Source organism: Emydura macquarii, unplaced genomic scaffold (genome assembly GCF_026122565.2).
Source record: "Emydura macquarii macquarii isolate MOO-44397 ecotype Brisbane River unplaced genomic scaffold, CSIRO-AGI_Emac_v2 contig_1790, whole genome shotgun sequence".
Taxonomy (NCBI): domain Eukaryota; kingdom Metazoa; phylum Chordata; order Testudines; family Chelidae; genus Emydura; species Emydura macquarii.
In genome coordinates, this window is record NW_027131927.1 from 3,074,681 (window position 1) to 3,144,790 (window position 70,110).

At 49.7% G+C, this 70,110-nt stretch overlaps 2 protein-coding genes and 1 long non-coding RNA gene across 11 annotated transcripts in view; all 3 read right to left on the minus strand.

Annotated features, from left to right (window-relative positions):
• Nucleotides 1-4,810: 4,810 nt before the first annotated feature.
• CRX (cone-rod homeobox) lies at nucleotides 4,811-41,229 on the minus strand. Of its 5 annotated transcripts, none has more exons than XM_067556677.1 (5): nucleotides 41,137-41,229; nucleotides 21,788-21,845; nucleotides 15,781-15,975; nucleotides 11,349-11,500; nucleotides 4,811-8,214 (listed from the first exon to the last, which is right to left on the minus strand). In XM_067556677.1, the coding sequence occupies exons 3-5, from the start codon at nucleotides 15,875-15,877 to the stop codon at nucleotides 7,591-7,593; spliced, it is 873 nt and encodes a 290-aa protein (XP_067412778.1). In that variant the 5' UTR covers nucleotides 15,878-15,975; nucleotides 21,788-21,845; nucleotides 41,137-41,229; the 3' UTR covers nucleotides 4,811-7,590. The 5 variants fall into 5 exon arrangements, with proteins under 5 accessions (XP_067412778.1, XP_067412780.1, XP_067412779.1 ...); XM_067556679.1 differs by lacking the exon at nucleotides 41,137-41,229 and adding an exon at nucleotides 40,747-40,809; XM_067556678.1 differs by lacking the exon at nucleotides 41,137-41,229 and adding an exon at nucleotides 22,254-22,331.
• Nucleotides 41,230-53,151: 11,922 nt separating this feature from the next.
• LOC137158789 (histone H3.3A) lies at nucleotides 53,152-57,849 on the minus strand. Of its 5 annotated transcripts, none has more exons than XM_067556684.1 (5): nucleotides 57,708-57,849; nucleotides 57,432-57,562; nucleotides 55,545-55,700; nucleotides 54,709-54,862; nucleotides 53,152-53,829 (listed from the first exon to the last, which is right to left on the minus strand). In XM_067556684.1, exons 3-5 carry the CDS (start codon nucleotides 55,670-55,672, stop codon nucleotides 53,701-53,703), a joined length of 411 nt encoding a protein of 136 aa, XP_067412785.1. In that variant the 5' UTR covers nucleotides 55,673-55,700; nucleotides 57,432-57,562; nucleotides 57,708-57,849; the 3' UTR covers nucleotides 53,152-53,700. The 5 variants fall into 5 exon arrangements, with proteins under 5 accessions (XP_067412785.1, XP_067412782.1, XP_067412784.1 ...); XM_067556681.1 differs by having other exon boundaries at nucleotides 57,427-57,562; XM_067556683.1 differs by lacking the exon at nucleotides 57,432-57,562 and having other exon boundaries at nucleotides 57,708-57,844.
• A 4,740-nt stretch (nucleotides 57,850-62,589) lies between these two features.
• LOC137158791 (uncharacterized) overlaps nucleotides 62,590-70,110 on the minus strand; it is an 8,456-nt gene continuing 935 nt past the window's right edge. Inside the window, exons 2-6 of the long non-coding RNA XR_010921477.1 lie at nucleotides 68,003-68,027; nucleotides 67,353-67,406; nucleotides 66,318-66,392; nucleotides 64,781-64,900; nucleotides 62,590-63,465 (exon numbers count right to left, since the gene is read on the minus strand). This is a non-coding gene — a long non-coding RNA (uncharacterized lncRNA). The remainder of the gene's footprint in view (nucleotides 63,466-64,780; nucleotides 64,901-66,317; nucleotides 66,393-67,352; nucleotides 67,407-68,002; nucleotides 68,028-70,110) is intronic.

The window sequence follows — 70,110 nt, forward strand, 5'->3', positions numbered from 1 at the left end:
GAGGAGGCTGGGCACAGCAGCTGTGGTCCGTCTCCGGGGGATTTGCCAGGCCGGGCGCGGGTCACATGGCTGCCGGCAGCACCGGCTTAGAGCCGAGTGGATTTGCGATGTCGTTTCAGGGCGGCTTTAGGGGTTAAAGGGAAATGGATTTTTTTCAAAACACAACATTCATTACACGGGCTGAATTAAAGATGCTCTGGGAACGTAGCTGGGCGCACTGGGGGGAGGGAGGAATGGGGGGGGGGCGTCACCCACCCGCAGCCCATTCAGACCCAGACGCCTGCAGTGCAGGGACCTGGGCTGGCCCGGAACCGGGGCCGAGGTCCTGGCCTGGTGAGGCCATGTGCGCCGCGCCGGGGAACGGGAAGAATTGTCATGGCAGCGTCCTGCACCTGCCACACGTGCACAGAGAACTGGGGAGTGGGGGCTGGGAGCCACCTGAGTTAGGGTAGGGGGCGCTGTTTATACAGTGACCCTCTTACCCGGGACTGAGATGCAGCCACCTCTGGGCTGGGGCACAGCAGCTGATTAAGATCCCACGACATTTGGGAGAGGAAGAGTTGGGGTTTTGCCCCAGTCCCAAAGGGATAATTAACCTCAACGCAGAGCGCTTGTGATTTGCAAGGTCTTCTCCGAATCCACCCCTCTGGGCAAGGAGCTGGGACTCCTCTAAAGTCAGCCAGGAGCACACCTGCTCACGTCCTTTTACGCTTGGGAACTACAGCGCTGCCAGCACATGTGGAATCATTGCTATGCCAGTCATGGTTAGAGGCCCCGACCACGATCAGGCCCCCATTGTGCCAGGTGCTGCCCACACCCTGACCGAGACCAGGGCCCCGTCATGCCGGGCGCTGCCCAGACACCGACTGAGACCAGGGCCCCATGGTGCCAAGCGCTGCATGGACACTGAGGAAGACAAAAGCCTGACAGTCTAAATAGACACAGAAAAGATGATTCTTCCCATGTTACAGGTGGGGAAACTGAGGCCCGGAGTGGGGTGATTATTTACTGAAGGTGCCTGTGACAGAATTGGGAATTTAACCCAGATCTCCTGAGACCCAGGGCAGCCTTAACCACAGTCCTCTGGGAGCCAGGACTCCTGGGTTCTATCCCAGCTCTGGGAAGGGAGTGGGGTGTAGTGGTGAGAGCAGGGGGGGGGCTGGAAGCCAGGACACTCTGGTCCCCCTATTCTTCCCTTTCCCCCTCTTCCCCCGTGTGGCAGGGCTCAGTGTGAAGCCTCCCGGGCATGATCCTGCCGGAAAAGAGAACGTTCATCTTTAACCGTGTCTCCTAGTTGCCTGGCGAAGGCCGGTCTCTCTTTAATTAAAGTCGGTTACCCAGGGTGCCTGATGCCCGGCCACCGGTGGCAGCTGTCAGCCGGCATCGTGGAACCAATTTGTCATCTTTAACGGGCTCCCTAATCCCTGCTAATTCAGTTACCCGCCTTCGCAGGGGCCGGGCACTAAGAGGATTGGGACATTTGCTAAATTGGAGAAGTAAAAATAACGAACGGTGCGTGTGTGATGGACGGGGGCCGAAACGCAGCGCGCTGGGGTTCTGCCCATTCCTGGGGAACTAGGGGAGGGAGAAACTTGGGGGGGGGCATGGACGAGGGGGAGGCAAAGCAGCGAAGAGCCAAGAGGTCAGCGTGAGCAAGAGCTGGGAGGGTGAGGGCCTGAGAACGGCGTCCCCCGGCCCCTTTCCTCACGCAGTGGGGAGTGGCTGAGCCAGTAGGACCGGACTATCCTGAAGCAAGTTACGTTCCTGCCTCAGTGAGTGCGAGATGGGGCTGAGACTGCGCCCTGCAGATCCCCCCCATGGTCCAGGGGCAGATGGGGGGGGAATCAGGACGCTGTTGGACCTCTTCTGTCCGAGAGCTGGGGAGAGAACCCAGGTGTCCTGGTGCCCCCCCCCGCTGCCCTAACCACTACACCCCACTCCCTTCCCAGAAGTGGGGAGAGAACCCAAGAGTCCTGACTCCCACCCCCCTGCCTTAACACCAGACCCCACTCCCGTCCCAGAGCCAGGGAGAGAACCCAGGAGTTCTCAGCGCCAGGAATAGGACCAAGGTGTCCTGGCTCCCAGTCCCCTCCCACCAAAAGCCGGAGGTGCTTAGGTAAGTCACTTCCCCATTCTGTGCCTCAGTTTCCTCAGCCACCCTCCCCCCACTCAGCCCCGCTGCGCCAGAGTTCACAGAGGGAGGAAGGACAATTAGCCCCATTTCACAGAGCCCTGGAGAGACGATCACGCCTGCCCGGAGCTTTAGCCACGAGGCCGCGTTGCCTGGCGCGGCCCCTCCAACCCTGCCCCAAGGCGTGGAGAGCCGCTGCTCAGCTCAGGGTAGACGGGCTGCAGCTGCCTCTCATGCCAACTGGCCCCAGCTCCCCCACTAGGCTGTACCTCCACCGCCCTGTGTCCCGCCATCGGCCTAGGTTCCTCTACTGCCCTGAGCCCAGGCCATGCACAGGAGACAGGACAGATCCCCAACATTGGGCCCTAATCAACCCCAATACAGGGTGACCCTAGCCAGACCGCCTGGCCAGTGGTTAGAGCAGGGGGCTGGGAGCCAGGACACCTGGGTTCTCTCCCCGTTCTGGAGAGGGAGTGGGGTCTAGTGGTTAGAGCAGGGGGGCCCAGGAGCTAGGACTCCTCAGTTCCATGGGAGGATGCAGATGACAATCAAAGCTCCTGTCCCCGCCCTTAGCGCTGGGCTGTCTGGGGCCAATCCTGGGATCAGGGAGGGGGGAACCCCCCCCTTACATAGACCCTGCCAGCGGGGGGGACGTGTCTGGGACACAGGGCTCAGCACGGTCCTGCTGCTGCAGTGAGTCCTGGCCTTACACAGGTGGGACCGAGAGCACGATGGGAAGGAAGGAAAAGCCCACAACAGAGGCCCAGGATTTTCCAAGGAATTTCAGCTCCCCACATTCCAGTGGGATTCAGGCCCCTTTGGGCCCCCTGAAAACTCCACGCTGAACTTAGGGCCCGATCCATCCATCCATCCATCGGCTCAGGATCCGCTCCTGATTTCCTCCATCCACAGCCACCAGGGCTGCCTCAGTTTCCCCCAGCAACCCGGTGCATTGAAGTCAATCAGGGAGGAGCCGGAGGGGAGCACTGGGGGAGTGTAAGGCAAAGCTGAGAGGGCGGGGTTGATTGTGGAGTCGAGGGTGATGTCGTTAAGATCAAGGTGGGGCTGAGCAGAGGCCCGAGATTTCATGACATGAGTGACTCCCCATTCACTCAGTCAGAGCTGGGTGGGCCCTGGGGGCCTGAGCCGAGCTGTTCCCATGGTTACGGATGAAGTTCACATTACCTCGTGAACAGCCGCAGAGACCCGTGGTGGAGCCCCCCCGGCACCTGCCCCCTGAAATCAGCAGAGAACATGAACATGAGATGGGGGCCCCCCCAGCTCAGGGGCCAGGTACCCACCCCCTATCTCTCAGCTCAGCGGGTTCACGTCCCAGCCCGTCTGCTCCCCTGCCTCACTGCAGCCCCTGCTTTATAGCAGCCAGGAGACATTACCCCAGCTAGTGCGGCTGAAGACCTTCAGTCCTCACCGATAGCCACCCCCGCTCTCCCTACCTGGGGCACGCCACTTCCCAGCTCTGTCAGTGCCCCTTAATCCCGACCCACAGCCCCCTGCTATCCTAGCCCAGGGCTCCCGCACCTAGATCTGCCGGTGCCTCTCAGTCCTGACCTACCCCATTAGCGTCTATTAGCATACTCAGATGCGTGAAGTCACACAGGTGTGTAAGTATTTTGCAGGATCAGGCCTTAAATCAGCAAGTACAAGTACCAAAAAAGTCAGCCCAGCACGGTCCTTTTCACATTTTTTTTCTTTATTTTTAAAATATTTTTCTTCCTTTTTTCTCTCTTTTTTTTTTTTTTTTTTTAAATCTTTAAACCACCAAAACTTGGGGAATGGTACAGGAAACTGCCTCGCACTAAGACAAGAATAAATAGAAAGTCATCAAAAATAGTTCACACTGAAATTCTGTTCTCCTACAGAAGAAGAAAAAGGACATTTGAGTTTTACACCTAAAAAACTAGCCTAAAAAACCCGCTCTACATCAAGTTACAAAACAAACAGACTTTTTATTTTTAAGCCAGTACTTTAGTGCACACAAAAAAGATCAAATTCTTTACAGATATTTATTTTATGTGGTTGTATTTTTGCCCGGTTTTTTTTTAATTTATTTTTTTTTGGTTAAAAAGAAAAACAATTCAAGCAAACCTATGGCTAGAAAAAAGCAAAAAATAAAATGTTTCCACAGATAGACGCGTGAAAAGAAAACCCGCTAGTCGGAGGCTTTGGAGACATGATCTCCAAAATGCAGAGGGATGTGGCAACGTCAGCAGCTCTGCAGTTCTTTGCTTTTTTGAAAAGGGAAGATCGGCAAAAATTAAATTCACCGAGGTATTCAGCAAAAATAAATAAATAAAAATGGCATTTTTCTGTGAAGGTGGAAACTGGGATCGTCCTGGCAGGTTTGCTTGAAAACAAAGAACTACATAATCATCCTAAATGAAACTCACAACTTGTCGTGATTTATTTACATGCAGAAATTCAAAACACGCCCGCTCAGTTCCACAGCTCCCTCCACCCCGTCTAGTCACATTCGCCAGTACAAAGCTCTACCAGATCAGGCGTATTTTGTGCTGGTGAAAATGATTGCAGGAGGCGATGGGAGAAGTTCAGGCCCCGAACTGATGCGTAATGCGCTTGATTTAAATGCAAGCCCCTTGCAAGGAAAATGAGTCGGGTGCAGGAGACGCGTGTGGTGAGGTGGCTTCTGATGTTAGAATCTTTTCCAGAACAGATCAAACGGCCGTGCCGATTCAAATCTCTAGGAGCTGGGCACAATTGGATCTCAGGGGGGCTGCCTCAGATAGAGATGGATCTGAACCCGCTGATCCTCTATAGCTTTGAGGCAGGTTCTATCCAGCCAGCTTGGGAAAAGGGGAGCAGTCGAAGTGGTATGATGATTAGAAAAGAAAAGGCTTGGCTCTCCACATGCAAAACACATGTGAACGAGAATCCTTCCGCTCCTGTTTTACGCCTCTGCTGCACTAGTGTAAATGAGCGCATGGCGATGCGGAAAGCATGCCTCAAAGCGTCACCAATTCTGCCGTTAGCTTAAACTTTGCATTTTAAACAGAGCTAATGGGGAAAAGCTCCATCCCCCACCTCCTGCAGGGTCAATGCCCGACCTGAACCGGGTTTGACGAGCACCAGCCAGCAGATCCCCACATCCGTCCAGCCCCAACCCCGCAAGCGCATAAGGTGTCAGCGGGAACGCTTAAAATACGTGTGAAGGGCTTCCTGGATCAGGGCCTCCGTTGGATGGGAAGTTGTGCTTCGTGCATGGACTATGGCCCATATCGTCTGAGGTTTTTAGGTGCCTAACTCCCATGGGCCACCTTGGAGGAACTGAGCCTCTGTCCCGGATTCAGGGAAGCGTCCCTTTTCAGGACAGCACTGGAGCCCATGGGGTTTGGAATCAGGCTGGAACAAAGCACATGCTTAAATGTTTTTAGCAAAACTCAGACCAACTCCGGCAGGAGCCAGATCGGCCCATAGCAGCACTCGCCCTGTCTGGGACTCGCCCCCCACTTAGAAAGTCTGGGATTTGCAAAAGACTCAGGGCACCTGAATCTTGCCAGTGGGAACCTGGTACCTGAACCCCTTTGGAAATCCCAGCCGGACTCTTTAGCATTGTAGTCACAGCGAAGATTTTTCCAGTGGTGCAAGAGCTCAAAGGAAGGGCTGGAAGCTGGAGACGGGAAGCGACGGGCGGCGCTGAGGCCGGAGCGTTCGAAACCAACGCGTCCCAGGGACTTTTCGTGACTGAAAATAACAGCGAGAAAAAGAAAACGACGTCCCCCAAACAGCAGACCAAGGCGTCAGGGGCAGCATCACGGAGCGCTTAGCCCACGCTACGCGCCTGTCAGTTTCACCGTGGAGGGAGAGGCAGGGGAGCTGTCAAAGCACATGCGTTTGTCGTCACTTTCAAGTAACCCCCCCCCCCCCCAAAAAAAACCCAGGTTTTGCACCCAAAATATCCAGGGGGGAGGGGAAACAGATGCTAGGAGGAAAAACCACCCTGCAAACAGCAAGGTAGGCCCTGATCCCAGCTCGCTACGCTGGCCTCTCCGCATAGATCTCTCCCCTCCGACTCTGCCTGCTGCTAAGCGAGACCTGGTCCTCTGCCCCTCTTCATTACCTGGGTCGCCTGCTTAAGCCGGGGTGTGGCCTCGCCACGGATCCACTGCGGGGTGGGGTGCTGGAGGGGACCCCAGGGAGGGTCTGTGTCCAGACACCTCAACTGAGCCCCAGTTATGGTCACGCTGCTCCGATCCTGTCTCCCCACATAGCAGAGGCACCCTGAAGTATCCGGATTTACATGGCTCTGGAGTTCCTCTTTCATCAGTTTACTGGGGAGGGGGAAATCTAGACAAAGGCTCTCACAAAATGCTCAGCGGAGGGGGGGGGGGGTGGGTGCCATTTGTCCCCTCCTCCCGTTCCCCATGTATTTTTATTGGGAGCTGTGCATTTGACCCAGCAGAATTCCCCAGCTTCCAGCCTTAAGAGCTCCCACCCCCTCAAAACCTTCCCAGCTCCACCATGCAGGGATAGCAGGGCAGACCCTATCTCTGGCAGGACCTGTCCGGTGAGGTCTCCACCCAGAGGAGCCGGGACCTCGGTTACAGATGACTGCTTGCATTCAGTCATTGGCTGAGCTGGAAATAAAACTGAGGCGTCCTGACCCCCAGCCCCCACTTCTCTAACCCTCACTCCCCTCCCAGCACCAGAACCCAGGAGTCCGGGCGGCATGTGTCAGGACCTAACCCCAAGACCCCTGGGCCCTATTTCATCCAGCCCATAAATTGCTTCGCTCAGACCCTCCTTTGGAAGGATCCGGCCAGGGCTGTCGTGAAACGTGGAACCCGGAACCCCTCCGACGGGCCAGGCCAAACGGCCTCCCAGGGCTGTTTCACACCCAAGACCAGCCATGACAATTCCCAGCCCCACCCCCACAGATCCAAGCGCCACTCGGGCTGAGCATGGCGCAGACTTTGCCTCCTGTGTCCCCGCTGGCCCACGCCCCCAGTAAGTCAGTGGGAGGAAGGACAGGATCCCGGCTGCGATTCCCTTGACCGATCTCATGTCCAGGACTCAGGCAGAAAAAAACCCGACCCGCTGCCCAGCGCTAGGGTCCCCCAACAGGCGGGCCGCGTGGCCAAGTTGCACTGGCCTAATTCGGGATGAGGTTTTCAGCCACGGAAAGACCAGGCGGGGCAAGTTTCCGGTGGTTACCAACTGATAACCAAGGTAGGGGAAATCCCCACCGTGATGCCATGAAAGGAGAAATCCCCCCGCGCAGATCAGATCCCCCCCCGCACACACGCTTTGGATGCGCCAGTTGCAGTCTCAGTCCAGAGACATACGTGAAACCTCACGCAGGTCTGAGGTGGAGCCTGGAGAAAGGAGGTTGTCCCAGAGTGCTTTGCAGGGGAGGGAAAGACGGGGCCTTTGGGGGGAGAGGGGTATGGACAGGTGGTGTCTTCCCGGCTCTGTCTCCCACTTCACAAGACCTGGAACTTCCAGGAGCTCTGGTCTTTGTAATCCAAGCAGTCAGTGGCATTGAAGTTGAGTTTCCACGAGGTCGTCTGATCCTTGTAGTCTAAGCAATCCACCGAGCCGAAGCCCAGCCCGGCCGTGCCGTAGCCCTGGCTGGAGAGGGAGGCCGGCGACTGGCTGAGGTGGCTGCCCATGGCCGGGGCGGCAATGGGGCTCAGGGCGGCACCGGGGGCAGAGAGCTGGGGGTGCATGGGCGAGAGATAGGAGCCACAGTCCAGGCCGCTGAAATAGGAAGACGAGCCGGCATAGCTCTGCGGGTACCCGGGGGCCTGGGTGTAGGTCATGGGGTAGGCGGCGGAGCGCTGCATGCAGGGGGTGGCGGAGGAGGCCAGGGGGTCAGGGATCGGGGAGATGGAGGCCGGGCTCCAGATGGAGACGGTAGCGCTGGCCGTAGAGCTGGGGGTGCCCGAGGTGCCGGCGGGTGGGGGGCTGTACTGCCCGTTGGTGCTGGTTTCTGAGCTGGTCTCTCGGGCCGGTGAGCTCTTCTTCTTGGCCGGGCGCGCCTTGGCCTGGCCGCTGCTCTGCTGCTGCTGCTGGCGGCACTTGGCCCGCCGGTTCTTGAACCAGACCTGCGGGAGAGGAGGCGGGGGGGTGAGTCGCAGAGCTGCGGGCAAAGAGCCGCCAGTGTCTATCTCTGCCTCCTCCCACCAGACGGGGATCCCTCCTCTTCCACATGGCACAGGTCTCTTCTGAGCGCCCGTCTCACCCACCCCTCCTGGTGCTGGCCTCTCTGTGGAGCCATCACCCCCGTCAGTGCACACGGGACCCATCCTACTTAGAGGGCACCTGTCCTGCCCTGTCTCGCAGGGGATGTCAAAGCCCCCAGCAGCACATGGGCTGAGCCCCACAATTATGCCCCAAGAAGCAGGCATCCCCTCCTCCTGCTCTGAGAGTTCTGGCAGAACAGAGCCAGCTGCTGTTAGTATTCTCCTCTCAGCAGATGGGGAAACTGAGGCTGGGGGGCTCTAGAATTGCCCCGTAACATCAGGACCCCGAGGGCCTCGAGAGCGCTGGGGATTTCCTGGCAGGAGCAGGGCGGAAGCCAGATTCTCCCGATCCAAAAGTCACACGCGCACGGCCCTCCCTCCCCACAATCTTCAATGAACCTTAGCAGTAGGGGGCCTAGGATACAGAGTGGCGCACTGTTGAGTCCATCCAGTAGAGGGCAGTTGCACATGCGCGCGCGCGCGCACACACACACACACACACAGAGCAGGACTTATCCCCTCCAGCAGGGGGCGTCAAAGACAAACAAACACACACACACACACACACACACACACACACACTTCCACCGAGCGTCTATTTTGTCCTTCCCAACCCGGTGACGTCTCTCTCCAGTTCTTGGGCAACCCTCCTTCCCAGGACCCAACGCTTCCCACGGTGAGTCACAGCCATTAAGGCTGGAACCAACTCACACTGGCCTGGATCTGCCCTTCCGTCTGTTGCCTGCCTGGTCTAGTCAGAGCCCAGCTAGAGCCATACATTGGCGAGACAATTCCCCCATCCCATGGGCATCAGCAGGAGGCAGCTACTTTTCGTATCCCTCCAGAAAGGGCTGGGTAGTTGTAACCCCAGGATCCAGAGTCTTTATGTCCAGCATTAGCAGCGGGGCAGATTTCAAAGATTAACGTCTCTTGCTGCCGGGAAAGCTGAAATAAGTCTCAGAGAAGGAAAAGTAAATTCTAACTTCTGCCAATGCTATAAATAAGGACACTGGATTCTGGGCTTAGATCTTCAACGTCTTGTCGGGGCGGGTAACCGAACTCACCCCATAAACTTCTCCCGGGAAACCCAGCCCATTTCCCATAGGACACAGATTCAAGGTGTCCAATTATCGCGAGATCTCATGTGCCCTGGCGCTGTTCTGAAAGCAGCCATGTGGCAAGTGGAGAACATTTCTGGCCCCACTGAGAGCAGAGGAAAGCTGGCAAATGTGATCTGAGCCTAACCCACCAGCTCTGAAACCAGGTGGCAAGTTTAAAAAGAGCCCAAATTGTGTTGATTTTTTTTTTTTAATCGCATGATTTCTAAGCCAAATCTTGCGATTTGTTAACACTCAGGGCTGGCGATGCAGTGGGGAAGTCTGGACAGCTGTGGAGTCGCTGGAGTAGAATGGAGCTCCAATCTCCATGCAGCTAGGTTCAGTCTACATGGGAAAGTTAAACTGATTTAGCTCAAACTGGTTTGCTTAACCCGACGCCAAAAGCAGGGTGGCTGCTCTGGTTTCGGTTTAAAAGCAGCTTGTTTGGGTTTACACTGAAACCTGGACCCAGTGGGCTGAACTAAAACTGAAACCCAGCCACTCTGAGGGCTGATCCCCACCCGGGGATTTTGACCTGGTACGATCATGTCGACGGGGGTGATATTTTACCGACAGAGTTGTACCAGTCCGACCCCTCGTGCGGAGGCAGTTATACGGAGGTGAAAGGCCTTAAACTGGGGGGAGGGTCCCCCACTTCGTAGCTTCTGTCAGCCAAGCACGTTGTGCCTCCCATGGGATCTTGGTGGGGGGGGTCAGTAGGGGGCGCTCTCCCAGGCAGTCAGTGCTGCCCCAGTGCCCCAAAGCACCACTAGGGGGTGCTGTGCTGCAGGGAGTGGGGTGTGTGTATGGGGGGGGGGGGTCTCCCCTCCCAGTGCCCCAAAGCAGAGACAAAGGCTGCCGTTCTGACCTCCCGTGGCCATTTCAGATCTCTGCTACTTTGCAAAGAGTCCCGGTGTTCAGCCAGGCATCCAGTGGGGACAATCACCTTCTGCCTCCCAAATCCCCTGGCAACTTCCCTGGGCTTCTTCATCTCCTCCCCAGCCCCACAAGTTCACTGCACAGCTCCCTCGCTCCTCTCCAGAGCTGGCCGCCTTTCAAGGCTGGGCAAACATCCCCTCTTGTGATCACGCGCATCGGGTTACATTTGTGGAGCTCCACAGGGGATGTAAAGTCCTTTGCATCCTTTGCAAGCTAGGATTTCCCAGGCGGCCCAGAACTCAGAGCCTCCTGCTCCCAAATCTCAGCACGCTGCTAACGGAGAATCTCCATCAGCTGTCAGCAATATAGGGCTTATGACACCCAGGTGAGCAATTCCCATTCCACCCAGCAGAGGCCAGTGGCCAGCCACCTGTGCTCACACACGCATGCCACACACACTCCCCAGCAGGGGCCAGTGGTGCGTGCGCACACATGCACGCACACCCTGCTCCTCACCATGCCCTCCCCACACAAGGGCGGAGTGTGGGGCACCTGGATGGCCACCGGGCAGGGCCTGGCACGTTCCATGGGCAGAGTCTCGGGGAAGACTCTTCTCTGAATTCCAGAGGGACAAGCAGCTTGTTCGGGCCGCGATCTCTGAGGCAATGGGACCCGTGCTCACGTTACCACTTGTTCTCAGGGCGGGGAGCGTTTGCCCAGGGCAGTTGGGCGTGCCAGGCATGTCCCGTGGCAGCCGGTCCTCCCCTCGAGCGCTGGATCCCGCCTTGATTCTCCCCCTCCCTGTGCCAGGGTCACGCAAGCGCGGGACACCCATGTTTACGCCCGCGCTGGGCTGGCACAGGTGGAGATGAGGGTGGTGAAAAACCAGGGCCGCCCCCTCATGGGGCTGGTGCACCAATGCCACTCCCATAGCCCAGGCCTGGCTCAGGGCAGCAGGTCCCCGTCTAGCCAGGAGTCAGTCTGTCCTTGCCACCCCACCGTCCGGGCTGCCATCCTCACCTGCACCCTGGACTCCGGCAGGTTGATCTTGAGAGCGACTTCTTCCCGCATGAAGATGTCGGGGTAGCGGGTCTTGGCAAACAGCGCCTCCAGGATGTCCAGCTGGGCCCGGGTGAAGGTCGTCCGCTCACGCCGCTGCTTCCGCGGGGTGGCTGGGGGCAGGAGGGGAGATGGTTACACCCACAGTCCTCCGGGGGTGGAATGGGCTAGCCGCAAGAAAAGTTTCCCCCATGCATTGCCTCTCCCTGCCCTTCAGCAACCCCCATTCAGAGGGCAGGCGCTCAGACACTGGGGCCCATGTGGGGTGGCCTCTCCAGGGCATGACTGGGGGGCAGGCAGCTTGTGCCATTGCTTTACCATCATATACCTAATAAATAACATACAGCACCTAGCGCAATGGGGGCCTCACCCATGACTGGAGCACTGAGGCACTACCATAATGCACCTAATAAATAAATAATAATAATTCAACTCTGATTTCTGGGCCATTCCACAGCTCAGAGCAATTTGTTACGCCAAGAGAGACCTTGGCCAATGTCAGGTATCAGGAAGAGAAGCCATTTTTAGCTCAGGAGGCAGGAGAGTCTAGTGGTTAGGCCACCAGGCTAGGACTCAGGATCGATGACTTTGGAGGACCTGGGCCATCATTGCTCTGTGCCTCGGTTTCCCCAACTGCCCAGTGGAGATGGCGACTCTGCTCTTCTCGGAGCTGTCCATAAATTACCTAGCACATCAGGGGCAGGGAGGGCCGTTATTTTGGTGTGCTTGTTTCAGTGGTATTAAGTGTTACGAGGGGCGGGGGGGCCTTGGAAAATCATCCCCCGAAACGTGGACTGTGATTGATGGGACAGGCCTCCTCCTAGGGCATGGCCAGGCTGAGTTACAGGCTGTGAGGGGCTCAGAGGCTGGAGGGAGGCCACCGGCAGGTGCTGGAAGAAGTTGTGTCTTTCAATGTGAATTTCCCCTGGCTCTGTCATGTAGATCAGCCCTTCCAGGGGCAGTCATTGGCCTGGTTGCCTGGAGAGAGGGACTGGAGGATGCCAGAGGGACCCTGGCTGCCTGGGGAAGGGATTTAAATTGGCCAGTCAGCCCCGGTTTGGCTTTTGCTTGCACAAGTTTCACACCAGTGGGGCTTGATCTCCCGCTACCACGCAGCCGCTGGCACCATCATGTGCAAAATGCTGCCACAGCAGGGTCCCTTGCATGGCACTGGTGTGAGTGGGTGCGCAAGGTGCATTGCACTGCACGGGGGTGGGCGTGCAAGGGGCATTACTGGAGTGGGGGGGGGATGTGCCCCAGGGCTTTGCATGGGGGAATTAGACCCTTTAGTGCAGGTAATGACTCGTGATGTTGGGTCCCTCCTTATTTTGAGTCTCCCACCACAAAGGAGCCTGCCGTTCAGGGGCGGGGGTGCTCAGCCCCCTGTGAAAATCAGATCTCTGGAAGCAGCCTCAAGGTTGGGCCACACAATCACAAGTGACTTCTGAAACTCGCGACCGTGGGGCCATACATCGTACGTGACATGCACCCAGGGTGCGCAGGCAGTGGGAAGGACGCGTGTGACAGATCATAGGAACCCTGCACTAGGTCACACGTCTGCCAGGCCTTCTCCTGCATCCGGGCTTAGAGCTGGGGGGATCCCTATGATAAAAGGTGACAGATGGGTCCCATTCAAAGCCAGGAATCCAGAAATCCCCTTCAATTTGGGGGCAAGCCTGGATCTGAACTTTCCGGCTGGCGTTCATCTCTGAGAAATGCTTTCAGCTTCTCCGTTTGCAACTTGTTCTATCATCTACATCAGGGCACAGCTGAGTGTAACACCACGGAACCGGCACGACAACCTTTTGCCCCCACATTGCACTAGTGTAAAGGACTGCAAGAAAGGTGCATGGAAATGGTGAATCTGCCTCTCCTCTTGCCATCAGTTTAAACTTTAAGGCACCTGATACAACCATGAATCGTGGAATTGTCTAACACATGCACACTAACTCCAGCTGGTGACTCAAATAGGGTCATCATTTTATGTAGGAGAAAGTGACCATTTTCTACACTGAAAAAAGTGTCGCGCGCGCTCAGGATCACCAACCTCAAACCTTCAAAAATCAAGAGGCAGCATCCCAAAAAATCATGAGATTGACTCAAAAACCATGAGATTTTAGGGGGAAAAAATAATAAACTTTGGGTTCTGTTTGCCTTCTGTTTTTCTAGCCTTCAGGATTTCCAATTAAACATCTAAAGATTTTAGGGCTTTAATGAATATATCATTAATAAAATATTTAAATTAATAACATTCAGATTAAACTTTGCAAACTTTTAGGGGCTTTAATATATTAATACTGAAATAAATAATAAAATGATATTGTAATTCATCAAATTCTGATTAAACTTCTCAAACTTCTTTTTATGCTTTTATATTTGTTGTGAAAATTATGTACTGTAGGTGAAGGGAGAGGACTTGTTAAGAATGTAAGGAAATTTTGAAGGAAAAACAAAAAACCAGGAACAAAACGAATTTACAATTCTGACCAAAAAAAAAAAAAAAAAAAAAATCAAAGCAGCGTTGGCCTGAATTACAAGGCATATTGCAAAGGTGTTAAAAATCATGCCTTAAAGTGGAATCAATACAAGCAAATGAAAGGATTTCAAATAGAAAAATGGTCACTGGACTGCTTTTTAAAAAGGGGTTGAATTTTCTAAACTTTTCCTCTTCCAAAAATGTATTCCAACACTTTATTTTATAGAAGGATCCAACTCTGCAAGGTCCTGAGAACACTCACTTCCACGGCCTAAATGCTGGCTTTAGTGGAGCTATGAAGATTTACATATACTGCGTCTGATTGCAGGATTGGGACCATATTCAGACCAGTTGTGCGTATCTGGATTTTACAGCAGTTTGAGCTGAGAATACAATTCACCATTACAGCCGCTTTGCTGGTTTTATAAAACAGTAGATTTAATAAGATCCATTTAACATTCAGATCATGTTTTCTTCCAATTCTACAATTCACTTTAGATATTAGTTTTGCTCTTGGTACGTTCAGACACTAAACTGAGCGCCAATTTGCAGTGATTTTCACGTCTGGAGTGAATTCAATTCAATTCTCTGCTGCTATTTTGACATTTTGTATCACATTGATGTTTTGTTTCCTGTGATAAAAGGAAAACACCACACAAGTCTTGATGCAAGATCAGAATGGTACGCAGGACTTTAAATTGTGTTGATCGCCTGGCCAGAGAATGGCACGCAGATCTGGGGACTTAAATCATTTGGCATAAACAATGGCATTAAGCCTCTATCCTGGGAAAAATATCCATGGCCGGATTTTTAGCAATTGAGTTATGCTGATGATGCAGCTTAAAGTTTGTAAACAAGTCAACTGCTGAGTTTCCATTTCTAAGTCGGCTTGCGCGTTGCTTAGGTTAAAATGCTAATAAAACCCAAATGACAATAAAATGCTTGCCGGCCAACGTAAGAGTTTCAATACGAGGGGAACATGAAGAGAGAGAGCAAAAAGACACGGATAGCGAATTCCCACAGACAACACTCTGGTGGTCAAGTGATCTCTGCCAAAGTATCTCTGAATCTAATTATTCTATGAATCAAAACCCCATCTCTCTCAGGTTTGTTTCACTCACTATCTGTGATCAATTAATTTTACCTTATTGTCGTTATTATTAGAGAGCGAGTGGAATAAACTAGTTGTAATGGTGAAATAGTCACCTATCTAGAACAACAACTTAGTCTGTTTTACTCACTGTATAATAATTGGTTTATTCACTCATTCTCTAGAATAACTGGCTTATATCAGTCTCTGTAGAATAACTGGTCTAGCTGACTTGTTCAATGTAACGGTAACTGGTTTATTTAGCGCTATTTACAATAACAACAGATTGATTTTGCTTTCTCTCTCTCTAATTATAACAGTTTGTTTGTTTGTTCTTGAAATGCCTATCGAATAACTAGTCTACTTTGCTCACTCGACAAAATTTAGGACAACCTGAACATCTCTACCTGGGTCACCTATAAAAATGAATTTTTTTCTGACCTGTGAAATAGTTGTAACTGGCCTATTTCACAAACTTAATTTAACAGAAACTGGTATCTTCAGCTCTGTGTACAAGACCAACCAAGGTATCTTGCTGGCTATGTAAGAACAACTAGTTGATTTCTCTCTTTCTCCAATAATTGGTTTCTTTCCCCCAACAACCACAATACGGTGACCAGATGTCCTGATATCATTGGGACCGTCCTGATATTAGGAGCTTTGTCTTATGTAGGACCCTAGTGCCCCACGATCCCCATCCCGATTTTCCACACTTGCTGTCTGATGGCCCCCAAACCACACCCCACTCAACAGACATTGATGGAGCTGAACTTGATGTTACCCGTAGTACCTGAGCGCCCACCGAGGAATCTTGGAATCGCACTTACTTGGGTATCCCACGGCGGAATGGAGCAGATCCATGCCCGGTCCCGCTAGGGTTAACCCATTGACTGCGTAATGAGGCTGCTTGATATAGGACATCATGCTCAGGAGCTGGTGATCCCGTAGGCTTCCTCTCTCCTCGCCCGCCCCGAAAGACTGGGCTGCTAGGTTATTCCAGTGCGCTCAGATGCCAAGGCTCGCTGCAGAGTGGGCAGAGGAAAGACACACAGAAATTGTGGTCACTCACTTCTAAAAGCTGCCAGGGGGAACTGGGGAGGGGAAGGGCTCATCCAATGGTGAGAAAGCAGCACTGGGACTTCACACCTTCAAGGGAGCAGGGCTGAAGGAGACTCTGGTTAACCCTTTTATCAACGCTTCCCATTAATTCAATCAAGCCCAGCAAACACCCCTCCCTGCTTCCCTCCTCCCCCGCTGGGCCAGGGCTTTGGCACGCTGTTGTGTCCCTTCCTCGCACTGATAGCAGCACACATGCAGCTCATGGCATGGGGCAGAAGAAGGGGGCGGCTGCAGGCTAGAGGTGTAAAAAGGCGTCCCCTAAAGGTGCAAAAAGAGACCTCTCCTGCCCCACTGCAACAGAAGGGACCCGCGTTTTGCAGGTTCTTCCCCCACCAGCAAAGCTGACACCTACAAAAAGAGAAGAGCTCACGTCATTTTCCACTGCAGTAGGATGGGAAATTCTGCACAGCCCAGTTCATTATTAGCGGTTTAAAGCACAGATTTTCTGAAGAAAGGAGGGGAGAGGACCCTGAAAACCTGGTTCTAGTCCCAGCTCTGCCCACGAACTGATGTATAAGTCACTGCCCCACTTAGTGCCTCAGTTTCCCTTCCCACTCCTTGTCTGTTTAGATTGGGAGCTCTTTGGAGCAGGGAGTGTCTATCATTCTGATGTGCAGTATCTGGAACAAAGGGGGTCCAGATTTCAGTCATAGTCTGTGCAGTGCCTGGCACAATGAGACCCCGATCTCGGCCTGGGCTTCTAGGGACCAGCATGATACAAATAAATCAGTTCCATGCCAAAGAACCCACAGACAATCAACCTAAGAAGAGCTCTCCCTGAAAGGTAGCTGATGCTGGGCTATAGACAGGCCTCCCTCTGAGACTGGCCTTCCCTTAGGAAACGTTGCCAGAATCTCCCACCCTGGACACCCCACATTCATTTCTCCCAAGACGAGATAGCAACATTGGGAGCTCTCGTGAGGTGAGCATCAAGCGTTTTAGGGTCATCTGCTCCGAGCAGACCTAATCACCACAAAGCTGCGCAGGCGTTTTTTGTTTAATTCCTCCCACAGCCACACGGTCACCGACGCAGCTTGATGGTGCGAGCTTCTCGTGCAAGCGGCTCCTGATCGTTCTAGCACTAAGCAGCTGCTGAAAAACTGGATGTCATTTGGCTAGGGCAGACGAGAACTTGCTTTCTTTTTGTTTTTCTTTTGCCTTAACTTGCTGCCGTTGTTTGAGTCATTTCAGATCCAGGGGGATTCAGGAAAGAGAGAGAGAGGAGAACCACGCACCCCTACACCTCTCTGGCTTTGCCGTTCCTACTCCCTCCAGGGGAAAAGAGAATTGTGCCAGCCCTAGCCACATTTTATAGCCCTCGTTCCGGTTAATAACAGGCTGATGATGAGCCCGGCCCATGAAACGCTCATAAATCACCAACAGATTAGACGCATTTCCAAGGCCAGGTTGGAAGCTGCAGAAAGAGAGCCCCGAGAAATGGGTTCCAACAAGCAACAACAAAAGAAATAAAACAAAATTAGCCATGATGCTGCCTTCACCACGGGGGAGGGTTTCCTTTCGTTTGGCTGCTTGGAAGTTTCAGTAGTAGAGCCATTGACCAGCTTCCCCTCCCCCAGCTTCCTAAATTTTGGGGGTCTGGATAAACCAGGGCACAGAGCTCAGCTGGACTTGAAACATCTGGGATGTGTTTGACTTTTTCTCCTCTCTGGTTTGGATCAGGGTCTATAAAATACCCATGCGGGGAGATTTCTGAGGGCAGAGGGCTCTTTCATCTAGCATACAAAGGCAAAATGAGATCCTGGTCTTCATTTGTACAGCACCTAGCACAAGGGGGTCTGGGCCGCAGTGCTACCGCAATACACTTAAAGCAATAAAAATGTACAGCCCCTGGCATAATGGGGGCCGGGTCCATGAGGAGGGCTCCCAGGTGCTACCATAATACATCTAATAGAAACAAAAATGTATAGCCCCTGGCACAGCTGGGTCTATGACTTGGGTGCCCAGGTGCTACCGTAATACACCTAATAGCTATAGAAGTGTACATTACCCAGCACAGTGGGGTTCTGGTCCATGACTGGGGGGCCAGAAATAAGGGACATATTTTCAACAGCAAGAGGAGTTAACCTACAATGGCCAAACTTTAAAATACACCCCCCCCCCCCCAAAAAAGTCACAAGTTATGATTTTTTTAAAGCCAATTTTCAAATCACCAGTGGGGTTCTTTTTATTTCATCTTCTGGTTTTGGAGCCTTTAGGGGGCCACGTTTTCAAGCTTTTCTCCACAGCCTGGCAAGCTAGACCCTTGAAACAAAAATGGAAGGCCAAGCTCATGTCGTCAGGGCTGAGTTTTGCAGGAGAGGACCCGCTGTTGCAGATTGGCAATGCTGGGGCACCCTTCCAAGGGACACGGTGGATTTTCCACCCAATCTTAAAATCCAGCTGGGTGTCTTTCTAAAAGACGCACACACACCAGTTGTGGAGTCCAGTGCGGAACGGCTGCTTGAATTTCTCTGATCTGGGGAGTGTAGGTCACAGGATCATAATGGTCCCTTCTGGCCTTAAAAATCTATTCATCAGAATAAATCCAGAAATGCCACATCAATGGGTCTTTAGTCATGTGGGGGTTGCTATTTTTACAGTTGCGCCAGGATTTCTGGTGTGTGTTGCTTTTGCATCTTTGCTGTTGACTCTTTCATTTAATGGAGCTGTTGGGGGGTGTGGGGGGAGGTCCAGCTAATTTCTATTCTCTCCATGAATATAAACAGTGGGTAATCTACAAAAATAATGAGGGTTAAACCAAACTTCCTCCTAAAACAGCCCCATGATTACAATTTGCCATTCTCTGTCAGTAGCTGCCTTGCATGGTAAATTTCTAAGGGCACTTGTAAACAAGTGGGGGGGGGGGGAAACGTACCGATAGACTGACAGTTAGCAGCTCATTTGCACCTCGCTAACCTGCCTTCGGTTTCCTCTCAGCTTCTGCATGTTGACTCTAGAATGGAGTCAGCAAACAGGGCATTGCATTTTTGCATTTCCAGATTTGATCTGCAGAAAACAAGTCTCAGCAAAAAAAAACCAAGAAACAAGAAACAAAAATCCCACCACTAATAAATAAAAAAAAGAATTAAAAAAAGAGAGCCCATTAGAGGGAGAGCCAGAAGAAACTTTTAGAACAAGTTGATTTATTATTTGGGGGGGGGGGGGGGAAGCTGGAAGGTATTTTCGAGAACCAGTTTTTTTCCTCCTTTTGGACAACAAATTTAGGGTAAAATTTGCAAAAGCACCTAAGCGACTCAGGAATTTCAAGTCCAATTTTTCAAAAGCGCTCCCAAAGTCAAAGTCACTTGGGCACTATTGAAAATGTTACCCTGAGTTACCAATTACTATTCTTACCTCGCTCTTATATAGCCCTTTTCATCAGGAGATCTCACATCTGAAATGACAGGGATCTAAGGTGATTCTGTTAATAAATTTTCCCCCAAACGGAACCAGTTTAAATGCCCATGTTTTTTCTTCCAAACCTTTTATACAAATAATTCTGGTGATTTAGCTGAAAAGCAAGGAAATCCACTAACTAAAACCACTGAGGACAATCTGTAAAAGCACTGAAATAGATTTAAAATACTGGGTTCTGCAGAATTGCCAAGCAGGGAAAAATAAAACATGGTTTTGAGTGTTGGAAATACATTTTAAATAGCTCAAAGCATTTTAAAGGGGTTTTTAATGATTTTGCAAAACGGTTTAAGATCCTTTCTTTTCTTTCTAGTTCATAAAGAGATTTGAACAATCAAGTTTTCCTCTTTGCGGGGATAACAGGTTATCATATACAAAGGAATAATTGAATAAGAGACCTTTAGCATTTAGCTGCTTTCTCACGCAAAACAAGCCATGAATCACTGAAAAATTGAAGAATTCCATAATTTGATCCCAAAATGCATGAATGTATTTCTCTACCTGGAGATAGATCTCAATGTATATATATTTATACACACACATTATTTAATATTATTATTAGAAAATCATCAGGGTTTTTATGTTAAATATACACATTCAAATATACACTCTGGATTTCTATAATTATTTTTTGATATAAAAAAGCAAGATAAATGCATAAAAAGAGCTTATTTTGTCAGGAAGCAAACGAAATAACTGAGCTGAACTGTAGAATATTGTTACAAATTACAGCCAGACAATTGCAGTGTTATCAGTTAATTAATAGGAATTTAGATAAATCACATTTCCCTGATAGTTTAAAGTTAGACCTTAAGATAGAATAATAAATATTTAGTTTTGAAGAGCTTTTTATAAATCTTTTTTCATTTGCGTTTTATGTGTTGAAGGTAACTTAATTAAAAGGGTTCTTTTAAAGATTAATGCTGATGACTTAAACGTGAATTATTGTTCTTCTAAGTTAGAATGAAACCGACAAGAATATTCATGGTTTGGTTCGTTTCTGGAGGGAGGTTATCACATATGATTGTAGTTATTTTACAGTGTGGAACATAGCAAAACAAAAGAGAAATATTTTTTCCCATCCTCTCTAGAGCCGGGCTTTACATTTAATCATTTTGCACTGGTAATTGCTTTAGCACCTTAAAAAGAAATGTAATTTCTTTCTAGAGCTGTATCCAACCTAAACATTTGTAAATATTGTTTGGTGAACTTTGTCAGTGAGCCATTTTGTAACGAAACTTATATTGTTGTCAATTTCTAAGACCCAGTGAAATATACAAATGGACCCACAACTCAGCTGTGGTTACCTTTGGCCAGGTGCTGTTTTGTCCCAAATTTTCTCCCAGTTCATTGTGATCTGTTCACAGTGGATCAAATTTGTGGGTTTAAGCTCAGGCTGTGTGAATACAATGACAGATCACCCTACCAAAAATTCGTTGTTCTCATGTCACTTAATACAAACCTTGGCTTCTTCAAACCTACTTTATTATTACTACTTTGTCATGATAATGATAGGAACAACTTTGTTTAAGAACCCTTTAAAAATCTGACTTGATTTCCATTAATCTGGTGTTTAAATCTGTAGGAAAAATCAGATTTTTTTTAAATCACAATTTTTTCTTCAATTTGTTCTAAAAACCTCTGTTTATTCAACGTGTTTGGTGCCAGTTTAAACCATCTTGTCCCCAGCCCAGTTACAATCTTTGCAACAGGAAAAAGAAAAGATTAAATTACAATTATTTTTTTTAAATTGCAAAAAAAGCATGAAAAGTTCAAAATCCTCTCCATTTAAAACAATCCCAGTCCTAACAAGAGAATCCTGCATCACTATTAAACATACACGTGGTTCTTTTTAAAAATTGTCTCTGTGGATATATTTTGTAACTTAACATTCCAATACACAAACAAAATAAGGGGAAATCAATTTAGAATAAATTTTCCGTTGAGAATTTATAAAAGAAAAAGCTAAGAAATAAGAATAATCCAAAATAAGAATCATCAAAACTTCACTCTCTAAAAGATGCAAAAGAATACATTGTTTTTTATCTATTCCGTTGGTCTGAAGAAAGATGGAAGATTTACACGTTTGCTGTAGTTGTCGAGTTCTCTTTTTGAACTGTCCTTACCTTGGAAATATCAAGAAAGAGTTTTCGAGTTTTCTTTGGGGATTTAATTCTTGTCCCGACTGCTTGAATGGGATAGTATCAAAGTCAGCTCTTGAGTTGGCACTCGAGGTGTGCAAACTCTGTTTTGGAGGGAGAAAAAAAATTCCCACCTTCCTTTACCAAAACGTTCTCTTACCTTTTTGCCTGAGTGAATCTCTTTCCAAAGGGTCCAGACTGAAAAGTGCTGGGAGGCGCTGGAAGAAAACATAACAGAGATCCGTTTGCTACTGGATCACCAGAAGAGGATGTGCAAATCTTTAGCAAACCCATGTATGCCCCCACAAAACGCGGTGAGAAAGAGCAAAATGTGTTAAAAGGATAACTGAGAAGAGATAGAGGAGTAGATCTGTATAATCTGCAATAAAAAGAGAAGCTTAACCTGAATTGGAGAGGAGATTTAGAGCTGGGTAGTGGATTCAGCAGACTTTTCCTCTCCCTCTCACTCTGTGCTTTCAGATCTGAGATTTTCTCCTCTAAACCACAGGCATGGGGGTGAGGGGGGGGGGGGGGGAAGTATTTGCTCAAAACAATTGTGTGAGAGCTAGGTCCGTTCTCAGTTGTTGCTTTAAGAATCTCACATGAGAGGAATTATAACAACAAACCTCTTGCAGATTAATATCAAGGGGGAATTGCTTTTCTCTGGAGGTCCTTACTCTCCTTCCGAGGGAGAAACCAGCAAAGGGGATGTGCACTTCTGGAAAGGGGAGCTGTCTTTTAAAATTTCATTTGGGAACTCGGCTTGAAATGGACTTTGATCGGTGTGAGTGTCTGTTGGGGGTAGTTTAATGGGTTTTGGTTTGTGATCAAGAGTAGCAATCAGACACTATAAACTGAAGGTGTGTTGGCTTTTAATTAATCTAATTTATTTTCCAGTTTCAACAGGTGGAACTTTTTTTTTAAATGAGAAGATATTGTAATGTATCAGTGGGGTAATGTTTTGTCTGGAACACGACAAACCTAATGTTTTGAGAGATTAAAGCTAGGAAACAATGGGGTTGACCTCAATAGGAATATTCCGCTTCAGTTAATCATGCAGAAGTCTTTGCAGGATTGTGGCCTAAATTAAAAAAAAAAAATGATCACCAAAATCTATTGCTTTTAAAAGATCACACATCTAGTCATTAAAGATAAACCTCACATTTCAAAGAAAGATAAAAATAAATACAAGATTGTTTTGTACAGTCTAATATTTGAGTTTACTTAGATTTAAAAAAATTTCATGGAGGAAAACAACATATTAGCAGAAAGAACATTCATGTTTATTACATTCAGGCTGTGTGCTTCGGTAGCCATCAACCTTTTTATTATTTCACCTCTGCATTCGTTTCCCCAGTATTTAAAGTCATGTTAATTTTAAAAAAAAATTTAGAGTATTAAAAGAATAATAGATCCTGCTTTTAAAATTTTTATTTGCTTTCAGGGAAGGAAGATCTCTTTGCAACCTAAATTAGGCACGACTTTTAACCAAGTCATTGCATGCCTCTAAAAAGGAACCAGTATTCATATTTGAATTGTGTCTCTACTCTTGAAGGTCCAATTGTTATAAGTGAAAACACAATCTCTTTTCTGCAGAGCTGTGCATCCTCAAGGAAGATATGATCCTTTTTTTCTTCTCTTTTCCTTTCTCCAATCACTGTTTTTATATATATATAACAAACACACACACACAACAACCCTGCTGTTTACAAAACGAAGACACTCCGTGAAAGCAGCAAAATGAGAGATTGTAGGAGATTAACAATCTTTCGAGCAAGTTGATGAGACTAGAAACAAGGTCCAAAATTTCATTCAAGAGCTCTCAGATTGCTCTGCTGAAATTACTCTCCTAAGAAGCTTAGAGGCAAAAATAAAATCCAGGGGGGAGCTGGATTCATTTAGATACAGTTCACTACCAGAAAGAGAGAGAATAAGTTGCTTTCCCTACCCTCTTCGCCTTATTTTATCTGCAAACTGAGGGGTTTTGCAATAGATTAAGGTTTCACTTTGCATCTAAGAAAATGCAAAGGCCAAAGAGCATAATGATGAGGTGTGGACCCTTTAGAAGTTTGTTAGGAAAACTCCAGACACCACAACCAATCAAGAGCCCTGCTGCGTCAGATGCATGGAAAAAGAAAGAGACAGTCCCTGCCCCAAAGAAGCTTACAATCTAAGGGTAAGAGGAAAGACAATAGGTGGAGAGACAGACAGACAAAGCAAAAGGTAACAAGGAGAGGACACTGCTCAGTCAGAGGTGCACTGGTCAGACACACCTGCTCTAGTTTCACACCATTTCCAAAAGTCTCCAATTTCCTTTGTCTTTAAAAGAATTGTATATGGTCACAGAAACACGCAAGGAAAATTCTCACAGATATGGGATGCTTTCCTGGATCCTACAGTATGCCTGGGCTTCCCCGCTCACCACTGCTTTTCTGCTGACTTCCTTCCTTTTCCATCTTAATCCCCCTCCTCTGACCTTTGCTTCAGTTCTTTATTGTCTTTTAATAATTGTTCTTTTAACCAGGTGGATTGTTATAAGCACAGCGTGTTTGTTTGTAAATTGTGTAATACAAATAATAGATTTATATTTTAACTCCTTTATCACTAAATGTTTAAAGTATAGCTTAGGTTACGTAGCAAATGGTTAAGTTAGTATGAGAAGTTGACATAGTATGAAAAGTTTATTGGGTCATGTTTGTGTTTTCTATGCATATTTTAAAACATTCAATAAAGAGTTAATGGGAAAAAAATAATTGCACAATAAAATAAAGAGGAAATTGGGGGAATCAACTTTGCACCTTTACAACACAACAGTCTCAGGGTAGCCAAACTCTGAAACAAGTGGCTTCTGCAGAATCATTTGTTTGTTTGTTTTTTCATTTGATGGTTGAAAACTTTTGGACCAAAAGATCCAATAAACTCATCCCAAAATCTCCTGATTTGGTAGATCCCTCCAGAACATTGGCACAGATTTGCTCATCTGGTACCTCGTCCAGTCATTCACCCCGTGTCACACTCTGCAGATAACTGCAAATGACTGTCCAAGGCCTTTTTGTCCTTGTGTCTCTGGTGTCCTTGCAAACATTTCCCCTCGGTGAACTGTATGAAGCCCCCAGGGAAAGAGAATTTGATCTGCAAGAAATTTCATTTAATCTGGACTTTTAAATCTAAAGATTTAAATCTGTTCACACCCAACACTCCCAGGAAGGTGGGTCAGGAACCCACCAGCCACCTGCTCCTCCAGCATTGTGTCCCATGTGTCTCCAGAGGGGGACGCACAGCAGCCCCTGTTAACAGCCCCAGAAACCAACACCAAGGTGGCACATCCCGGAGCAACGGGAAGGGGAGGGGTCGCTGCTTTGACCCCCCCACCCCATCACCCCCCAGGAGGCCGTCATGGCTGTAAGAAATGTCGCTGGTGGCCGCATTTGAGAAACGCTGCATAATTGAGGCTCTCTCATTAACAGCGGTACTCTACGCAGTGACAATCCTTTACACCCGCTACTTCGCATCCTCCGCCAGCCAGTGCTGTTCTACAACGTGGCAGAGCTCCATGCGAGGAAAATAAGCTTTGTCTACAGGCTCGTCTAGTCTCCTGTTCCCAAATAACGGTTCTAAAACACTCCATGTTACGGTAGTTTTGTTTTTTTTTAAAAGTCAATGAATTAGAGTTTGGGGGGGGGGAAATCACTCACTAGTCAGAACTGCACCTCGAGGGAGAAATAAATATTGAACTTCTCCTGTGGCACCGATTTCTAAAACACTTTGTCACCTGATCTTTGCAAAAGGAACAGTGAAAGACACCAACAATCCCAACACAAATTCTCTCTTCCAATCGAAGCCCAGTGCGATTTGAACTCAGATTATTATAGTTTTCATTGCTGGTTTCCTAATTCCCAGTCTAGTCCCGATCTGAAATTATAAACCAGATGTCCCTTCTCCATCGCTCCGTGGCACTAAACCAGCTCTAGAGACAGAACAAATAATTAAATGCCTGATGATCACGTCACACAATAGTTCCTTGCTTCTCATTCTAAAACTTGACCCCAGTTTATTGGCACCCCCCCCCCCCGATTCCCAGCTCCGTGTGCCTGTGTCCAGCCGGCGTACATTTCAAATCCAGCATTGACACCTGAAGCAAAGACACCAGAATCTACTAGTCGGTTCCATCAGCTCCCACCCTCCAAAAAAAAGAACCACCTCCAAATATTTGAAGGAAGAACTGGTCCATGCTGGCCTTCCCCAATCCAGCAGCACTTTAATTAAGCGAGCTAAAGCCAGCAGAGTGGCATTACAAATGTAAAGACTTTAAATCATTAGATATAATTTTATCAAGAGTGCTAAACCCCCCTAAATCTGGATCAGGTGCAAATAATCATATCGCCCCGTTGCAGCAGCAGCAACAACAACAACAGAAAGGTAAGACTAGCTGATCCCTCTTCCAAGCAACTTACCTGGGTGTGCAGAGCTCAGGGAGGTGAAGATTTGAAGGAGGGGGTGGAAGAGAGAGAGAGGGGAAAAAAGAATAGAAGAGGCCACCTAAATGGGGAAGATTTAAGTAAAGGAGGCAGTGATGTCATCTGTCATTGTCTATATTTCACCCCTTAATCCTGGGTGTGTGGCAGGGGAAGGGGTTGGGGGTGGACTCGGAGTGAGGTGACTTTGGGGAAGACAGTCCACCCGGCTGGCAGTGAGTCACTAATCCATTGCTGAAATGCCAGACGCAATTAACTTTTATCCCCCGGGATGAAAGGGGGGACTCTCCGCAGGCCCAGCGGGTGGCACAGGCAGGGAGGGGGTCAGCTCTTGGATGACACAGCCAGCCACCCTGGTAACCTCCTGGACAAGTGGGATCTGAGTCTCTGTTGCCCCTCATCCTTGTGGGACCATTTAGATCCAGCTCTGGCCTGCATCTTGATTGGCCTGGGGCCGGGAATGCCCAAGAGTCCTGGGGTGATGGATGGTTGCGATGGGGGTTCAAACTGTGTTGCGGTTGAGCACCTGTGGTCACCCGCCAACCGAGAAGGGATGGGAAAGTATCGCTTTAACCACTAGACATCACTTCCCTCCCAGAGCTGGGGATGGAACTCAGGAGTCCTCACTCCCAGCCCCCACTGCTCTGGGATTCAGAACTCTGGGGTTCTCTGCCACAGATCTGCTGTGGCATCTCACTGGGCCTCAGTTTCTCCTCCCACCCTCTGTGTGTGCGTGCAGCACCTGGCACAATGGGGACCTCTAGGTGCTACCATAATTCCATTAATAGTTTCATCCTGCAAACTATGCTTGGGGGCAGTACCTGTGTTTTCGACACCCCCAGACGTTGGGAGTTTGTGTCCCCAGCCAGGACCTTACTTGGGATGGGGGATAAGGCCCTGATTGAGGACAGAACTGACTCAGGTGTTATGCCCTGTTGGAGTCAATGGAGCTGAGGTGCATCTCTGCAGGACAGAAACCCCAGCATATGCTCCAAGCCACTTTCCCAGTAGTTCTGAACCCCATCTCTCTCCCCAGCCACCCTCCTACCCCATTCCTTGAAGCAGCATCCCCAGATGCTGATCTCCAGATCCCCAGCCCGCAGAGAGGCAGGATCCTTCATCTGGGAACAGCTCACATGCTCCATCTCTGTTCATCCCCAGTCCCCCCTCCCAGCTCCTGACTAGTCACACCACGCAGCCGAGCCACAGGGAGGGAACCCTCTAACTGCCGAGCCTGCCCCCCGGAGAAAACCAAAGTTAGATCTATCACCACAGCCCCCTACAAAAGCATCTAGGCACTAAATGATCAGGTCCCCGTTGCACCGGGCGCTGCACAGACCCCGACCGAGATCAGGGTCCCGTTGCGCCAGGTGCTGCACATACACCGAGTGAGACAGTCCCTGCCCCCCAGTCTAAGCTGAGGCACAAGGGGGAAGTGGCTTGGCAAAGGCCAGAGGCCTCTTCTGTCAGTGTTGTCGGCACGGGACCCACCCTAGGAGCCACCGACACGCGGCAGGCACCGGACGGCAGACCAGGGCTTGGAGAACGCTGCTGGGGCGATAGAAGGCAGCAGCAGCCTCCTTACCGAGCCACAGCAGATCCCCAGCTCTGGGGACAATGCCCCGCAAGGATCGCTCCCCGGATGTGCTGCAGGGGTGGCAGGGCCTTGGCCCACCGAGCCAACCAGCTCCCCTCATCTGACGGATGTTTCCTTGCCCGGGAAGGAGGGGCCACCAAGCGCAGTCACTGTCACACCCAGGGACTCCAGGGCAAGCAGGATCTGTCACAGCCACCTGTGGCTGGATTTTCTCCCTTCCCTCAACCCATCCACACCGTGCTCTTGGCTTGAGGTTCAGCATGGGGCTTCGGTGCTCTGGACAGAGAGTGGGGTGCAAATTTGGGGGCGTTTAGCCGTGGGGGTCACTGCCCCACAGTGCCGCCAAATATTCCATTTGTAATGAGTAATTAGGAGGATCATTCTGTCTGCTTCAGATCTGAGGTGCAGGGGCAGAGATGGGGTGGCTCCCCCGCCCCCAAATACCAGCCCATCGAAGCTTCTCTACAAGCAGTGAAGTCTGGTCCCTGCCGGCAGCATTACCCCAGGAGTCCTGACTCCTAGTTCTAACCACTAAACCCCACTCCCCTCCTGGAGCCAGGAAACGAACCCAGGAGTCCTGGCTCCCAGCCCTCCCTGCTCCAACCACTAGACCCCACTCCCCTCCTGGAGCCAGAACCCAGGAGTCCTGCTGCCCTCCCCAACCACCTCCTGTTTAATTCCCAGCTCCATCCCAGAGCCCAGCCCACTGTTTAATTGGACTCTTGCTCTCCTATCCCGTTTAGCTAATGCACTTAAAATGAGGCCTGGGGAAAGGAATATTCCATTGTCATCAATCCGGGAAGCCGAGACAACAATACACTTTTAATTACCATTAATTCCCAGCCAAGACAAAACAAAGCAATGGGATTTGCTACCTCGCAGAAAGGCAGCCGGGCCAGCAACCTGTGGATGGGGCCGGGTCTGTATTTAATAATTCCCCTGGGGTCGGGAGGGCAGGGGGGCTGCCATAATGAGTCAAATGAGAGAGAAAAAAGTTAAACTAAAGGGCTTTGATAATCCCCAGCCTTGCCCCGGCCACGTGTTGATTAATTACACACAGCGGGCTGGAACGAAGGAAGGCCTTCTCCCTTCCCCCTCTTAATTATAATACACAGGAGGATTAAGGTCACACTATCAGGACTATTAATTTGTTACCAGCCACTGCTCATTAGGGAAATGGCAGCCAGAGGAGAGGAAGGCTGTAAGTATTCTTAATTGAAAATCCCCAGTCTTGGAATAGAAGCAGGGAGGAGATTAGGTGCCGTACCATAGGGCTGAGCAGCGGCCAGGTTATATACGCTGGGCTGGGCTAAGCACCACCGTACTGGAGGAGGCCCTGGGAAACGGCTTTTCGGCCGGAGCCTCTCGTGCCCCTGGACCTCCGGCCCAATCCAGCGTCACCCAGTGTCTCATTTAAAAGCGGGCAGGAGCACCCGGCCCGCGCTGGTGAAAACAGTCACACAAAGGACACGGGGGATCGGCCCAGCAGAATTCACCCCTGAGCAGCGGTGCTCCTCATGTACAGAGCTAGGGGGCGCTGCAGGGAGCGGGGCAGGGAGCTCAGCTAAGCACCGTCCCCGCAGAGTCACGGCTGCCCCATCCTGAAAGCGCCTCCCTCTTTCGGATGAGGCAAGACGAGGGCCGCTTGTGGCCAGCAAAGATCTTGGGGGAACTTTTGGCAAGAGCAGAGGTTTGGTTACCCATGGTGGCCAGGCCAAAACCCAGTGTGGTTCGAATAATCCCACTCGGCTTCTTAAATTCTACCCCCAGCTATGAGATTTGTCTCCATATCTTACTCTTTTCTCCCCCCGCCCCAATAAACACCCGGAGACTGAATATCCTATAATAAAGAAATGCAGCAACATAGCTCCGCCACAGAATCAACCCACAGGGGGATGGAGGGGGTGCTTCAGCCGGACATTACGGTAGTTCTGACCCCAAACAGAAATTTAAATTACTGCACAGAGTGGCAGTGGGGACTGGCAAGCCAGTCCCTAAAACAGCAGGTCCAAAGGTATTAAATGCTGATGAAAATGGATTGCCAGCGTCCTTAATCCCCCTGCCAATCCTTCCAGCAAAGGCGCAACACACGGAGAGACCCTCTGCAATTAGACACTTACAATTTAATTTGTCCAACTGGCTTAGAGGAAATTGAAAAGAAAAACGGGAGAAATTGATGGAACCAAAATGTTTCAAAAGCTGCCTCGCAGAGCACAGAGCCCTGGTTCACTTCTTAAAGACGCCGGGTGGATATAGCTGTGTTTGGTTGCATTTTCCCTAATAAGCATCCTAGGGCAGTTTCCAGTCTTACACCGAGTAGGCTGGGTGCTCGGCCTAGGTTTGTCCTTTCTGGAATCACAGAGTGTTAACAACACTAGTGAATCAGGGGTCGGGTCCTGCTAAAATTATGAGATTTGGGGGGGCGGGGGAAAAAACCCACCACCACCACCACACAACACACCCACAATCACAAGATTGGTTCAAAACCTATGAAATTTGGCTTTAAATCACATTTTAGGGTTATTTTTATTTGCCTTCCAGTTTTGGGTCCTTTAAGATTCTCTCGGTGACCATGAAGGCTAGCAGTGTAATTTTTTTAAATGAAAGATAATATTCTCTTGACTCCAGGGGCTGAGACTTTAAGGAAAGCTCCTTTGATTGCGAGATTTAGCACTGGCAGCTCCCCAGTATCACTATCACTGAAATATCTGAGCACCTCTCAATCGTGAAGTGTATTTATCCTCAGGGACAGGCAGGGCGGGGCTGTTATCCCCATTGTGTAGATAGGGAAACTGAGGCACAGAGCAGTTCATTGACTTGCCCATGGTCAAACAGGAAGTCAGTGGCACAGCAGGGAATTAGAACCAGAATAGCCCTGCAGCCCCTTCCTCTCACCCTCTTTGCTCTCCACGGCATGGTGGACTGAGATCGTTCAGCACAGTGAGACAAACAAACAGGCATTGGACAGGGTCATGTTAATGTTCATGTCTTCCATTTATAGAACATCTTTGCCCCAAGCAGCCCAGGTGTAGTCTCCATTTAAATGCAGCCACCTCTGGGGTGGAGTGCTGGGACTGTTTATGCAGGGACCTCTCACCTGGTGTTGAGATGCAGCCACCTCTGGGGTGGGGCATGGGGGCTGTTTCTTATCCCCACACCAACACTACCCCACTGTTTTCGGTGAGGACTGAGGAGTACATCTTGCTAGGATAGAGGCGACAAAGGCCTCAGAAATAATCCAGGAACTTTTGCTTCCATTGCAAGCTCTTTGGGGCGGGACCATATTTTTGTTTCGCTTTTGTACAGCACCTAGCGCTGTGGGGTCCCGGCCCATGCCTGGGGCATCTAGGCACTACCGTAATATGCCTAATAAATAATAACTGGAAGCCAACTCCCAGAAGAGCTTTGGATACGGACTATGCAAAATCTCCCCCCTCTGGCTGGTCATTCACAAACTCCCATCATGCCCCCTCCAAGTCCTCCTTAATGGGATCCCTGCTCAAGGGTGGCCTCGCCAAACAAGCCCTTATTGTCACTCCGCTCCTCCTTGCTAATTAACTCGAATCAACACACAGGGGGCTAATTCCACACTCTCCCCCCCAGCCAATTAACACCTCTCCCCCCCCCCAGCCCTGGGTTCACAGGGAACACAAGATCCCCAGTGAGGGATGGGTGTGCTGAGCGCCACCCAAACAGCTGGCGGATGGGGGAGCTAAGCTCCAAGGCAGACTGGGGCCCACAGGAGAGGAACAGATCCATGATGCCAGGCCCAGGGCAAAGCGCCCACTGAACGCAGCTTCATCAGGGTAAATTCCCCTGTGTTCAAACGCTCCACGGAAGAGGCCATGAAGGGCTCAGTCTTCCACCCTCAGCGGGATCTGAACCCGCAACTGCAAGGAATCCAAGCCAAAGGCTCATCCCCTAGCCCGGCTCGGCGTGGGCGTCTCTGGGGGGCGGCCATGTCGCCAGTACGGCGGGGGGAGCCGATGGCTCCGGGAATGCACTAATCCTGGAAAAGCTTTCCCACGCCAGGCTGTGTGCCCATCAGGTGGCCGGGGACAAAGGGGGGCCGGGGCCCAGTCCCTAGGAAGGGGAGGGACAGAGAACAAAGGAGGTGATTTAAAAATAATAATAAAACATTCCTGGTTAAGAGAGGGGGGATCAAATCTCTAAATCTCCATGTTATATCAGGTGGGAGGGCATGTGGGGTGTGGGCCCCTCTCACAATGCTGGGCCTCATGCAAACCCGCTCACAACCGACACGCACTAATGCATGTGTCCCCTCTGCTCATGGAGCCACATGGCCCTATTGCCCAGGCCAGGCCAGGCCGCCCGGCACGGGAACCAGGGCAGGGAGAATGAACGCGCAGCTTGAGCATCCGTGCACTGGACACCACCACTCCCTAAATACACCTGTGCGCGTGCACACACACACACACACACACACACACACACACACACGCCGGCCGCTGCTTGCGCACACACACACAGAGCTCATTTCCCCCCTCCCCCCCCCCCCGCACACACAAACTCACTGCAAACACACCCCGCTCACTATACACACATACTGTACACACCCTGCTCACTGTACACACACAGGACACATGTACACACACCACTCACTGTAAACCCTTCTCTTTCACTAAACACCTTCCGCCCATCAGACTTGCTACCCCCCCCCCATCCCCACACACCCACACTCCATGCAGCTACTGCTCTAAGGTCCTAGCCCTGGGGAGGAGGCTGCTGCCCGTCACCTTGAGGCCCAGCCCGGACTGGCCAGAGCATGAATCAAATCCGACCTCTGTCCGGGCTGCACTCATCCAAGATCACAGACCTCTCTGCCTCCCTCAGCGACTACAGGAGCCCACCTGGGCTAAGCAGGGTCACCATGCCTGGGGTTAGGGGGAGGGAGTGCACCTTCTCTTGCCCTGGAGAGCCCAATGCCATCCACCTGGCAATGTGGATTCAGATGCGGTGGCAGCTGTCCCGGCACATGCTCGCTGGGACTCCCGCAGCACCTACATGGGGCAAGATGGCCCCCTTGTGCCAGGCGCTGCACAGACCCCCGGCCGAGATCAGGGCCCCATCGTGCCAGGGATCATGCAGACCCCGACCACGATCAGGGCCTCGTTGGGCTGGACGCTGGTGCGTCCCTATAATCTCCCAATTTGCAGAGGCAGGGTGCAAATCTTACTCACAGGGGGATCTGCAGCAGAGTTGGGACTAGACCCCGAATTTCCTGAGGCTGCCGAGTGCGTAGATACCAAGGTCACGCCTCTCTGCACCCACACATGTCCTGCAGCCCCCTCGCTCTGAATCCTGGCTGGAGATGCGCAAGCAGCTATCCAAAGGGCTGACAGAGAGCTCAGACAGAGAGCTAGCTGTCCACAGCAGATATTTCCAAAGGGCCCATCACCGTAGATTCTGGGCTCTGCCAGCTTCCAAGCATAGGCCCCAGGCAGAGGAAGGCCATTCAGCCAGCAAATTATTAGGCCTAGCATGTGTCTGCCCACCCCCTGCCGTTAGCCTGGAGGAACAGAGGGGGATTTGTGCACCCATGTCTGTGCACGAGTGCAGAGGGGCCCTCCCATTTGCTAATCTGGCTGCCCCCAGGAGGTGGGGGGGACTGGGTGTGGACTGAGTGGACTCTGCACAGCCAAGGAACTAGAACGGTTAGATCCTCCCTAGCCCTAGATCTCAAAGCGCTTCACAAAGGCAGGTCAGTATCCTCCCGATGGGGGGGAAACTGAGGCACAGAAAAGGAGACCTTTACTGACAATGTCATGGTTAGAACACATTGAAACAGCCCCTGCCCCAGAGGTGGCTGAAACTCCATGCCAGACAATGGATCCCTGTATCAACAGCCCATGTGTCCCACCACAGAGGCAGCTGCATCCCAGCCTGCGATGAGGGATCCCTGTATACATGGCCCCCGCACCCCATCTCAGAGGGGGCTGCCTCTCGGTTGAGTGATGCCCAAACGCTCTGCAAAGCACAAGAGGAAAGACCCTTGGCCTATGAGCACCATATTAGCAACAGACACAGACGGGAGCAGAGGGAAAATTCTGCAACACAATAGCCTCTGGGGTGGGGCCTGTGTGGGGCAGGCAGCTCAGCAGCTGGGGGGTAATTATTCTGGCTGGGGGGTGGTGATTTCATTAGGCTGGCTCATTAGCAGACAATGGGCAGAGTTTCGCTAGCAATGACCCTTATCCCCACACAATGGGTCTGTTGATGGCTTCCCTAATTGGGGGAGGGGAGATGAGATGAGGACAGTGACCCCGGAGGCTATGCCATGGCAGCACTGAAAGGTTGGTGCTAGTGGCTGTGGGCCTGGAACTTCCTCAAGGAGACGACGCAGAGCCTCAGCATTAGCGTCTCCTTGTGCGTCCCTGGGAGCCAGGATGCCCGGGTTCTCTCCCCGGCTCTGGGAGGGGAGTGGGGTCTAATGGTTAGAGCAGGGCATCAGGACTGCTGGGTTCTGTTCCTGGCTGTGGGTCAGTCTCTGCACCATGATGCCCTTTGCGGTGGAGTGAGCAGGGGAGATCAAACATGGGCCCTCTGGATCCAGCGAGTCTCTGCTGCCTGAGCGAAAGCCCCAGCCCTGCTAGCCAAGGCTGCTGCAGAGTCACCGTGGCTCACTCCCAACACTCAGGACAGAGCTGTCTGCAGAGAGGAGTTGGGTTACGCATCCCTGCCCTCCTGGGCTCCTCCTTCCACTGTCTGTGCAGCGCCTGGCGCGCCATGGGCCCCAATCTCGGTCAGACACGCTCCCCAGCACTGCAACACTAACACCACATTGGGCAGATCTAAAAATCCACAGGGAAGGCTTTTAAAAAGTCTTCTGAGCTATTAAGCAGGGAACCTACACAACAACAGCTGATGTTTGAATGGGGCCTTTCAACTCACGCACAACTGGGGAAACTGAGGCACAGCACGATGAAGTGACTCATTCAGGGAGCCAGGGCTTGTGCCTAGATTTCCTGAGTCCCAGCTCAGTGCCTTATCCATCCGGCCAGCCTTCATCCCTAAACTAACTCTGTTAGACAGCATTGCCTAGTGGCTAGTGCACCAGCATGGGCCTCAGGACCCCTGGGTTCTATTCCCAGCTCTGCTGCTGGATGACCTTGGGCAAGTCACTTTCCCCTCTGTGTGCTTCGGTTTCCCCAGCTGTAAAATGAGGATAATGGTCGCGCCATCCTTCGTGTAGCTCTGAGATCTCAGCATAGCAGCAGCCAGCACAAGGCAGACACCCGAGTACAGCAAGGACCCCAGTATTCTCCCATGGCGGGTGTCCGCTCAGGATCCATCCCCCGAACCCTGGCTGTGGGGCACAGGGTGTGGCACCCAGGCCAGCTCCCTTCCTGGAACTGCTGCTTTTACGGCTGGGCTGCTGCTTTATGGGGCGGGCGGGAGGCAGTTCGTTCCTTTGCCACCCAGCGAGACTCCCGTAAAACCCATTATTAATTTTATTGCTGCTTTAACTCATCTCCCGTCCACGCTGCATGCCTGCCAACCCCTGCAGCAATAGGGCAGGGCGGGTTTCCCCAGTACCTTCCAACCTGCTCAGCAAAAAAAGGGGGAGCTGAGGGCGGGGACTAGCCACTGGGGCTCAGGAGGGGCCAGGGTGTACCCCTGGCCTTGCCGCCAGGGTGAGTCTCCTAATGAAAACAGAGATCATCTGCCCTTATCCATGTAGGGCCCAATCCTGCAGTGCCCTTCCCTGGCGCTGGGAGGGTGGCTCCCAGCCTGGGGTTAGAGTTGCAGAGCTGGGACGTGGGAGTTGGCTCCTTCCCCTTCTACACACGCCCAGGGCGATGCTGGAGATGCTTCCCTGGGCCCTGTCTCCGCAGCTGGGTCAGGGGGTTCCTGCATCTATTTCACCTGTGTCCCCTGCAGGGGGAGAGAGGCAGGGCCAACCCCCCTGCAGCCTTCCCCCCCACCGGGCTGGTGCTAGCCCCTAACAGGGAGAATGGCTGGGATGAGCCGATGCCCTGCTTTGATCCAGTTCCCTGCCTCCTGGAGCAATGGGCTCAGCTGAACTCTAGGAAGCGTTAGGAGATGCATTACTGAAACCAGGCACTTCCCCGTTGTGCCAGGTGCTGCCCAGACCCCAACCAGGATCGGGTGCGCCCCTGCTGTGCCCGGCCCTGCACAAACACTGAGTGAGAGACATCCCTGCACTGAACGGCGCCCCGTCTAACCAGACAAAGGAAGGGTTGGTATCCCCATCTCACAGGAGGGCCAACTGAGGTTCATAGCTGACATCCCAGGAGTCAGGAATTTAACCTGTTTCCCCTCAGTCCCACCCTCAACCATCAGAGCCAGGGGCGAGAATGCAGAGTCTGTTTCATGTCAAATTCTGCAATTTCAAATGTTTTCCTATTCTGAAATGGAGGACAAACAAGCAATAAAAATGAGAATTTTCCCATGAAAAAATTCTGAGGATGGGGGCGCGGGGGAACAAAAACAAAAACAGTTTCATGTTGGACAAAATGTTTTGTTCTGATTTTGACCTTTAAACAATTTCTTTTTTAAAATATAAAAAAAAAAAAAAACAGTTAATCTCTGCATCAAACCATCCTGTTCCGAAAGTGTCACCACGGGGCGTTCTGACGTGATCAAAATGCTTTGTTTTGGGATGGGAGGGGTGATGTTTCAAAATGAAATTTTGATAAACATGTTTTTCCAAAACCTTTTGATTTTGGCATTTTTCATAGAAAAACCATTTAGATTAAACCTTTCTGACCAGCCCGGACTTCCTCTCCAACCCACCCTTAAGGTTTGCATCGATTTGGAAGGTTTAAATCCAGAAGAGACCATTGACAATCTGACTTCCTCCATAACTGTCCTGCAGTGACTGCTGCATGGTGCATCTGGCCCAGAACTTCTGGTCGAGCTACAGAGGATCCTTTAGAAAAAGGCACCCAGTCTTGATCTACAGACCCTCCAAATGACAGATGATCCACCCCAGCCCTCAGCCCGTTGTTCTGACGGTTACTCCCACTCCATGTTAAAAAAAAAACCAAAATCCACCCAGCTGCATCTTATTTCTAGTCTGCATGTGTGCAGTTTTGGCTCCCCCCTGTTGCTTCTTTGGCAGCAACTGGGGAGCGACCCTGTTATTAACAAATTCTCACTACATCTGTGGCTCATTGACACCCTAAACTCTTGCCCCAAGCCCGGAAGAGTCAGCCCCCTCCCCACCCCCTTCAAAATCTACCTCAGTAAGACGAGCTACCAACCGTTAGCGGCTATGACACACCAACACCCCGCTGTTCACCCGTTTGCCCAGCAGCTGCTCCTATGGAAGCGTCCCGGTCAGACCCTTTGTCTCCATTTTATTCTCCACCTGCTTTTTTTTCTTTTTTTTTTTTTTTTTTTAAAATACAAAGCGAGCCCAGGTTGCTCCCCCCACTGCTGGCGTGTTCCTACAAGCACTGGATCCACCCTGTGCTAGCGCTAGGAGCTACGCAGCGCCCTGTGCTCTCCACACAGCCAGGGACAGGTAGGACTCGCTCGGATCGTGTCGTGGCTGGAAGTGTCAGATGGACAGGCAGGACAAGGATGGGGCTTACAGCCTGGCCCAGGGCCTCTCCCCTCCCCGCCACCTCCAACAGCAGATGAAATTGACATTTTTAAGAGCACCACATTTTTCCTTCTTCAGGAGATCTCGCACCGGGTCCCATTGGAACAGTTGACAAGGAACTGAAGTACTGGAGTAAGGACACTGGAGATCTCCATTCACATCCATGTGCCAGTCGCTACATCTCTCTATGGGCCTCAGTTTCCCCTGTGGATGCTCATGCATCCTTGGCTCAGTTGCTACGGTGATCCACAGCAGGGGATCATTCCTTGTCTTTATACAGCTGCCCATCGCCTAGGATCTGGGCACCTTCTGTGTACAATCAATAGCAACGGCAAAGTGCCTGGTGGATTGCATGGAGGCTCTGGCTCCTCTTCTCCCTTTACAGGGTCAGAACTCAGCTTGGGGCAGTGGTTCTTGGAGGGAAGGGGAGCTTGGGAGGGTCTAGGGGCTGTAATCGTGAGCATTGCTGATGGTGGTGAGGCCCTCTCAAAGAGCAGGGCCGTGGTGCAACGTTTCCTAAAGAGATTCAGGCCTCGCCTGATCTCTGGAAGATGCTGCCACCATCAGCACCCCTTTGATTGAGATGGCTTCGTCCCCAGCCTTCACGCAATTTGCCCTGGGCAGTGAGATCTGAACCATCCCAGGGGAGCAAAGCTGGGGCAGTGGGTTGCAGTTCGAAATTCAGCAATACCCCCGGGGCCAGCAGCCGCAACCCCACCACCCATCAGTCCCACACAGCCTCTGAGCCACCGGGAAGGAAGTCAGGGTGCTCCTGAGTACCTGAGGCGCTGTCCCAGAGGGCTGGGATGGGTGAGGGATGCTCGAAAGGGGAGCAGCCACGATAGCTGTTTTTCTCCAAGCCCCAGTTCCTGGAATAATGGGACTTTCTGAGAATCTCCGCTTCTGTTAAAGACTAAGACAAATAAACGTGGCTGGCCTCTGTGGTGGTGGTGAAAAGCAGGGAACCAGAATGCAAAGAACAAACCAAAATGGGTCATTTAAAAAGTCTCATGATTCTGACGCCCATCTTGAGATTTTTGGGAGGCCTTGACCGGTGACTTTGGAAGTCTGCCGCTTCCTCCCCACGGCAATAGAAGAACAAACCCATTTGCATTACTCAGACCCTGGGGAGCTGGGAGGAAAACAAAGCTACAGAGTCCGAATACACTAAGCTTTTCTGCGTCTGCAGAAGAAGGTGCCCGCTTAACTGGTGGAACATAGTGCTACACAGCAACATTAAACTCACAGAGCCAGACCATCGCAATAGGTTAGAGCTGGCTGGGGCGCCCATTTCCTGTCTTGCAAGATTTGGGGGATTTTGTCCCAAACAGGACCAGAAAAAACAAAACAACTCAAAAATTTTCACAAACCGATAATACGGGCAGGAGGGGGGGGGGGGGGGTCAATTGCGACCTTTAGTTTCAATTGCAACCTTTCATTTTTGAAAAACTGTTTAGTATAAATGAACTCCGGTTTCCAAAAGAAAAGTCATTTTAAATTGAAAAACAAAATATTTTGCTCCAAAAGCATCAACATGGCCCTTTTTGACCATTCCAAAATGGTTTTCTTTTTTCCCTAGAACATTTTGAATGGGGAGAGTCCTCATTACCAGCTTTTTCTCCCAAACCTTTCCAGTTCAGGCGTTTTCCCAACAGGAAAAAAACCTTTTATTGGAAAATTCCTGCTCGGATCGACAATCCGGCTGATATTTCAGACCTCCGATACCCTGTGTGAATGGGACAAAGCCTCCCAAAGCTGCAGCCAGTGGTCTACCCTGCTTTTAACACCCTTAGCACATTTGGAAGAGTATTTCGGTTTCTGAGATGTGCATAGTTCTCAGCATGAGCGAGGAATGCCTGTGTAGGGCCAGCTGTGAGGGCACGATTCTGCATGCACTTGTCTCTGTGTGTCACTGAATGTGTGCGCGCATGATCTAGCGGGTGTGTGAAGCGTTGTGCAGGTGCTTGTGTCTGCATGTGATTGCGTGACCAAGTGGACGTGCATGAGGCTGGACACACAAGTCCTGGCAATTGTTGCACCAACGCAGACACTCATAAATAGGCATGCAAAATCTGCGTGCATTTCACAGCCCAAGCTGTGACCCCTGCTAGATCCCTTCCAAGCCAAAGTCTGGTCTTGTGGAACTCAACAACAGCCACAACCACACCAAATACGAGGGGACTCGGTACTGCATCTACCGCCATCTAGTGAACAGACAGAAACAGCAAGAAAGGGACTGCAGGGGTAGGGAGAAGCAGGCCCCTAATTTGCCCCAGGGCCTGGAGAGGCCGTATAACTAAGTAGTGACCCATCTGAACAGCACGTCATCAGGGGAGCACATCAGCGTCGCAGGCCTGCTCCCCCAAGATGGCCAGAACCGGGATCGGATGATAGGGAGCCGGGCCAACGCAGGGAGGCAAGAATTAGGGCCCCGGGGAAGGGAAGCTACAGGAATTGTTCTTCTTTGGAGAAAGGGGAAGCCTCTCAGTGTCTGAGACAGGGCTAGAGCCAGATGTGGGGAGCAGCAGGAGCTCTCCCATGCCCAGACCAGGTCCCCTCTGTGCAAGGCACTGTACAGACCCAGAACAAAGACAGCCCCTACCCCAAGGGACATCTAGTCTACATAAAGAGACGACGCAGGGCCTTGACTCTTGTTTAGTACTGGGGCAGGGGCCTCATGGAATCTTTGCTTCAGGGACGGGGTTTGTTCTTCATATGTTTTCGGCTGAGACAGGGTTCCTTTGGGTGAGGGGCTCGGGAGCAGACAGGATTCTAGCCTAGTAGCTGGGAGGCAGGACCCTTGGGTGCCGTCCCCACATCGGGGAGGGGAGTGAGGTCTAGTGGTTAGAGTCTAGCCTAGTAGCTGTGAACCAGGACTCCTAGGTTCCGTTCTCTGCTCTGCCCTCTGAGACTAATACCAGGAGGTGTACGCTAGAGGGGGACTCATGGACTCTAAGGCCAGAAGGGCCCATTGTGATCATCTTGTCCGACCTCCTGCACATAGCAGGCCACAGAACCTCACCTCACCTCACCCACCCACTCCTGCAGGAGACCCCTAACCTCTGCCTGAGTCACTGAACCATCAAATCATGATTTAAAAACTTCAAGGTAGAGGGAATCCACCACTGACACTAATTTAAACCTGCAAGCGACCCAGCCCCCATGCTGCAAAGGAAGGCGACACTCCCCCGAACATCTCCAGCATGGCCTTTATCCAGAGGCATCCATTGGGGTCCTTGAGCCAGGTTACCGATAACTCAACAAGCACTTGCACAGTACACTCCAGTAGAGGAACTCAAAGCTCAGGGTACTCACAGCGCAGGTTCCCATTTGGGGAAACCAAGGCACAAAGAGCTGAAGGGAGCCAGGCTGGAGGCTGGATCATCACAAACTGACCAGCTCTGGAAACCCCACGAGCACATATGGAGTATTGCTTTTATTTGGGTAGGACTCACCAAAGGCCCAGCGCCTCATAGCAGGGCAGGACATAGCAGTTCTTTCCTCCCTCATGCCCCCTGCAGACAGTCCTGAGGTGGTCCTCTGCCTCTCACGACTTGGCAGGGTCATGTTTTCATTCCCTCCCCTTCCAGGGGTAACAGAAAGTCCCTCAGACAATCCAGTGCCCTCACACCTGGTCCTCTGCCCCAAACGCCCAACCCCGTGGTCCTCACACCTTTCCCTCCAGGCTTTTAAATTGTCCTTATCCCCTTGCGTTGGGAACTTCATACCCACCTCTACACCGGGTTCTAGCCCAGGGACCCTGGCAGACTCCTTCCTACCATCTACCTTTCTCCAGGCCTTTCCCCCTATTCCTTCCCACTCCAGCCTGCTGCCCCAGGTCCTACCCTCGTGTCAGGATCACCCACAGGAGCTTGCTCCAGTCCTGGATTTTCCTCCTCATTCTCCAGTAGCCTTTCTCTTCCTCCACATGGCTCCCCATTCTACTGCTAAAAGCAGGAACCACAGAATTTTTCCCTTTGGCTCCAGACTTCCTATCTCTGGCACCAGTCAGCTGGGTCCAGTTTTGATTAGCCTCCAGGTGCAACCAGGTGTTTTAATTGGCCCACATTCACCCTTTCACCACCTGTGTAGGGCAGAAACCCCATCACAGGCCCCAGTCAAAGAGCAGGGCCCTGTTGTGCCAGGCGCTGCACAAACGCAATCTAAACAGACAAAGGGGGAGGGGAAACTGAGGCAGAGAAAGGGGATGGGACTTGCCCAAGAGGGCAGGAAATAGGACCCAGGCATCCTAGGTCCTGGGCTATGCCCATGAGCATAGAGAAAGGGTTCACTGGGCCCTCAGTGATCTTGCAATGCTGCTATTCTATGCTTCCCTACCCGCTGGGCGCGACTGGGACGGGAGGGTGCAATTTATGGGGAGATTTGGAAAAGACCTGAACAAAGGAAACAAAATTTCCACTCCAGCAGGGGATCAAGCATGAGTGACGCTAATCCTCCCTGGGACAGCTGTCTGCGTCTGAAAGGCTACGGGAAGGATGCTACCTGTCTGCCCGCAGTAGGGAGTCCCCAGCACCGCTCCCGGGGCCAGAGGGCAACTGTGAGGTCTGTCCAGGGCCATTCTGAGGGATAGGCAGGACGGGGAGCATAAAGAGGGTGGGCCTCACATAATGGGAAAACCTTCAGGTGCCCTTCAGCAGGGACCCCTGCAGTCACCAGCAGAGCTGCCATTGCCTCAGAGAACCAAGCCAGAGGACAGCAGGGGCATAGGGGAGATGGGGCACCAGACTGATGGGTCAAACTGCCTTGCCCCATCTCTCCCCCTCCCCCTGGCTGCTTGAACCTTCCTGACCCCTGATGGCTCGAGGTGGATTTATGTCCTGGAGCATGGGGGTTCATATGCCCCGCTGGGTACTTTGTTTGCTGGCTAGATGACTCCAGCTCTGCTTGAACAAGCCAGAATGATCCTGCAACGGGGCCCATAAACCTCCTTGTACTATCAGGGTCAAGAGGCAACCGTCCCTCGAGATAGTTTCTCTCATCCCGACCTAGCGCAGGGCTTCTTGCGGCTGGGCACTGTGGGAGACTGGATAACAGGCCAGATGGGCCCATTGGTCAGATCCACTCTGGTAGATCTGCGTACCTAGACAGAGAGCACTGTCTAAGAAGTAGGAACAACCGTTAGGGCCACGGGGATGATCCTGGATCTGGGGCTGCTTTGAGCTGGCATCCCCCAAACTTAACCCTCATCCAGCCCCCTCCCCCCACTCCCTCCTCATGCCAAGCCCTGTGGGAGTTTGGACTCCGAACTTCCCAGCTTGGACCCGTGTCTGGCTTTTAGTGGCATAATCCTGCTGCTGGGTGCCAGGGGGCTGCCCTCGCAGGGAAGTAGGGGCCATACAGAGGGGGGCCCCAGGCTGGTGTGTCAGCCAGGAGAGCGCTTCAAACTGAGTACAGCACACAAAGGGGGCCTTGTGAGCCGGGCTGGCAAATCCCCCCAGGAATCCCAACCAGTTGCTAATGCCTTCAACAATGTGCTACGCTTTCCCGGAGGTGGCCGGTCACTCCTGGACATTCCCCACAGGGCCAGGGAGACGCCTGCGTTAGGGGGTCGCTGGATGTGGCAGGCTCAGGTCGTCATTGAATCGAAACACAGGAGCAACCCAGGAGGGCAGGATCAGCCCCTCCAGTTATTCCCTTGCTCCTGATCTATCTAGCCAGCACCACTAGACCAATCAGTAGCTAGACAGACCAGCCCTCACGTAGGCAGAATGGAGGTGTTCGTGCTGCTCTCTGCCCTGGGCGGCGAGGGTGGGGGTGACAGAGCAGAAAAAAGGGCCAAAGACCAAATTCTGCTTGGGGAATATTAGCACGGAAGTTTCAATCCACCGCAAACTCCCCTTACCCACCGCCCACCTTCCCCAGGCGGAGGCACCTGCAGCGGGGCTGTTCCTGGGCCACCGGGGAGCAGCTGGGTGGAGAGTGTTGAAATCTTGATGATTAGTTTGTTTTTTAGACGCGGGGATTTGGAGCTGGTTAACTCTAATCCTTTCAGTGTGATGGAAGCCCATATGCGGTGGAGTTACAGCTATTGGCAGGAGAACACACACACGCACACACACACACAGCGAGGAGGTGTCTGCTGGGAACAGCAGACACACTCTGGCGTCCTCACATGCCGAGAGTCATGTGCAGGTATAAGATGCCCCCCTGGCCTTCTCCCACTGGACCCAGGCATCCGAGCTGGCCTCCGTGCTAACGCTCCAAATCATCTTTAGATCTCCCCCCACGCCCTTGGAGGAAACGCTCCCTTAGGCAGCGCATCCCCTGTGGAACTCACCGCTGCAAGAGTTTAGACAAGCAAAAAGGGCCAGATTTGCTGAGATCCCATGGTGCAAACTCAGAGGCCCGGGAGGTGGAAGGCGGCACTCCTGCTTGACACCACGAATGAATGCAGGTGCAGCTGGGCGCCATTTCATAATATCTGCAGCTCAGTGATAGAAACGAGTCCCACGCTAACTGGCTCTGGGGTCGCTCAGAATTGGGCCCACATTGTGGGGTGGAATGTTCTGGATCACAAGGGGATCAGGTCCAGGACCCTGGAAGTGTTGCCTGATGTTCTGCCTTGATGTCTCACCAAGCAGCCAGGACCCCAGCAGGTGGGAAGCGGACTGTTGTCCCCCAGACCACATCTGCCAGAGGCCACCCTTAGCCACCCGCTCTCAAACAAGGCAGGGACACTGCCATCTGTCTTAGGGGGCAACTGAAGTCTAAGCCGTGCCTGCTTGTCGTAAACACAGACACACCGGAGTCATCTCTGAGGGGCAGGAAGAGAAGGACGGTGGATGGAGGATGCCCAGCCGACAGGCACTGCCACCACAGACTGGAGGGGCGGATGGCACAAGGCCCATGCAGAAGTGACCCCCAGGAGGGTGTTAGCCCCTGCCACTGAGGCAGCCGGTGCTGGGCGCTCATGGGGATGGAACAGGAGGGACCCCTGAACTGGCAGCTTCTCTGTAAACCCTCCCTTCCCAGTGCTGCAACGACAGAGGGCCACATCAGCATGGCAACCCCGAGAGGAAGGATCCCTAGGCCACTGCCACAGTAATTCCGGGAATTGTTCTTTTGTTAGTCCCCCCCTGCGCTGCCTCTTTGCTATGACACAGACATTTGGCTCCTTTCATCCCACCTGCCTTAGGAGAAGGAAGGATTTGCCAGGCCAGGGCGAGCCATTTGGGCTGCTCCCCAGTGTATCATTAATACAGCAGCCAGCTGAGATCAGGGGCCCATTGCACCCCGACTGAGATTGAGGCCTCCATTGCGCCGGGCGCTGCACAGACCCCGACCAAGATTGGGGCCCCCACTGCGCTGGGTGCTACACTGACACAAAGTGAGAGACACTCCCTGCCCCGAAGAGCTCCCAGTCTAAACAGACAAAGGATGATTTCCCCCTTATAGAGATGGGGGAACCAGAGTCCAGACAGGTTAAGTGACCTGCCCAAGTTTATGCAGGGTGGCTCCAGCGGAGGCAGAAATCAAACCCAGAGCTCCTGAGGCCCAGCCCAGTGCCTTATCCACACAGCCAGCATTGCCCTGGTGGGGGGGATGAGTGGGGCTGAAGCAAGAGGGTCTGATTTCAGGCGGGCCCTAGCTGAGCATGCCAGCTGGAGCTCAGCACTGTCAGCTGCTGCGCAAGCTGCTCTCAGGCGAACACATATCTCAGTATCTAACACTGGCCTCTCGGTGTGCTCAGTCAAGATCTCTCTCCTACAACTCTGTCTGCCGGGGCCACACACAGTCAGATCCCGCACCTCCCTCCCCCCCGCCCCACACTGCTCACACACGAGTCCGTTCACTATTCCAGATGACTGGATCTGTCTTTAGGAGAAGAATCCAGGAGTGGGTCTCTTATATAAATGAGGGGGAAGGACCCAGAGCAAGCCCCACTCAGCAAAGCCTGTGCTTGGAAGGTGTCAACAGCTTCATGCTGCCGGCCGGTCACCAGGCGACACAGGAGACAGGCCTGCCGCTGGCCAGAGGCCTAAGTGGCCGGGCGTCTGCAGCAGAGGGTAATGGATGTACCAGGAGAGAAGGCAGCTGGGGAAGAGCCAGGCTCTTGGCCCATATCTGCAGCCCAGCAGGTCAGCTCTGGGTTTGCACCGGAGATGTGAACATAAGCCCAACAAAGGCAGCCTTTCCTCCACTAAGAGGATTATTTTTCAGGGACACGGTGCCTGTTTCCTCAGAGTGCTGGGCCTGGCTTGGCTTGTGGCACTTCTATTTGGTCTCCTGTCGATTACATCCCATGTGGAGGCACAGCCAGGAATGAACCAAAGGAGTCCTGCACAACTCCAGTCAACTAGTCCCTTGTCCTCCCAGCCCACTCCCCAGACCCCTAAACTGTAGCATAGGCAACTTGGCCAAGCTAAGCAGGAGAGGGTAGGGCCAGTCCCTAGATGGGAGCGTGCAAAGGAAATCCCTGGGTACTGCAGAGTTGCTCTCCCCATGCGGTCAGTGCTGGTCTCATGCCCCAGCATAGTGCTGGGGGGTAGGGGTGCTGTGCTGCGCTGCAGGGAGTGCTCACCCTTCACAGCCAGTGCTCATAACCCCCAGGGGTGCTATGCAGATTGGGCTTCACTTCCTGTCCTAGCCAGCAGCTGCTGCATCCTACCCCAGAAGTGGCTGCAGGGCGTGCTTTGGCTGCTGAGAACAGAGCTGGAAACCCCACTGCTCCTGCTTCAAAAGCTCAGGACCTTGCCTCTTGAGCTAAAGGAGAACCACCATTAGCTGCCGACTATACAGGGGCTGTGACACACAATCAGGACATTCAGATTCCATCCAATCAGTTCTTAAGGAGCCATACATGCTCTGTGTGTAGCCACTCTCTGTGGTGACCCTTTGTGTCCACCTAGCAGAGGCTGAATTTGAAGCCAATCAACAGAAGCAAATTAGTTCTTTTTGGCACAGACAGTCAGTGGCATCTTCCTCCAGGCATCTCTGCAGCCTCAATCTGTCCTATCTGACAGAGACAGGATGAGGCTGGCAAGAGGTGCAGAAGAAATCAAGAAGTGCTTTTTCAAGTCCAGCAAGAAGCCGCCTCACGCGCAGCTATTTCTGAACCTCGAAGACGTTAATTCAAATCCTGCCCCATTGTCAAAGACCAGGCATGAGCGGAGGCCACACGGCAGAGCACCTGTAATTAAAAGACTGACTTCCTAACCTCAAATGGTGCAGTGTATCTTCAGCAAGTTGGGATTCATTCACGGAGTGCAGTGGGGGAAACAAATGCAAAAGGAACACAAACGAATCGCAGCTAAATTAAAGGAGAAAAGTCACTGTGGATAAAGCCATTTCCTTATTGGGTAGGCCAACATTTCCCAGCCTGCTAGCTTCCTATATCCACTTTAAGCCCTGCGTGCATTAAACTTCTAGCCACCGCTTTAGCTTGCTGTAAACATACAGTGTATTTATCATTGATGTTATGGCAGCACCTAGCATCATCACCCAAGAATGGGGCCCCATTGTGCTGGGTGCTGTGCAGACACAGAGCGGGAGGCAGTCCCTCTCCTGACAAGTTCACAGGTTAAATAGCCAGGACCAACAAAGAAAAGCTTATTATCCCCATTCTACAGACAGCAGCATTGAGGCCCACAAAGATGAAGGTCCCATGGGGAGCCAGGAATTGCACCCAGACATCCTAACTACCAGTGCTGCTCTAACCACTAGATAACACTCCTTCCCCAGAATCAGGAGTCCATGGCTCCTCTCTCTTGCTAGCCATTAGACCCCACTCCTCTCCAGAGCTAGGGATAGAACCCAAGTGTCCTGGCTTCCCCTGTCCCTGCTCTAGCTGCTAGATCACCCTTCCTCCTATATGCTGGTGTTGAGCAACTTTGCCTTCTTCTCTTTAAAAAAGACATTTGGACAGAACAGGACACAGCAGCTCTGATTACAGTCATTTAGTCCACATCCAAAAGTCCTGTTAATTCTCAAGACACCACCTAGAAAGGGAAAGGGAAGGCAAAGGATCCACTTTAGGGCTTGAAGAATTTCCAAACCAGAGACATTCGATCTTCTGATGTTCTTTTCTTCCAGATACTTAAAGCTTGTTCCAGCAGGAAATGGTTGTTGATAGTAAAGAGTTCAGTTTAGAGATGAGGATTTAAGATATACTTCTTTGCCAATATGCGTCTGCCCTCTTATGGTCACGAAGCCTCTTTACAAGGGAACTAGAAATTATGCCCATGAAAGTGCATTCCAAAGATTCAAGACATTGGGTTCATTTGCCAGCAGTGAAATTTCTACCAAGGTCTTCAGAACCAAATGTATCTTTAACTCTCCTTCGAAATGAGCCTGTCTTGGAGCAAACACATGTGATTTGTTCTTTAAATTTCTGAATCTGAAATTCCTTTGGGTGGGGGAAAAAACCAAAATCCGTTCCCGATAGACACATGCAATGGCCAAAAGTTTGCAATTCTTATGCCAAAATTAATAGCATCTGAATTATGGTAGCACCTAAGAACATAAGAAGAGCCATACTGGGTCAGACCAATGGTCCATCTAGCCCAGTATCCTGTCTTCTGACAATGGCCAATGCCAGGTGCTTCAGAAGGAATGACTAGAATAGGTAATCATCAAGTGACCCATTCCCAGCTTCTGGCAAACAGAGGCTAGGGACACTTCAGAGCATGGTTTTGCATCCCTGCCCATCACTGATGGACCTATCCTCCATGAACTCATCTAATTCTTTTTTAAACCCTGTTATAGTCTTGGCCTTCACATCCTCTGGCAAAGAGTTCCACAGGTTGACTGTGCGTTGTGTGAAGAAATACTTCCTTTTGTTCATTTTAAACTACTGCCTATTAATTTCATTTGGTGACCCCTAGTTCTTGTGTTATGAGGAGTAAATAACACTTCCTTATTTACTTTCGCCACACCAGCCATGATTTCATAGACCGCTATCATATCCTCCCTTAGTTGTCCCTTTTCCAAGCTGAAACGTCCCAGTTTTATTAATCTCTCCTCATATGGAAATTGATCCATACCACTAATAATTTTTGTTGCCCTTTTCTGTACCTTTTCCAATTCCAATATATCTTTTTGAGATGGGGCGACCAGATCCACACACAGTATTCAAGATGTGGGCGTCTCATGGATTTATAAAGAGGCAATATGATATTTTCTATCTTATTATCTAGCCCTTTCTTAATGATTCCCAACATTCTGTTAGCTTTTTTGCCTGCCGCTGCACATTGAGTGCATGCTTTCAGACAACTATCCACAATGACGCCAAGATCTCTTTCTTGCCTGGTAACAGATAATTTAAATCCCCTCATTTTATATGTATAGTTGGGATTGTTTTCCAATTTGCATTACTTTGCATTTATCAACATGGAATTTCATCCGCCATTTTGTTACCCAGTAACCCTAGAAGCGCCAGCTGAGATCAAGGCCCTATTGCTCCAGGTGCAGTATAGACAGAGTGACAGTCCCTGCCTCCAAAGAGCTTACAATCTTCCCAACAAGTGCTTCCCAACTTTGTCCATACCATGATGCTCTTAAATATACGGGGATCCCACCCCCATTCAGCTTGGATCTGCCAAAGACCCCCATTGCAAGTAGCAATATGGTAAAGGGAGGAGTGTGACCCTTGATCTAAATAATTGGCACACAACCGGGGAACCCTGAACAGTAGAGAGGTTATTTTACACCTGTATTTGGCCCTGGTGCAACCACTGAGGAAATCCTGTGTCCAGTTCTCATGTCCACAATTCAGGAAGGAGGTTGATAAATTGGAAAGGGGTCAGAGAAGAGCCACGAGCATTGTTAAAGGAATGGAATGCATTCCTTTAGTGATCGACTCCAGCAGCTCAACCTGTTTAACTTATCAAAGAGAAGGTGAAGGGGTGACTTGAGCTCAGGCTATAAGTAACTGAAAAGGGAACAAAAATTTGATAAAAGAGAGCTCTTCTATCTAGCAGTTAAATGTCTAACAAGATCCAGTGGCTAGAAATTGAAGCTAGACAAATTCAAACTGGAATTGAGGCGCACAGCCAGGGTAATTAACTCCTGGAAGAAACTACCCAGGGTCATGGTGGATTCCCCGTTAGTGAAAATGTTTAAAACAAGACTGGATGCTTTTGTAAAAGACCAGCTCTAATCCAACCAGAGCTTTTGGGTCTGAAACAGGAATTAATGCTGGGGAGTCCTATGGCCGATGTTACACAGGTTAGACGAAATTATTACAGTGGTCCCCCCCGCACCTTTATGATTTGTGAAACGACCTGGAGAAGGTGATATTTCTGGGACACAAAATGACTAGGGAACTCAGGCTGCGATTTGCCTGGTTCTAATCCCAGAGTTGCTCCAGCAGCTCAAGGGCAAGGTTTAGGATTAAAACGTGGGTTCCTCAGTTCCTGCTCTTGTGGTCTGTTCTCCCTGTAGAGCTCAAGATTCTGCCGTGGGCCTAGACCCGCCTCTAGTTGCCTCCTTAACTCACCCCCTTCTGTGCTAAGAACATCAGACCAGTGGTGCTCTCACATCCCATATATGCAGCAGCGTACAAAAGGGGGTGGTTTTGGGGGGTTATGAGCTGGTGCCCCACATTCCTTCAGTTTAAGGGGAGGCTGTAATTAGTTCCTTGAACAATATTTATCCTGGAGGGTTGTTTGTTCCTTAATATGCCACTCCACTCACTGGGCTGGCTGAACCTGACAAGGCAAATCACTGCATACACAAAGCCCTAAGTCCTCACTGGGCTGGGAAAGATGATACTGATTGATTATACACAACTAATAATAGTGGGACAAGTAACATATCCTGCATGTTGTTTTAGCAGCTCACAGGAAGCAGATACAGGGGCCTGAACATGCCTGGGTATTTGTGTGTGTGTGTACTGCCCTCTATACCGCCAGTTCCATTCCCACTGCAACCATGAAGTTTGAGTGACCACATTGTACAGCACTGGAAGATCACAGCTGGTGCTACACACGAGGGGAGCGGGTGGCAAAGGGCAGCTGCCCTATTTTGAGTATAGAAGTTCATCACATTTGTGTTCAGATCCCAGTGGTCTGATCCACCACTGAGCGCCAGCTCCCACTAAACGGCATGTCCTGTGTTGGGGGCCAAACACTCAACACAGATCCTAATGCAGACTGGAGAGGAACTGGTTAGATGGGCGGCCTGTTGGGACACAGTCACTCCGAGAAGGGTAAGTGCTGACTTCCTGACAGAGCTGTGCATTTCCTTGCGAGAAGACTGTTTATTAATAATAAACCAGTGAGTGGCATTTTCACACAGGCTCTCTGTAAGATAGGCACTTTTATCCTCATATTACAAGGTAGAGGAAGCAAATGGCTGAAGGACACAGTCAGTGGCCAGCTCAGGACTAGAAATCAGAAAATTCACTCTGCGGTTCCCTGCTTTAACCCCTCCCAGAGCAGGGGACAGAACCCAGGAAACCTGATGCCCCATCTCCTGCTCTAATCACTAGTCCACACTGCCTTCCTGTAAGATACAAGATATTAAAAGCTTTGCAAAAAAAGAAAAGACCAGCCAGCAATCACCACACACTTGTCCCTTTTAAGTGGAGGGGACTAAATGTCCTCAAAGGCCCATCTGCCTTTCCTAGCCCAGAGAAAATAAAGCAGCCCTGACACACCGGCACTGTAATCCCACTTAAGGTGGCTATAAAAGGGCTTTTGCTCTGCCGCACTCTCTAAATTTAATGCAAACTTGTCAAGTGCAATCAAGTCAGTGCTGCGGGGTAATCTCTGCTCAGCCCCGTTAGCACCTGCACCGCAGTGATTTGACAGAACAGATGTACAAAGGCACTGGAGGTTATTTTTTTCCCCCTAGCTGAAAGGGAATAAATGGGAACAGTGAGGGTGGAAATGTACAAGACACAGGTCAGAAATCTTGGACTTGAATGGATGTTACCTTGCAGTTATTTACTCTATTGCAAAGTGAGTGAAAAGCACTTACAGCAAAATGGGAGCATTTCACAGCCACTTTGCCAAAGAACAGAATCCAGGCTTGTATTGCATTTGGCTTGCCACTTCCAGGCACAAACCAGTAGGTCTGAGACGCCAGACTCCCGGGTTCTTTCACTTGTTCTCCCACTGATGCTCACCTCTCTGTATCCCTGTTTAAAAACAGGGACTGGAATACATCTCTACCATGCAAGAGTGCTGCCAGGTGTAAACTAATTAGCATTTGTAAAGCGCTTTGTGATTTGCATACAAGAGATACTTTGAACATCTATAGCTTTATTTATCTACTTCAACTTTTTATGTGAGTGTATTCCCAGTGGAATATGTTCCTTGATAATAGCTCACTGGCACTTTGTTTTACTTTGATGTGTTTTCTATTCAGTTTATGAGGCTTTCAGCCACAGACCCACCCACAACGCTAATTTTGCAGTTGAGTTTTCTGAGACATTAAGCAAGTGGGCATTGAATGGCAGTAGCAATCTAAAATTGTGTGTGGGAGTAAAGAGCTTTTTTAATGTGTCTTATAAAGGCAGATGCTAAGATTCCAAAGCAAATCCTACAGAGGATAGAATGCCTATGCAAAAAGTAGGTCAGTGCAAAAAAACAAAAAAACCCCAACCCACAAAAAACCTTTCCCTCCATGCTTATCGCAAGAGACATGCTGCTCTTTTCTAAAGGGCAGTATATGTTAAAGGCTCCAATCAGAACAGATCCTCTTGGAAAACAAGCAAAAAATATCCAGTTGGGTGGCTGCGCAGAGGACATTTCAAGAAAGGACAGATGGGAAATTCCAGACCCTTCATCAGCAGAGATGAGCTGTAAATATGCAGTGTGCTAGCCATGGCCCAGATTTTGATCTTGGCTCTGCCACTGTAGTACTGCAGTAATGCCACTGAAGTCACTGTAGTGTATAACGGAGAGCAGAATTTGGCTGCGAGTTTAAGTAGGGCCCGGCTGCATGCTGTCCGAGTCGTCTGGGGCAGGAATAACGTGCAGTGAAACTAAAGGCTTGTCTATACTTGAAATGCTAGAGCAGCACAGCTGTAGCACTGCAGTGTAGACACTATCTATGCAGATGGGAGGGGTTCTCCCATTAGCGTTGATAATCCACCACCACTCGAGAGAGAAGGGTAGTTAGAGCAAAGGACAGTCAGACCTGCATGGAACACTACAGCTGAAATGGCAGACGTGTTTAGAAGTACAGTTTTAGAAGTATGCAATACTAAGTCACCATCTTCTCAAAGGGCTGTTAAAACAAGGGCATATCTAACAGAGTTCAATTACCCCAATACTTCCCAGTTAGATAGTGTCCTTCAAACTGATGAGCCCAAAGCATTTCAGAAACAGTCACTAAACTGCACAAATATGCCACTCTCAGAGTTACCAGTGGGGAGATGGGCACAGCAAAACTGTCTGCTTAAGGCATGCCAAGTCAGCCCAAGAACACAAGAGTCCTGAGTCCCTATCTTCTGTATCTCAGCACATTAAGTAAATGCTACAACGGGGCAGGGGGGCGGAGAAGGGGAAGAAAAGGGTCTTTCCTCTGTATCCTGAACCTAAATTGCATGATTTAGTGTCACATTGTAACAGGATATGCTGTCTCTTAGCTGGAGCAGGGAATTGGAATTCCAGACTCCTGAGTTTTATTTCTGGTTCTGGCACTGGCTTGCTGTGTGATTTTTGGCATGTCATTTTCAACGGTTTTAAGTTTCAGTTTCCCACATCTGAAAAATGGATCTAACATTTCATTCCCCACAAGGGTTTGAAAATCTTAAATAATGCTCCCAGAAGAGTGCTGAGATCCTGAAAGGGTTTATAGAACTCTGGATATTGTGTCCAAGGATGCAAGCTGCTTTGATTTACTAAAGAATATATGACATGACCTAGGATAAGTGGGCGACAGCAAAAAGGTTATTATTTAACATTTATTTCTTTTTTTTTTTTGTTCCCACCGCAGGGTGAAGAAACCTGAAAGTTACAAAGGTCCAAGTCACATTTCACAAGACAAATGGAAATAAGAAAACAAGTTTAAAGATCATGCCCATTCTAAATACAAAGGAAAAAAACAAAGCAAATAATGAAAAATAGTGTAGCGTGATCTTTTGCATTATATTTTTACAAACTGAAGACCAAAAGCTCCTTATTTTATGGCTATATCTACTTAAGTTTTGTGTATAAAACCAGATATTTCAAAAATGTTTCCCCCTTGTTTTATATATTTTTTGCAATTCTGAAAAAAAAAATTTACAAAAACAAAACAAAATAATCCAAAAAATTTTTTTTTTGCTTGTACATTATGAACAAACAGATTCAAGTCTCCTGATCGCTTACATCTTACTAAGATGGGTTTATAACATCTCCCAGTGTCCTAGCCACTACAAACAGGAGTAGGAAAAACAAAAAACAAACCCTAGAGTCTATTCTAATACACTGTGTGAGCAGGTATCGGCCGCCAACGAGTTAAGCCCGCTCGCCACGGATACGACGCGCCAGCTGGATGTCTTTTGGCATGATGGTGACTCTTTTGGCGTGGATTGCACACAAGTTGGTGTCTTCAAAGAGACCCACGAGATAAGCCTCACTGGCTTCCTACCAAGGAAAAAAACACATCAGAAGTAACAGCTCGATTTGTTTTGCAACAGTCTCTTTCGGAGGCATCAAAATGCTCCCATTGTATTGAGGGCCAGATTTTCCAAGAGATCTCAGGGCCAGATTTTTCCAAGTGCTCTGCACCCAACATAATAATTTGGCCATTTATTTTGATGTCTAATGGGGAGCTGAACTTTCTTGAAAAACTGATCCTACATGTTTAGCACCAGCTGTGTGCACGCGCAAAGATTTCCCAAGTGTCAGTTAAACCCCATTTGGCACGTGATGAAACCAATTCAGAGCTCCCAAGATCTCACCCCACCTGTCTGCACTAGCGAGCAGCACAGTCTCAAACGTGGCAGCTGTTTTTAACGCTATTTATTCTCACACACATGCCAGCAGCTTTAAGGCATGGATGCTTCTCCCTGCCACGAGCGAGTGGATTAAGAGCAGCCATGATAAGCATGTTACATTTCTGCAACGCCTGTCATCCCCATGGAACTCTAAGTGCTTTAGGGACCACTTATTGACAGAGATGCTGAGCTCTGCAGCAGCCACTGATGTCAGCATCACTCATCTGCCTATAGACACATCCCTGAGATGCAGTCACCTCGCAGGGCGAGAGCAGTAACCTGAGGACATTAATGAGGAATTTAGAGTCTTCATTCTGAAGCCACATGCTCTAGTGAGTGCCACAAAGCAGCGTTCCGCAGGTCACGCTCTAGAGGAGCATGTGTCACCATCTCTAGTTTCTACAGATTTGATGATTGCAAAGCAGGTCAGCCAGGCTCTTTGGAAGGTACTTCCCAACTGTCTGGGGGCAAGTTAGACAAGTTTCCTTCTGTCCGCCCAGCAGGGAAGAGAGACAAAGTTGCATACCTGCAGGGCTCCAATGGCCGCACTCTGGAACCGCAGATCCGTCTTGAAGTCCTGAGCAATTTCACGGACCAGACGCTGAAATGGGAGCTTGCGTATCAGCAGCTCGGTGGATTTCTGGTACCGCCGGATCTCTCGAAGGGCCACAGTGCCAGGCCTGGAAGATATTTCAAAGATGCAGCCTGAAGGGCTCAGAATCGCCTCCCTGCACAAAGTGCAGGCATGTAACCCCTACACTTTCTTTTTAAGTGGCCTTGTGGTACTTTAGCAGCACCTCCCAAACAAGGACAGGTGAAATGATGAAATCTCAACCTTTGGGCAGGAGCCCTATCAAACATGGGTTGCTGAGCTGGCTATAAGTGCTTTTGTATGCATGCAGTTGTTTCTTACTCTTCTCTTTTAATAAGCTAGCAGAGAGGATAATGTATTATAAAACTATTAACTACGAATCATCATTTATTATTTGTAATTACAGTAGCTGCTTGGAGCCCTAATCTCAATTGAGGCCTCTTTGTGCTCAGTCTTGTATGTATCCATTGTGAGAGACAGCCCCTGCTCTGAAGAGCTTACATCCTAAGCAGATAAGATGGACAAAGGATGAGACGGGAAACTGAGGCACAGAGAAGGTCACACCAGCAGGTCAGTGGCATAGCTGGCAAAATCAACTCCATTATCAGGCATCTTAATCCTTAACTACTAGCCCATACTTCCTCACACACAGTGCATAAGAATTAAGGCTATGACACATATCACACATTATTTTTTTCTTACACTGGCAAGCCTCAGCGCTTCCCTTTATATCTCCCATGCACACCAGAGAGAAAGCAGACTCCAAGTACCTGTAACGGTGAGGTTTCTTCACTCCCCCAGTGGAGGGTGCACTTTTCCTGGCTGCTTTGGTGGCCAGTTGCTTACGGGGGGCTTTCCCACCAGTGGATTTACGAGCAGTCTGCTTGGTACGGGCCATTCTGGATGGTCTTTAGTATGGAAGAAATCTATTTGAAAAAGTGGGAGGTGGAACAAATTAGTTTAACCTTTTCAATAACAACTTGACTCCGATAATGCTTGGGGCATGGACACTGAATATCACAAGATGGCACAGTACTTGGGTACCATGGAAGGATTGCCCACTGGTTAGGCCACTGACCTAAAACTTAGGGGACCCAGGTTCACATCACATCACTCCCTGTGTGACCTACAAGTCACTAAGCCAATGTAGTTCCCCACTGGTAAAAATCGAGCTAATCGCACTGCCCTGCCTTCCCAGGGTGCTCGGAGGAGAAATACATTGACAACTGTGAGATGCTCAGATACTATGGTAACGAAGGCCACCCTAGATGTCAGGATATAAAAGTTTAGGAAATATTTCTGGCACTATATTTATAAAGATAGTACCAGAAAGTCCATGAAAAGCTTTAGTTCCAAAACTGCTCACTCAGAATTACTTAGTTTATAAAAGTGCCCAACTATAATTGCACATAGGAATCTGTGTTTAGTTTCTGCTGTAATATGGAGTGATCATTTCAGTTAGTAACATGATTTGCCCAGCATGGAAGATAAGAAGTGTTGTCTTCCCAGCTCTGGAGGAGGATGTGGTCTAGAGGTTAGGACAAGTAGCCAGGGCTCCTGGGTTTTATTTCCAGCTTTGGGAAGGCAGCAGGATCTAGTGGTTAGAGCAGGAAGGGGGTCTAGGAGCCAGGACTCCTGGGTTCTATTCCCAGCTCTGGCAAAGGACGAGGGTCTAGTGCAGTGGTTCTACCTATTTACCATTGTGGGCCGCATCCAATACTACTGGTTGATGGGGTGGCAGGTTGAGAAACGTTGGTCTAGTGGATTAAAACGGGAGGGAACTGCAATCAGGACTCCTGGGTTCTTTTCCCCTCTGCAGTGGCCAATTTTTGCACAGAGCCATACGTGACATTTCTCAACAGTGAGAAAGAGTCACCATTTCCCTCCCTAAGGGTCCCTCTTCCGATCAGTGGCAGCAGCCAGGGGACACGAAGGAACCCGCAGCCCTGCTTGCTCAGAAACAGGGCAGCCAAGGAGGGAAGGTGTTTAGGTCTGAGGAAGTGAGAGCAGCAGCTGGGAACCATGTGAGTGAGTGTCTGGAAAAGGGATCGCTGGGGGAGGAGAGTGTGGAGGGTCACCCTGGCTGGGAACAAGGATGCAGCATGGGGAGGTTACAAAAAGCAAGGGGCCATCAACTGGGCATGGTGCAACAGTTGCTCTGCAACTGAAACAAGTGACATCCCTACAACCCAGCAGCCTGGCCTAGGTCAGAGCTGGCTTGGTGCCAAGTGAGACCTGGCCGCACCTTCATGTCACTCCTGCCAAGGCACCGGTTCGACATTGGCGCCACCACAACGATGCACCAGGCCGAAGCCATCGCCATCGCGGCAACCAGGCACCATGGCAATGGAGCCAATGACAACAGCAAACACATGCCCAATTTTGCCATGGCATCCCACCTCCATGGACAATATGGCAGCCCCAGCAGAGCCAACAGAGTCTGCTTTAAAGAGAACCCAAGAGTCCTAGTTCCCAGTCCCCTTCCCAGTTTGGCACTATTACCCACATAAAGTGGGTTTAAAAAAAGACTACATCTTCCAGAAGCCTTTGCGCCAAGGCTGGATTTGATTGGTCAACGGTCAGGTGACCTACCCTAGTCTCACAGGGGCTTTCTCCCAATGAGCCAGCACCGCCAGCCAATCGGTTTGTAACCTGACAAGAGAGGGGGTAGAGCCGCGAGGCCTCCTCGGTGATTGACGCGGCTCGTGACCAATCGACCTCGGGGCTGCCTCAGGGGCTTCCAGCCAATCGGCGCGGCCACCGTGCTTCGCATCGCCCGACCAACGAGCTGCAGGATACAGACGGAAGGCGGGACTTACTTGGTGGAAGGGTCTGTCCTCAGATGATCTCGGTTTCTACTCATCCCCCCGCTTTTCGAACGAGGGGGGAAGGGGAAATCAGGCTACCAGGGGTGTCTCGCGCCGCCTTGTTACCTGTGTGTGTGTGTGGCTCGCGCCCCGAGCTGCAGCGACCGTTGGAGCTGTTGGGAGTCCCCCGCCGGCGCTCGCGCTGCTCTCGCTCGCTTCCCGCCTTTCCCGCCAGCCCTAGCAGAAAATGGCGGGCTCCCCGGCCGGGCTATTTAACCATCATGCATTGGGGCAGAGGGGAGGGGAAGGGAGGTCAGCTGAGGTGAACCAGGCTGTGTGGGCGCCATCTTGTGAACGCCACCCAAGCTGCCCCTGCCCTCCCCTCCTCTCCCTTCCCCTCTTCCACCCACCCAGTCATAAGGCCAATGAGCTGGCAAAGAAGCGCCTTCATTTAACCACAGACACTAGTGCATATAATGCCCCTTGCATGAGTTACATTCAGACCTCCCTCGAGTGAGGCCCCTTGGCGTGCATCATGCCAGCCTTGCCTACGTGTAACACGCTAAACCCCTAATACGCGTCTCGCCAAGCACCCCCTGCATGCGTCATGCCAACCTTGCCTACATGTAACATGCTAAATCTATTACACGAGTTATGCCAAGTACCTCCCTCATACATCACACTAAAACTTGCCTACATGTAACACCAAACCCCTGGCATGCATCTTACCAAGAGCCCCCCACACGTCACACCAACCTTGCCTAGGTGTAACACGCTAAACCCCTGGCACACATATCACCAAGCACCCCCTGCATGCGTCACGCCAACCTTGCCTACATGTAACATGCTAAACCCTGGGCATGTCTCGCCAAGTGCCCCTCCTCGTGTCACACTAAAACTTGCCTACATGTAACACGTCAAACCTCTGGCGCATATCTCGCCAAGCACTCCTGCATGCATCTCACCAGCATATAATATGCTAAACCCCTGGCACAACTCACACCAAGTGCCACCAGTGTGTGTCATGCCAACCTTGCCTACATGTAACATGCTAAACCCCTGGCACAACTCACACCAAGTGCTTCCCCCATGTGTGTCATGCTAACCTTGCCTACATGTAACATGCCAAGCTCTCATGTGTCTGTGCCAACTTTTCCTACATGTAATTCGCTAAACTCCTGGCACACACCATGCCAAGGACCTCCCCCCATGTATGTCACACCAACCTTGCCTACATGTAACATGCCAAGACCCCCACATCATGACAACTTTCCTTGCAACATGCCAATCCCCCCAACAGTTCACACCAACCTTCCCTATATATAACTTGCCAAGGCCCTTGCAGAAGTTTTGGCAGAACCCTCCAGCGCATAAATTATATCAAGCCCTTTGCACTTTTCATGTGAACCTGCCCTGTACGAGTCATGCCAAGCCCCTCACGTGTCATGCCAACTAGCCACAGATGTCACTATAAAACCCTCAGATGAGTCACATCTACCCCCTGGCATAAGCCATGACCAGGGGGGCTGACACCCATATAACATCAATAGCCTCTCCCCACTCACACTCAGTAGGGCTGGTGCAACTTTTACACTGTTTTCCCCACATCAAGCCACACCAAGCGGGATTGCTGTTAATGTCATGCTAATCTCTCTTCAATCCATGTCAAGTGGCCTTGACGTGTGCTGCACCAGCCCTCTGGCACAAGTCACATCACACAGCGTTGATGACAACGTTCTGCCAGCCTTCCCCATCACAAGTCATGTCGACTGCTGTTGATGCTAAAACCACATGAGCACCTAGAGAGCTAGGTTCATTAAAAAGGATAATTAACGAGTCACTGGCACCCTATTATCTCACATAAAAGGCATCCTGTAGGGTGCTTCTGGTACCCTTGGACATGTTTTTAGACAGTACTTCACTTTTCCCATTCTTTGAGCAGAAAATACTATTGACACTTGATCCACCTCAAGGAATGTGGTAACATGTTTAAAGATTAGGGAAATTTGGCTAGGTAAGGAAATCATTATTACAACCTCTAGAAATGCTACACAAATGGACTAAGGTCTTTTCCAGTGGCCTATGGGGAAAAAGAGTTGATGGTTTCATAGACTGCTAGCTAGAGAGGTGTCCACATTGTGGCTGGTCCCCCTCACCAATGCTCAGCAACGAGGGGCAAACAGGGAATGGACTGTGAAGACTGACTTCTCCTAACCCATAGTGCTTGTCTCTGCAGGGCTGTGGTGAGGCCTAGTGGTGGGGTCGTTCACCCTGCCACTGCCTGGACTGTACTGGTTCTGTGGATACACACAGGGCTTTAGGCTGTCAAGCTGATACCAAAGCACTAAGTTAACTGTCAAAAGGTACTGCATAGGTGAAGGCCTGTAAACACCCACGAGGGTAACTTGTAGGACACACCCACACAAGAATGTACCTTTGATTCATGGGGAAATCTTCAGTCTGAGACCCTAATTCTGCAAACACTTATGCCCATAAGCAGTCCTCTCAATACCAACTACTGTTTGCTTTGGTGAAATGTGCACATGAAGTGTTTGCAGGATTGGGACCCTAGAAGCATGATGATAGGAATGTAGGTCTGGGAGGGACCTCAAGAAGTCATCTAGTCTGCCCCTGGCACTGAAGTAGGATGAATTATACCTAGGCCATCCCTAACAGAGGTTTGTCCAACCTGTTCTTAAAAACCTCCAATGCTGGGGATTCCACAACCTCCCTAGGTAACCTGTTCCAGTGCTGATGAATGATCCTTAGAGTTAGAAAGCTTTTCCTAATATCCGATGTGAATCTCCCTTGCCACAAATTAAGCCAATTACTTCTTGTCCTACCCTCAGTGATTATGAAGAACAATTTATCACCTTCAAAAGATGTTCAACTGTAGATGGTTTGAAATATAGGTAAGCTCTTTAGGCCATGGATATCTCTTATTATGTGTTTGTGAAATGCCTAACATAATGGGACCTTGTTAGCCAGCCCATCCCGCTGGATCTCCATTTGCACTTAAAGTAGGATAACACAGAGTTCAGCCTACATGAACAACGAAGTGTGCAACCTTCTTGTAATAATTTCTAAGGGGTCAACCAGTACAAAGACAGTTACAGTAGATGATGGATCAGAGAGGCTGCCTGATCCAGTTCTGATCAAACTAAGCTAAGGCCCACTGATACTAGACAACTCAAAACTCACAGACGCCTCATTCTTCAAAGATATGAGTTCTAAATGCAGGGTCCATCTCTCCCTGAGTGTTTCTACAGCAGCCCAGCATGTTCAGGCATCTGATCCTGACTAAGCTTCCCAGGGCACCTCCACACCAGAAATAAATCTGGGAATTCATCATTTGTCTCCCGCAAGGAGATTCAGAAAATCACCAAGAAATCACTGATTTACACACTGCCTGCATTTATCATTGTGGACACCAGAGGGCACAATTGTATCTCTTCACCCTCACCACACAGAATTGCTAAAACTGCCTAAATATATACATTTTAGCACCAAATACTAAAATGTAGCTTAATCAATTTTTAATGATTATATTTGTGTCTTTCCTATCACCTCTCCTCATAGCTTTTGGAACACTTTACAGACAATGAAATTAGAACTTAGCTGCTTCTGGCAAAGTCGATGTTACTACGAGGAATAGGAGATAGAGGTGCTGTCACAACGGAAGTCTGGCATAACTAGAAGTGAACTCAGGAGTCCTCCCTCTTTGTTTTAGGCCTTAACCGCAAGGCCACCCTTTTCCCTTTTAAGGCCTCCATTTAAAGGGAGAGTGCTGATTGTCAATAGATCTGAATTAATACCACTCACAAGATGAGTTATCTTAAACAATTTTCATGAGAGAGACATTGCTGCAGTGAGGGAACCCATTTACAATTAGCGCCCATACACTGGAAAGCTGGGGGTGCAGAGCTAATCCCTAAGCACTACTGAGGTGGTCATAGGTTCCTAGGCTCCACATTTAATCAGATCAATTGCGGAAGAACAAAAGCAGGCTTGTTGGCATAAAAGGTACAATTATTACAAAAAGCAGTGTTTGGGAAGGTAAGAAGAAGGCATTAAGTTGTCATGCAAATGGAAGGTCAGAGCTTTAAACAAGTCTCACCCTATGTAGCAGAGACCTCTTTCTGGCCTAGCCTCTGCAAACAAAGAATTTACTCCTTTACTGGTTACTTACAAGAGTGTTTCATAATACAAATTACATGGGTAAATTGGGCCCAGCTGATTAATTTTTCTTTTAAATTAATAAATATTTTAGCATTCATTAAAATGAGACTAAGAACACATTGGCATAGGGTAGACGTGCACACAGAGCATGTATTTCAGGTCCCACTTACAGCCATCTCTGCTATTTCACTTGCCCCCCTCCAGCCCAGCTCCACAATCTTGACTTGTAGCATCTTGTGCTACTGTAACCGGAAACGGAGGGGTGGAGGAATGGGGGGAAAAATAATCACAACACAGAATTGACCTGCAAATGCCACCAATCTTCATTTCAAGGTTTTGTTGTTTTTGTTGTTGTTTTTTTTTTTTTTTTTTTGGGGGGGGGGGGGGAGGGGGGTGATGGGTAGGGGGATACTGTGGATCAAAGCCAATGTGACAAGACCCTGGAGACATGGCAGGAGAACTTTGATGTCACCTAAAAAAAAGCAAGGTCCTGGCTGCTTAAGTCTCATTCCACAGAGCCCCACTACTGAGGTTGCAAAAAAAAAAAAAAAAAAAAAAATCTGGAAAGATGAGAGGTTGCATCAAGCTTACTGGAGTAGAGTGTGTAAGATGGAGGGAGCTTGATATTTTGAGCTTGAGCAGTTTGGATCTAGGGCCCAAAATGCTGCTTTCATGATATTCAGACTGCAGTGAAGCATTAGATCACACCACTTGTTTCAGAGTACTGGTATATGAAAATTATGCCCCCCTACTGCAAGGGAAAGGAAATTCTGCTATTGCTATGTGGTGGATCTCAGTGAGCACTAAAAAGAAGCCATTACACAACCAGTTTATGGTTTTCATTATTTTATTTGAGACATCTTTCTGAAGTGCAACAAAAGCTAATCATACAACAAAATTAAAAAATCCAGAGAGACAGTTTTGCAACACTAGGTGATCTGGGAGGGGTGTGGGTGCTGGGGGAAAAGAGTGCAATATCATGATTCAGATATACCAAGATTTACAGGTTACATTTTGAGAGACAGCTCCACTGCCTAGTTGAGACAGCTCAATGTGATTTGGCAGGACAGCATCAAAGGTTCTGCAGAAGATGGAAAACTGTTTTGGACATCAGTTTAAGAAAATACTGGGAGTTTTAATTTAAGATTCAGATTTTTATAAAACAGACTATTGAGTCAGTTATTAAAACATTTTATATCACTTCTCTCCCAGTCTCACATATACCCAACAATGAGCTGCTAATTCCTCTCTCCACACTGATGGCCACCATCTTTCAAGGGTAACAGGACTCTTCGGAAACCATAGACATGCTGATGGATAGGATGATTCCCAGGTGACTCTCCCTTACTTAACAGCCTACATCCCAGAAACCCCAGACAAAGAGCTTGTTGTTGAGATATAAGCACTAAGACAGATTTCTCTGTATGATTGAACAGTGAAACTAACTCAAGAATTACTCAAAGTTAGAGGCAACTTAAAGGCACACAGTGATAATGGCATGGTAGAGGGGCAGTTTCAACACCAGACAGGACTTTGCATACAGATATAAAACATGCCAAAAGGACAGAGCTTGATTCGCATCTGCCTTCGTTCAAACCGGCATCCTACGCAAAAGCTTCTGGGAATGGCCACACGTCTAGGGACATTTCGGCAATTCCCGTCATCAAGCGCTTGGCCAAGTCGAACGAAGCAAATTCTCATCAGACTAGAGAAAGAGAAGGAACGTATAGTTAACAGTCTTGACATTTAAAAATCAAACTGGCCCAGGTGCAGAGAAGGGCTACTAGGATGATCAGGAAGAGGGAGAGCCTATCCTAGGAGAGGAGATGAAAAGAGCTTGGTTTGTTTAGCCTAGCAAAGTGAAGGCTGAGGGGGGAGGGGAGGAGAATCTTACTGCTGTCTCTAAACAGATCAGGGTGGGGAGGGGAAAACCACCAGAAGAGCTGTTGAAGCTCAAGGACATTATTGGCACAAGAACAAATGGCTATAAATTGATCATGAATAAATTTAGGCTGGAAATGAGAAGGTTTCTAACCATTAGAGGAGTGAGGTTCTGGAACAGCCTCCCAAACTGAGCAATGGGGGCAAGCCAGTTTGAAGATGGAGAAGGAGAAGTTTATGTACAGAATTCGATGCTGGAGCTGCCTGCAATAGCAGTGGACTGAACTCAAGGCTCAAAAAAAGGTCCTTTCCAGTCTGACGTACTGGAAATAGCAGCTACTGCTCTTAACCCTGCATGCTGCAACATGGTGTGTGAGTATAATGTTGCCCTCTAGTGTTTAAATAAAAAGGACCTTATACATACCCAAGATAACACAATGGCCCACACAGAGAGGACAATAGACCTAGTTAAGGAACAGTCCTCAAGCTCCAGTGCTGGAAGTGGTATTTTGGCATCCACCAGACCTGGATTATAGTCTTGGTTCTGCAGGTTGCATGCATGATTTACCTAGCGGGCAAGTCTGCTTTCAGCACCACATGGATTCACAGCACCTCAGCGCACCAGAAGCATGCTCATTTTCTGACCCCTTTTGCCAAGTTAATTCCATGGAGGAGTCTGATTTTTTGTCTCCCATTAATGCTCTGCCCTGCCTGTAGCCAGCACAATCTGAGTGGGTGGGAGCTCTAGGATTTGCAGCATTATAGAATTTTGACACGGAGCCTTCCCATCTGAAGGATTCCCAAATGTTTCCTGGTCCACATGTTTAGGCCCATACTGGAATACAGCCACCTCTGGGGTGAAGCATAACAGCTGCCCCAGAACACAGCTTAATAGCTGTTGGGGAGAAAGATGAAGTTCTGACCAACCATAACATGGCACGTCTTTGGTCTTTTGGGTGCCCAGTCATATTTGTAATACCCATGCAGAGGGGAATAGGACCTTGTTAAAGGTTTCCTCCTAGAAAGCCACATGCAACAGGCCTCCATTTATTCAAGGAGGAAGGGCTGAGAGAGCCAGATCCATGGCAAAGAATTCCATCCCAGAAGGGTAAGAACTAAGCCGTGCATCACAGCCTTACCTCTGCTATGTACCGAGTCACCGATGCATTCTGCTGTTCCTATCCCAAGGCCAACGCCTCTTTAATGGCTGCCACGATCTTGGAAAGCTTGTTGCCATTATTCACAAAGCCATCTCCATTCTGCCAGAGAGAAGCAAGTTAGCAAGGGTGCTAAACCCACCCATCCTCCCTCCCGCCCAGACACACCAATAAGGGCTCAAAGAAGTCATAGCATTAGAAGTCTTCTTTAATTCTCCAGGGTGATACAGGGCCAATGGTTGTGTTCAGAGTCATATCCCCTGAGAATTCCACTCCTATTTAAGAGCATCTCTCAGTAAGACACCTTTTACTCGGGCACTCGTGTCACTGCCAAGATGCTGTTACAAGACAGCAGTGCTAGGACCAGAGGGACAATGCACTGTTTGAAAAGCAGCCTCAGAAAAACCTCCTGGCTACTCCTTTGCCAGAGCAGCGAGCACAAAGAGCTTGTTTCTGTTGCTGGACCTTACTGGCTCACAACAAAGATCTCAGACAAAATTATTAGCTTTTTTTTTTTTTTTTTAAATTGGGAGTGAAACTTGCAACCCTTCCCCCCACCCACCAAGAAACACGGGCAAACACGACCCCTTCTAGAAGGTGCCATGTTCAAGACAGTCAAAGTTCAGCAGGGTCCTGGCATGTCCTTAAGGGGACAGAACTGCAGAGCTCAACAGTTCTACCACCTCAAGCCACATCAAAGAGACACTTGACAGTGGAAGTACTTTTAATATAGTCCTGACAGCTCTAATCCCCCTGGACCTGCAGCACCAGCAAAAGCCACAGACTACTGTAGCATCAAAGAAGTTTTCTAAGGAGCTGAATTTTTTCTCCTCTGAAGACAGGCAGCAGTGGCTGCTGCTAAGCAATTTCAATTTGCCATTCTTGCAGAGAAAGGAGGTAGGTTTCATCCCTCAGTGAAATGCAGCCATTTCGGAGGTGGAAAATGGCAGCTGTTGGGGAGGGGGGGGGTGTGGTTAGGAGGGGAAGAGGAGAATTAAAAAAAAAAAAAAAAAAAAAACGCCACAGCCTGTATCCTATTGCAACTGCAGAGGAAGTTTAGGGAGTCAAGATAAGTTACCTGTGTTGCAACACAGACAGGGCATAGAGTAAACACTTGCATGCCCAGTCAGTGGGCTAGCAGGAGTCAGTGGCTGGTATCTGTTTTAGGTCTCATCTCCAGCAGCACAGCCCAAGCACACAGGGAAGAGTACCAATCTATCGACCCACAGTAACTGATCCTTAGAAGCCCGCACCCAAATACTGCTCCCTGTTCAGCATGCAAACTCTCAGGGGATCTTGGTACAAGCTGGTACACTTGTAGACAGTTCTACTGCTCCAGCTTTGATAGTGGACTCTGGCTACAGATGTCAGGGCCAAGACTAGGCTCCAGCCGCATGCTCACAACACGTCTCTATGAAGGAGTCTTCCTGTCTCATGCACATCGCCCATCTTGGTAACCATCAGCTGAGTCGTTCCATTAGGAACTAGATTCAGGGGTGGGAAGGAAGAGACCACTCACCATTTTTGAATGCACCAGTTTGCCTGCGACTGTCACTTCAAACCATCCTGTGACCTCAGGGGTCCCTTCACCACTCTAAGCAGAGAAGAGGAGTGAGTCACCTTGAGAATGAAGAGGCTCAAGGGGTCTGGGCTATTTTAAGCAGCGAACTCTCCCCCTTCACATTAGTTCCTTCTGCAGATTCCTAATTCAATAGGAGTGCTACCTACAGCTCTCACCAGAGAGGCAAATAAATCTGCAAACAGATGTTACGAACTTGATGCAGAAATGACGGGGTGTGATTCTCTGGCCTGCAGTCATACAGGAGGTCAGGCTTGATGATCATAATGGGCCCTTCTGGCCTTAGAATCTATTAAGTTCGTTTGTATTATAGAAGCCAGGGCCCCATTGTGCCAGGTGCTGTACAAACATATCAAAAAAAAATCTCTATCCCAAACTGCTTATAGTCTAGAATAAAATAATAGATTGAGGAGCACAGAGAAACCATGACATGATATTAGATTGTTCAAAAATCTTGAGTCCTGCAGAGCTGCAAGGACTGTACTCCTTTCACCTTAATGCCACTCGCTGCACTTCTTGATTAAGGTTTCCTTTACCTCTACCACATGGTACATGCTTTATAAACCAACCACCAGCAGCTCAGAGTCAAGTCAAAGCTTCCCCCATGGTTATGTTTGTACCTGTTTGCCCATTGTAGAGGTTTAATAGCTTCCCCTGAAGTATGTGGCACTGGACACTTTCAGAGACAAGATACTGGACTAGATGAACCATGGATCTGACAACTATGTTCCAGACTGGACATGTCAGGCTAAAAAGCATGTCAAGTCTCAGTCAGATCTCACCAGATGAGGAGGGACTTATTTAGAGTCTCATTCTGCAAAGGTTCCCACTGAAGACAACAGGAGTTTTGGGACTAGAGAACTGGACTTATAGACGTCATGGCTATTCCTTGGCCGTACACATTCACTGACTGGGAGTCAGGCAGATACAGAAGCTAAGTGCTTTGGGCAGACTGGACAGTCCCAGGATACTCACTATCTCCAGCTTGCCTGGGAACTGTTTTTCAAGTTCCTTCTTGAGCTGTTGATACTAGAAAGGAGAGAGAGAAAGAAAGAGAGCCCAGAGTTAACACCTGGTAGGTCTTTGCCAGGACTTGCCACAGCTGAATCTACCGAGAGCTTGGCTCTGTTACTTCACACACCTATGTTCCTATGCTGGAATTCCTATTCTTATGGTCATCAGTATTGCTTCCTGGCAAAAGCAGCCTGCAACAATGCCAGCTAGAAATGCCAGCAGAAGTGAGCCAAGCCTCATGGCCTGCTGCAGGTACAAGAGCCTTTTCTAGCCCGTCTGCTTCCCTTTACACCAGTTTTCCCATCAGTGCAACTCCATGCGTAGGTTCAGACAGTGCCCCAGGCAGCCAATCCAGGACTGAAGGGGGAGGAAGAGCCCAGCAGTTCTTGTTGGGTCAGTCTGGGGCAAAAGGGTTGTGGACACTCAAGGAGTAGATCCAATGACACGCTATAGCTCAACTTCTTCAGAGGAGAACTTCCTCTCCTTGCAGATTGCCAGTGACTTGGTTCATGTGCTGGGAGTAAGAAGGGGGTCCTAGAGCACATCAGTCCAGTTCACCCACCACCGCCACAGTTCTAATTGGAATTGAACCAAGGGAGCAGTTTGCTTACCTTGGGTCTGTAGCCTCAGGCCCCACTGCAGGGAGACAAAGAAGAGTTATTTCAGCATCTAGACACTAACCAAGGAAGGGACAAAGGCTGAAATTCAAACAGGAGCTGAGCAGCTAGCTTCCTTGAAAATCCCACCTGGACCCCTGCCATTTAGTAGCTCAAGTATTTCTCCGTATGAAGCTGTTTCCTTAGCCCTCCTCTACAGTTTGAGAAGAGCTGCTGTAAGGACTCCTGCCAAATGTAGGGAAGCAGAGTTTGAACCTGGGACCTACAGCACTGAACTCTGCCATTTGAGACAAAGGGGAACGACATTAGATTGCAAAATACCACCACCACCTAGCCATAATGCTTTCCATCAATAGATCTCAAAGTGCTTTACAACGGAGCATCAGTCACTCCATTTTACACAAGGGGAAGGAACTTGTCCAAGATCATCAAAGCAAGTTAGTGGCAGAGATGGGAATCCAGAATCCCTGCCCAGTGCACATGGTCTCCAATAGTAGTAGGCTGTTGTCCTCTCTGTGGGACAAGATATTAGATGGCAACATGACACCCCTTAGGAGGGCATCTCATTGCATTTTGAGCATCAGTGTTTGCCCACAGAAATGATAAAATTACAAATAACTGGGAGGGTAAAAAACTACTAAAAAGGCTGGGTTTTGCTACTTTTTTTCATTAGAAACTTAAGACTGAAGTTGGTCCTTCTTGACATGTGGTTACTTTCACTGGATTTAGATTGTGTCAAGCAACAGTCAACTGCAGACACTAATTGCTACTATTTGGTATAGGGCACATATGCACTTTGCACTCACATCTACTGGTACTGGGACAAACTGTCCCACCCCAAAAAAAACAAAAAAAAAATCCCACACCCTCTATTTGATGTGCAAGAGCAACCAGTTGCTGAGAAAGAGCTTTTACAGAGAGGTCATACCAGCCCTTGCTGCATCTATTTTAGATGCACAGGTGGCAGAGGAGGGCACTGCCAGCCTCCAGAAGTCATTCTAGTAGGCATGGGAATGTAGAGTAGAAAGGGTGCTTTTCATCAGGAACCTCTTAGAAGACACTGAATGCTGTTCTGTAACACCAGTACAGAGCTGGCCAAACCGTAGTCACAGCAACTAACAATGGAGAATCAGACCCTTTTATGTGCAAGGAGGTGGGATTTCCCCACCCCACCCCTTTTTTGTTTTAAACTCCATCACAGCTTCAGCAGTTACCACTTCTCACTGCTGTCCCATAGACATGGAATAACTCCTCCACTCCCACAGCACACAAGAATTAGCACTGCTCTGGAGCTTTAGTGACACCTAGATTACCAGGGGATATACAATTAACACATCTACGCATGTTCTTGAAGACATAGGTGAAGCTACAAGAGGAGAATTAGAAAGTTTAGGTCAATGGAACAAAAAATAAAAAAAGTGAGGTGGCTCAGACCAGAGTAGTAGGAGGTGTCGGGGAGCAGCGTCTGGGGAGGCCAGACCTAGAACTGCTTGGAGGGCTGTGGGTCAGGATTGAGAGACACTAGAGTTGTGTGCATGGGAGGCCATGATTACTCTAGCAGGAGTGGCTGCTGATCAGCACAGAGGCACCCTGCCAGAGTTGTGTGAAGGTCAGGATTAAGGTGTCTGGTATTTATCTATTTTCATGCCAGTCTATTCTGGGCTGACAATATTTAGATCAAGCTCTGACTAATTGAACGTGGGCAGAGGTGGCACGTTAGTCATCAGTTTACAACAGGAGGACCAAATATAAACTAAGACTCACCTGACAGCATGGAGGTGGCATTAGTCCACGTATCATTCAGCCAGTGAGCGTTAGGCTGTAAACAGGGTTATTCTGTGGGACAGGAGTAGCTTAATCCCCTGACACCTGTGCACGTTTCTTATGTAAGCTCCCAATTCAAGCTCCAGACAGCCAGGGCATCAACCCAGTTACCTTCCAACCCAGTCAGCTGATCTCATGGGGGTGTGAAACAAGCCCCCAGCCAGACCATTCCTGAGAGGGCAGCACAGGGTCATTCCCCAGTTTGTTCTGTGGCGTTCCGGCCAGTTTAGTATTAGACAGCATACAAGGACTTAACCAAAGGCCCTGAAATCAATGGG

Excerpts from the sequence above, each read along its gene's own strand:
- CRX (XM_067556677.1), bottom strand. The coding sequence starts at position 15,877 with ATGATGTCCTATATCAAGCAGCCTCATTACGCAGTCAATGGGTTAACC. Across the intron at positions 11,501-15,780 it reads TTCCGCCGTGGGATACCCAA|CCACCCCGCGGAAGCAGCGG; the intron begins GTAAGTGCGATT and ends TCCTGCCCCCAG. Across the intron at positions 8,215-11,348 it reads TGCCGGAGTCCAGGGTGCAG|GTCTGGTTCAAGAACCGGCG; the intron begins GTGAGGATGGCA and ends CCTCTCCCGCAG.
- LOC137158789 (XM_067556684.1), bottom strand. The coding sequence starts at position 55,672 with ATGGCCCGTACCAAGCAGACTGCTCGTAAATCCACTGGTGGGAAAGCC. Across the intron at positions 54,863-55,544 it reads AAGAAACCTCACCGTTACAG|GCCTGGCACTGTGGCCCTTC; the intron begins GTACTTGGAGTC and ends AATATCTTCCAG. Across the intron at positions 53,830-54,708 it reads CGGCCATTGGAGCCCTGCAG|GAAGCCAGTGAGGCTTATCT; the intron begins GTATGCAACTTT and ends TTTCCTTGGTAG.